At 26.7% G+C, this 72,089-nt stretch overlaps 2 protein-coding genes and 1 long non-coding RNA gene across 3 annotated transcripts; all 3 read right to left on the reverse strand.

The window, feature by feature from the left end:
* Positions 1 to 8,215: 8,215 nt before the first annotated feature.
* Positions 8,216 to 10,081, reverse strand: LOC136091420 (uncharacterized). Its single transcript, XR_010643980.1, has 3 exons — positions 9,948 to 10,081; positions 8,696 to 8,793; positions 8,216 to 8,594 (listed from the first exon to the last, which is right to left on the reverse strand). It is a non-coding gene; the product is annotated as an uncharacterized LOC136091420 (long non-coding RNA).
* Positions 10,082 to 13,506: 3,425 nt separating this feature from the next.
* LOC105846648 (uncharacterized) lies at positions 13,507 to 21,657 on the reverse strand. Its single transcript, XM_065818974.1, has 8 exons — positions 21,382 to 21,657; positions 18,755 to 18,862; positions 18,464 to 18,673; positions 17,885 to 18,019; positions 16,409 to 16,457; positions 15,466 to 15,530; positions 14,842 to 14,933; positions 13,507 to 13,729 (listed from the first exon to the last, which is right to left on the reverse strand). Exons 1-8 carry the CDS (start codon positions 21,475 to 21,477, stop codon positions 13,609 to 13,611), a joined length of 876 nt encoding a protein of 291 aa, XP_065675046.1. The 5' UTR covers positions 21,478 to 21,657; the 3' UTR covers positions 13,507 to 13,608.
* Positions 21,658 to 22,174: 517 nt separating this feature from the next.
* LOC100205425 (poly [ADP-ribose] polymerase 2) lies at positions 22,175 to 59,660 on the reverse strand. The gene is made up of 14 exons (XM_065818973.1): positions 59,498 to 59,660; positions 47,410 to 47,616; positions 47,189 to 47,329; positions 45,954 to 46,548; positions 45,740 to 45,842; positions 37,372 to 37,443; positions 36,791 to 36,875; positions 35,300 to 35,762; positions 31,049 to 31,148; positions 29,211 to 29,309; positions 29,003 to 29,127; positions 28,848 to 28,924; positions 26,682 to 26,707; positions 22,175 to 22,290 (listed from the first exon to the last, which is right to left on the reverse strand). The coding sequence occupies exons 1-14, from the start codon at positions 59,532 to 59,534 to the stop codon at positions 22,246 to 22,248; spliced, it is 2,175 nt and encodes a 724-aa protein (XP_065675045.1). The 5' UTR covers positions 59,535 to 59,660; the 3' UTR covers positions 22,175 to 22,245.
* Positions 59,661 to 72,089: the final 12,429 nt, after the last annotated feature.

Raw genomic sequence — 72,089 nt, forward strand, 5'->3', positions numbered from 1 at the left:
AATGGATGGAAAATAAACAAACTGGTATAGAGTGGTTGAAAGGTTTCATGAAACATCACCAAAAACTTTTGCTTAGAAATCCTGAAAAAACAAGTTTGTCTCGTTCAACAAGTTTCAATCAGCACGTTCGAAAGAGGATTCTGTTTTACTCTAAATGGATAATCATGAAAGCCATTGTACATTAGATGCCATAAATTATTGTTGTGAAAACAGAATGGTAGTTTTAACATTTCCTCCTCACTGCACTCATAGAATGCAACCTTTAAATTTCGCAGTTATTGGTCCTTTCAAGCAAGAATTGTTTATCTCTCAGAATGATTGGCTTGTATGCAATCCAGGAAAATCAATAACAATACATGATTTAGTTGGCATGGTGACACCAGCATATACTACAACATATATTGCCAGGAATATTGTTGCAGGTTTTTCCACATTTGGAATATATCCTTTTTCACGACTTGTTTTCTGCAATGACAACTTTCAAAGTGCTGAAGTAACTAACCGACCTCTGATAGAAACATTTAGTAGCTACCTTTGATAATTCATATTAAACTCATATTACATCTGAAGGCATAGTTATGCAAAAACAAGATTGTATGATTGATTATAAGGATGGTGAGCAAAAAATTGCAAGCAATGCCTTACAATCACAGCACACAATAACACCTGAATCAGTAAGACCATATCCAAAAGCTCTACCTCGTAAAAAAACTAATAAAGACAAATCTAAGATTCTTACTGACACCCCAGAAAGAAAAGAAATAAAAAAATCTTATCTTTTACGCAAGGCAAGACTTGAAACATTATTTGGAATTGAAAAATAAGAAACTTACAAAATTAGACCTTCAAAAACCAAGCTAAAACAAAAAATACTTTAATCTATGTTGAGTTATCTGAACTTTTAATTTTTATGATTTTTTACAGTTTTTTTTTGAAAGTTTAGATTTTGTTGCTTGTAAAGATTCTTTTAGAAATTATTTGAGGTTTATTATATATATATATTCTTTATTACATTTTAAGTGTTTTTTTAGTGTTCTATAATACAATGCCATACTAAACAATGCACTAGCACAAATATTTGCGTTTTTGAAGTGTAAGATTTTAATTAGATCAGTGGATGCTTTAATATTTTTACAAAACCCTATTCCGATTTCATATAAGGATGTCAAATATAATTTTCATAGGATATCATACAGTACTTTTTGACTATGGTAGAAGGTTTGGTATTCTTAAAAACGGTATATAGAGTTTAAAGTACAGTATGAACAAAAATGGACGAGTCTAAATGGTACATCAAAACAAACATGAATGCAGTTAAAATCTGAATAGTTTTCCAATCTGAGACAATGTACAATCAACACAATTTAATTCTTTTACTAGACGATATTTCGTCTTACTTTTTTTTCCCGTGAACCTTAGGAAGTCAGACGAGATAACTTTGGCTTATGCGCAAATGCATTTTATAACCTACGGCGGCGTTAATTTTTTTCCAAAATTCTCCCGATATTCAGTTCGCTTGTGTTTTCAAACTTACAGTCACGGTAAGTGGAAACCAAATAAAAATAACAGTAAAATTTTAATAGACAAATATCAAAAGTTTTTGCGAGTAGTTTCTATCGGTGCAGACATATTGCGCTAAACTTCAATTTTATTTATAAGAAAACAAAACGTATGTTTATGTACCTCATCCCCAGTGAAAAATAAAACCGCGTCCCACATGGGTTCCGCGTGGGTTCCGAGTCGGATTGATGGGATTTACGTGGGACGGATTTTTCCATGTGGTATCCGTATGAAAATTTGTCACCTTAAACCCATGTGGGATTACCCACATGGGTTACATGTGGGAACCATATGGTATTTGCACACATGGGAAATCCCACGTGGGTTTCCTGTGGGATTTGCATGGGAATTAATTTGAAAGCTGGAAACTAAAAAAACACTAAAAAATTTTTAAATCGACATTGCATTGCGTTACGTTTATATTGTGTGAAAATATTTTATATTAATATAAAGAATGGCAAGCAAGTATGTAAGTACCACGAATAATGTTTATCTTTCTTTATAGAAATAAGATTAAGATTTGTGCAAATAGACGTATTATTAGGATGATATAATAGTTATTTGAAAATAGATCTTGAGTAAATTATTTGCAAACAATTAGCTGATGCAAGTTGAAATGTTGTCAAAAACCAATCTTGCATGCATGGGACACTGCAGTGTCCCACAAAGAAATGCAGGTTTGAAAGTCAAAGAATTCCCAATTTTCTTTATTAAATAAAGAAAAAAATAGGATGGAGATGGGTTTCTGTAACTTTTTTTATGCTCCAAAACTTTTAACTTTAGATATAATAAGGTCCTTAAGACTTAAGGGACTTAAGTCTTAAGGACCTTATTATAACTGTATTGAGGAACAAAGACAGGATATTTACAGAAACTTTTCAATTTTTAATCTGGAGTACCACAGTGTTATTGAGAATAAAGCCTCTGGGTCCAGTTTTTAAAGTAATATGATCTAAAGAAATGTTTAAATAAAATATTATGCTTTAAAATGCATATAGTTATACATACAACTCCTGATAGTTAACTATATGTATAACTGGTTATACATATAATTTGTTATAAAAACTTATTTTTTAAAGTTATGCATGAACAAATTAGTACCAATTAATTCAAATTCAAGATTTAGTTAAAGTTCAAGTTGATGTTCTTATTTACTCATTTTTTTTGTTAATTTTATATTTATTTGTTCAAATTTATCAGTTATTACTATTTTTTACTACAGTAAGAATGTTTATCATTGTTGAACGTGATTTTATTAGTAAATTAATTTTATTTTCAACATATTTTGACAACACCCTTTATATTTTAAATGATGACAGCTTTACTTTTCTATTGATGCTAAATTTATTACGTTTCAATAACTCAGATTGAATCTTAACTGAGTTATTGTAAGCTTTGTAGGGGGTTGTTGTATATCAAATGGTGTTGTAAATAAAGTAAAAATTATATATATATATATATATATATATATATATATATATATATATATATATATATATATATATATATATATATATATATATTCTTACTGTCGTAAGAATTAGTACTAGTTAACAAATTTGAACAAATAAGTATAAAATAGTGAAAAAACAATGAACAAATAACTTGAACTTGAACTAAATCTTGAATTTAAATTAATTAGTACTAATTTGTTCAAGCATAACCTTAAAAAAGTTGTATGTATTATAAAGGAGTTATATGTATAACTGCATGCATTTTAAAGCATTTTATTTAATTTATTTATACTTTAGATCATATTACTTTGAATACTGGACCCAGAGACTTTATTCCCAATTACACTGTGGTACTCCAGATTAAAAATTGAAAAGTTTCTGTAAATATCCTGTTTTTGTTCCTCAATGTACTTCGTAAGTCCCTTAAGTTTTATGAACCTTATTACATATAAAGTTAAAAGTTTTGGAGCCTAAAAAAAGTTACAGAAACCTCCCTATCTCCCCCCTATTTTAATATTTTTTTTTAATAAAGAAAATTTGACTTTCAAACTAGCATTTCTTTGTGGGACACTGCAGTGTCCCATGCATGCATACTTGGTTTTTGACAACATTTAAACTTGCATCAGTCAATTATTTGCAGAAAATATACTCTAGAACTATATTCAAATATCATATGAACATGTTAGAGAATGTTCATATGATATTTGAACATCACAAATTTAATAATACTGTTGTGATATGTTATATAAATAATACCATAATAGATGATGATATGAAAATAAGATAGGATATGAAGGCAATGATCAAAGAATAAATTCACTTATAGAAATTTAGATGTTTGTTTATTAGTTTCAGAATATTATATTATGTGTGACTGCGGCCTTCTATAATAACAGGCCTTGACATCGCGCAAAAAAGTTGTTAAACTGAAGACCAATTCCAAATACTGTGTTTACATTTTCATCTTTTAACATTAGACGAAAGTTTCTGTTCGCGCTTTTTTAATAAATTTTTTAAATTTGATTGGTTTATAAATTAGATAGCGCAACTTCAAGACGATAACGTTGTAAGGTTCAAGGCGTTAACATTGTAAGGTAATAATATTGTCAAACTAACAATAAGTTTTTTTAATAATTAAAATGACTTAAAAATGCCTTTAAAATGCTGTGTATCTCTTTGCAAGTCGAACTATCTCAACTACAACAAAAATATCAATTTATACAACTACAATTACAATATCAATTACAACTACAACAAAAATATCAATACTCAACTACAACAAAAATATCAATTTATAAATTCCCGAAGAATCTAGAGGAGAGAAAAAGATGTAGTGAAGCTATCCCAAGAACTGGTTTTATTGTTACAGACTATACAGCAGTATGTCAACTGCATTGGCCAAATGAAGCACCTTTTGAAAGCAAATATGGGAAGCAACGACCTTTAAGCCCACCATCTGTTTTTAAAAATATTCTGCCTAGTTGTTTAGCCACACCAGCAAGTAAAGTTAGAAAAACTGTAACTTCAAGCGGTTTTCGAAGCATTTTACCAAATGAGTTAAATGATTTTCTAAAAGAGGATGAACTTATATTTGACGATATTCAGTCATTTTTAAGTGATCATAACGATTTTATTGTTTTCCAACTTAATAAAAAAAGTTTACACATACTATCAAAAATGTACAAACTTGGTGTTCCATTATTTATTTTAGTAATTTTCAATGATTATTAATTTGTAGCTAACCATAATGGCACAACTTAAAATATTTCATCTTTAGCTGTAAACAAATTAAAGTTAATAAAAACAAAATCAGCTTTATTTGAAGCAGTTAGATTTTTAAAAAATAAAAAAAGTTCGCTTCAGTCAAATATTCTATTCGAACACCTTAATGCTATGAGAAAAGTTAATGTTGATGAAGTTTTATATACTTCAGATATTGTATGTAGAGCATATGAGTATTTTGCTATGCGACGAAGTTTATATGATTGTTTGTGTATTGACTACAAGTTGCCAAGTATAAGGACTTTAACACAATTGACTTCAAAAATAAGCTCAATGGAGGACCTAAGTTTTATAAATAGTATTTTTATGAATTTAAATCCATTGAAAAGAACTTCCATACTACTAATTGATGAGGTCTATGTCAAAGCTTCATTACTTTACCAAAGAGGTGCTTTGTTTGGTCAAGCAGTAAACTACCCTGAAAAATTAGCTAAAACAATTTTATCATTTATGATTAAATGTCTTTTTGGAGGTCCAGAATTTATATGTAGAGCTCAACCTGTTGCAAATCTTTCCTCTGAATTTCAGTTTGCTCAATGTCAACAAATTGTTGATACGATAAATAATATTGAAAATAGTAACAATTACTGATGGTAACCGTGTAAATCAAAGATTTTTTGGAATGTTTAAAACAGTTGATAGTAAACCATGGTTAACAATATCAGGTATATATTTATTGTATGATTATGTGCATCTCTTAAAATCTATACGAAACAATTGGTTGACAAAAAAAGACTGGGGAACTTCAATTTTTGAACAATAAAGAACTGGCTTTGGCTAAGTGGAGTGATTTAGAAACTTTATATAAAACTGAGTGCAATAGTCTTTTTAAACTCTCTAAACTTACAGCTAAATCATTTATCCAAAACCAATAGAGAGACAATCTGTAAAGTTTTGTTTGTCTGTTTTATGCGAAGAAACAGTAGCTGCATTAAGAACGCATCCAGAGATTGAAAATAAAGCATTTGAAGGTACTGCTGTATTTATTGAAAAAATAATTTTTTTTAGAATTTTGTTAATGTCAAAGCACCTGGTGCTGGCATTCGGTTTAGAAATGAATTATGCGGAGAAATCCACTCAGTTGGTGATCAACAGTTACAACTGCTACGAGATATTGTCAAATTTTATGAAACCTACAGGTAAGCGTGTAAAACAGCTTACGCTAGATACTAGCAATGCTATAGCACATTCATGTTATGGCTTTATTGATCTCGTAGAAACTTTGTTGAGTAATGGAGCAAAGTATGCCTTATTAGGTTGGTTTTCAACAGATCCACTTGAAAAAGCTTTTTCTAAGCTTCGAGAGGGATCTGGAGGTACTTACTTTATAAACGCTAAATCTGTAATTGAAAAAATTAATATTCAACATACTAAATTGATATTACAACTTGACATTCCTGTTGATGGTATCGATGGTCATACCTGTGACATGTTTTAGAGATATTTCTACTGATGAAAAAGAACTTCTCGACAATATACATGATCTTGAAAGCTAAGTTAATAAATCTACATTAGTGGCTATAGTTTACATAGCTGGCTATGTGCAAAAAAGCGAAATAAAAATTTATGATGATTCTACCTATTATTATTATAAATATGGAAGTTATCTGTATAGCCTAAACAGAGGCGGACTTGAAATTCCTTCTGATACTCTTTTCTAATGGTCAATATTTTGCTTTTTTTTCTTCAAGGTGCTACTGACCCTTTATGCAGAACATTTTGTATTACTCAGTTTCAGTTCATTGCTGCTACATATAAATTTAAAATCACAAAAAAACAATGCAGAGTATATTCTAAAATTCTGCTAAAGAATTACTCACTAATTACCACTCCCAAAATACTAAAGCTATCATAATTTATGTGAAAATTGGTTTTGTAATTTATTATGCTATTTACTTATGTTTTTTATTTTCTCATTAGCCTATATGTCTCTCAATATGTTTGGATTTGTAAATGTTTACCCTGTTGAGATATATTGATAAAACTTTTTTTTTGCTTGAATCAACTTTTGTTGGTGTTTTTTGTTACCATTTTTAGCAAAAAAAATTAAAAATACAGTTATCTTTCTAATATATAGATATATACTTTGTTATGGTTTTGCTTGTTATTGATAATATTTAACATTACATAAATATTCTTAATGAAATTTAAAATACGAAAAACATGATTATCTTTTAACAATTTTTTGGTTTTCTTTTTATATTTCCGTCTTTACTAGAGATTATTATTAGAAAACATAGACTGCCATTACACCCTACCTAATATAAAAATATATCAATATACGTAAAAGTGAAAGCTTAATCGGCCTTCAGTTTTTACGGCATTTTGCGCGATGTCAAGGCCTGTTATTATAGAAGGCCGTGTGTGTGACGAAAAAGTAAAGATACTTTTGCATCCAGTGGCTATTGCACCCAACGTCTACATCATTGAAAAAGTAGGTTTTTACATTTTTGTTTAACTACTTATCCTAATTGATCACTTTTTTTCACGATTCTCCTCATTGGTTCAAGCTCATTACGCATAATATGTGTTCAATTACCCATAATACGTTAGTTATTGTAAGTAATAAATTAGAAAATAATTATTTGTGAAATATTGTAGTCATTAATGACTTCAACCTGGCTAATAATTAAAATTGCTCGACTAATAAGGTTCCTTATTAAAATTGCTCTCTTTCTTTTTCTCTCTCTCTCTCTCTCTCTATATATATATATATATATATATATATATATTTATATTTGTATATATATATTATTTTTTTTTAGAAAATGTTTGAAGAAAGTTAGAAGATACTAAAAACCTTGGTATTATGCAAGCCGAAGCGATTTAATTAATTCAATCGACAAAAAACGGCGTGTAAATCGCAAAAGAAAAAATAATGTTTTTAATATTCATTTTGGATGTATTGATTAATAGCATTTTTTTAAAAATAAATTCATTTTGCAACACGTTTTTTAATTTTATAAAATTTCGTCATAATAGTTCAAGGTAAATCCCACATAGGTTATAGGTGGAAAACATCACATGTAAAAGATCAAAAATGCTACACATTTTGAATACCAAATGGGATAAAGTAGCAAATACCAGATTAAGTTAGGCCTCTCTAAAAGCTTCGATGATTAATTTTAAATTACTATTTAAGTAATTTTTAAATTAAAAGAATTTTAAAGATTATCATAGAAGCATTCGGACTTTCATTTGTCTAGTATTGACTCCTTTTATACCATTTGGATTAAAATATGTGGCATTTAAGATCTATAACATGTAGTATTTTCCACCTATATCCCATGTAGGATTTACCACATAAAACCCATGTGGGATTTACCATATGAAACCCACATGGGACAAAATAATAATCCCCACATGGGTTACATGTGGAAAAAATCCACGCGTATCCCATGTGCGCTTTTTCACTGGGTCCTACCATTTTTTAAATTATATCTTGAGATTATACTCTCACATTGATAACATAATATCAAATTGATATTTGCAGAAAAATTATTACAAAAATTAAACACTCCAATTATAATTGTACTTCTGAATAAAAATTAATTATTAAAAAACTAAAAATCTATATGTAAAATAATTTTTTAAACCTAAAATTTTGTAAAACACCAGAATTACACAATCTCCAAAAATAATTTAAAGAAATTATGAAATATAAGTAATCTAACTAGTAAATAAAATAAAGGGAAAATTCTTCTTAGAAATGCTGCTATAAAAATTATTTTAAATTGGTTTGTAGTTGAAGATTTTTTTGATTTTGTTGCAGGAAAGTAAGTCGTCAAGTACCAATACCTAAAAAATAAAAATAAAAAGTCACTACTGTCCTATTAATTTATCATACATGTCCTATTTTTATTCAATTTGTAAATTCTATTTCATAAATCTACACTCACTGTAATTTGCATAGCTTGTTCAACAGCCTAGCTTTAGATATGTTGTGGATTAAATAACTAACTTTAACTTTATCTTAAACCAATAGAATAACTTAACCCTAAACCAATAGAATTACTATATACATCTAAACCTTAACTTATTAGAAAATAAATAAAAAGCATAACATTAAGAAAGGTGTTATCTTATTGATATTTTTATAATAGGTAATATTTATAAAAACTAATAGAAATAAAATGTTTTCATATTTTGAATATCTCATCTTTTTTATGAAGGTTATATGAAAATATCTTGAAATGATATAAGTAAAATCCAAGTCTAAAGAATATATATTAATTAATTTGAACAAATATAATTTCTGAAATCGAGATATAATCAAAATGCAAAAGAATTTTCAGAAATAAATTGAAACAAAACTTGTTGCTTATACATTCTTTTTGATGTTTGAAAGACCTCCAGCAATGTAAAGACTGGTACTACAGTGAATAAAAAGTATAAACAGCTACAAAAAGGTATTTTAGGAATTATAATTAGTATATTCAAACGACTATTTGAATACTTTGTATGTTATAGTAATCTGATACAAGGTATTAGATTATTAGAAACCTTAATGTTTGTGTTAAGGTTATCTAAGTAAAGCCATGATCCAAGCAGCAATGCGGAGTCCCAAACGGACTCTAGATTTGTATGTCACAAAAAGAATACTTCAAGTATAGCGAATTTTAAAACAGGTATCACAGATGTAATGACTTGTAAGGCTATTCAGTTTTATGAATAATAATAAAATGAATAATTTATTTTTATTAAAAAATTTGTTCTGGCAAACATCAAAAAGAATGTAAAAGCAACAAATTTTGTTTCAATTTATTTCTGAAAATCCTTTTGTATTTTGATTATATCTCGATTTCAGAAATTATATTTGTTCAAATTAATTAATATATATTTTTTAGACTTTTTTTATATCATTTCAAGATATTTTCATATAATCTTCATAAAAAAGATAAGATATTCAAAATATGAAAACATTTTATTTTTGAATATCTTATCTTCATAATTGTTTATATTAATTAAATAATTAATATAAACAATTATGAAGATCTAATAACAAAAAGATTAAAATTAGAACTTCTAACACTTTCAAACATGTTTTTTTTCTCTCACAAGGCCTGCTTACCGCAGCCAAATAAAATAAAAAGTAATATTTGGTGCGTTTAAATATCCTAATAACACAATGTAGAATAAACATAAACTTACTTCATAAAATGATCTGAATGCATTTTTCGGTTAAACACGGAAAACACTGATGTGCAGCCAGTCACATATTGCAAGTTAAGATATTTGTAAACATTTTTTCATACTGTTTTATATATATATATATATTTATACCTACTAATAAATATTATTTTTAGGAAATATATTTTAGCAACTATAAATTAAAAAAAATTTTTTTTAATGTCAAGCGACAAGTAAATAAAAAATTATATAACATTTTCATTTTAACATTCAAAATAAAGTCTTGAAAATTGTTTGTTTTTTAATCAAATAATAAAAAAATATTTTTTAAAAATGGTTGCCAGTTTTCTGAAAGTTAGTCAAAAAGTCACATAGAAACATCAGAGAAAAACTCATAGTTATCCTTTACTTCATTTATAAAAAAATTCTGCAAATGGTCCTTAGTGTGTTAGGTCCTTATTTAGTTAGAGATTTTAAAGTTAATTCATCATTTTAGGTTTTAAGACTTTTTGAAAATCAAAAATGTCAATTTTTACAAGAAAAAATAAGATATCTCAAGATATACTTATTAACTTTCAAAATCTCTAAATAAAAAGAAAGATATTAATGCAAGTATCAATTTCAAATGTAAAACTGTGTGTTTAGGTAACAGTGGTTTATCGCGCATCTTTTTGTAGACTTATTTATTATGATTAAAATAATACGAAGAATGTGTAAAAATAAATATATTTTTCCATGAACAAAAAATATAACTCCTATTTCAACATATTAACACATTAAAACATTCAACTTTTGACCAATTAAGCCATGATCCTTGGTTACTTAACTGCATACTTTAGTGCAGACTGAACCAAACGTAAAAATATTCCTGTCTACATGACATTTAGTTTTAATAGTCGCACGAACATTCCGGGCTGAAAGATTTTTGACCAAAAATGAACGCCGTGTATGTATTTTCTAGCGTTCAGCCCTCGGAATTAGGATCAAAATTCGGCAATGCCGACCCCAAAATGTTTGAGGTCGGCAAAAAAATGCCGACCTTGTTTCAATGTTTTATGGTAAGACCTTTGTATCAAATATTTTTTGCTAACCTGATGTCGACCTCTTAAAGATTGAGGTAGACAAATTAATGCCGACCTCATTTTTCCTAAATCCGAGGGTTGAGCCTTTAAAAAAAGATTTAAATTTATTTTAAATTAGGTTTTTACAATCAATAATAATAAAAAAAATCATGTTTTAGAGTAGGAAATAAATTTAAATTCTTTTATTCATACATTTTCATTTAACTTTTTACAAAAGCATCATGTGTTCACGCAATTATTTGAAATTAAATTGAAAGTCAAAAAACTATTTGACAATGAAATATTTTTGGCATACATGTGTAGAATGAAATGGTGAAATTGTGACAATTGAATAGCTAATGGTGTTTTGTAATATGAAAATAAAACACTACTTTTCTTTCTGCTTTTTAAAAATACATCACTTTCAATATTAACACTAAACAGCAAAACCATGCACGGAACCGAAATAAAGTAAAAAAAAAATACATCTTTATTAAAATGTGCAGTAATGAATAAATATTAACACTCGTTTAAAAAAAAGGTAACCTTTAGAATAAAAATCTATTATCAGTGGTTCTTCAAGTTCATTTTTCAGGTTTTCAGGTTTTTTTTAATATTCTAAACGAACAATGGAATTAATTTTATGACTCGAAACTAAATAGATTTTCATTTAACAAAGCGTCAATCTTTTAGTCAATTAACTGTCAAATGCTTCAACTTGTCTTTTTAGGTTGAAGATTGTCATGCAGTAACAACTCAGGCCTTACTGTTTCAAATTGTTATTAATTTTAGTAAATTCTTTTTGACATTCCTGACATGTAAGCTGATACAAATTTTCTAGTAGATAACATGTTCAAAAAACTTTACTATGTAAGGGATCTTCTATAAATTACATACACAGGTATGACCGGAAAGGGTTACCCAAAAATGCATAGATGCGTATAAGGAGGGGTGTACAGCGAGTACGTAAGTGGTTTGATTATCTCTATCTCTTCTAAAATTTGATTTTTTAATTATTTTTTTTTTAAAAAAAAACAGAATTTCAGGAGTTTAAAAAAGCAATAGTATGTTTAGTAGCATAGATTTCAATAAACTAAAAGTTTTTATGTTTTTAATGTTTGGAAAAACTTATGCATTAGGCATTAGGAAGGAGTTGAGTTTGTAATAAATAATGCGTATGTACGCAGAGGGAGAGAGAGAGGGGGGGGGGGTAAAGCTTTGAAAGCATAATACAGTTGCATACAAGGGGAGAGGTTGTCTTAAATCTGTCAAGGTTTAGTGTGTACTTACTTAAGTGGTTTTACTGTGTACGTACTTTATAAATACCTCCTTAGCGAGAGATGTCAAATGTGTAGAAAGCTACTCAAGTAGCTTATTATGTTTGTGATTGTTGTGTGAAAAAACAAACAACATTAAAATTAATAAAATATATACAAAATAACTTAATCATTTTTTACAATTTTAAACATTAGAACGGAAAAAATTAGTATATTATTTTAACCTTGTTGATAATATAAAATATATTGTCTTATAATATTATTATTTGGGTGTCAAAATTTAGTCAGAATTCTAAGACAATAGATTTTATAATATCAACAACGTTAAAATAATAGGGGAAAGCGCGCACCCTTGATCATAAAATCCAGGGCGCATTATGTTAATAACATTCTCCTAAATTAATGATAATTGTAAATCTCATATTGACAATAAAAAAAATATATATACTTTCTTCAAGTTTATTAAAACCATAAATAAAGAAAACTCTAAAATATTTTTATAATTTTGTCTTTCGTAAATTTTTGTTTAGTTTTTTTTCCCCTGGATTTTAGGATCAAGGGTGCATACTTTCCCCTATATTAATTTTTTCCGTTTGTTTAAAATTATAAAGAATGTCTAAGTTATAGTTAGTTACAGAAGACAACACATAAAAAAGTTATATAAAACATAAATTAAAGCAAAAATTGATATCTTACAAAAAATAACAACCCGAATTATTCCTAATGTAGATATATATTATATAATTATATAAAATGTAAAATATAATGCTCAACCTCTATATAGATTATATATTTAAAAAAACATAAATAGAATTAAAGTCTATTTGAGATAAAATCCATATTTTTACGAGTTGGGTATGAATTTTAAAAATCGAGTAAAACCCACAACACAGGGGTAAACAAAAAGTGTAGGTAAGTATTAAACTAAAAAGTATGAGCAAGAAATGTTTGGCTTTCAGACTTCAAAATTTATTGCTAATAACACAGGCTATTTTCATTATTTCTTATTTTAAATAAAGTCAAATAAATATTAAAAATTGCTATTTATTTTAATAACTAAAAACAAATGCTTTAAATAAACAATGGCTTACCTTTTCTGATTCTGTATATATATATATATATATATATATATATATATATATATATATATATATATATATATATATATTTTTTTTTTTTTTTTTTTTTTTTTTTTTCCACAAATATATATGAACATTTAAAATAAAAAAACACAAGAAAATCACGTTTAAATTGTTGATTCATGAATGTTAGACAGTAAATAAGTAAAAAATTTACATTTTTATATTTATATATGTACACAAATATGAATACAATTGCAAACTTCTATCTCCTTCGCACTTGATTATGCGATATATAGTAGTCTGTTCTTCCCTTCAAGATCATGGTTTCAAACTTTTCTTTTTCGTACTTATCATATAACATATTGCCTTCAGAATAATCATTGCTATAAAATTAACAAAATAATTATATATGACAATAATAAAAATATAGATAAATAAATATATTTATATTTAAACATAAATCGTAAATAAAAAAAAAAATTCATTAACCTTAATAGCAAAAACACAAGTTTTTGCAATTAAAATTAATATCCGACTGAGAGTCCAAAGAGTGTCCACTGGTGTTTTAAATATCTTTGAATAAAACTAAACAGTTAAGTATCTTTCAAATATGTTTGTTTTATTTTTTTAGACATTTGGAAAAGAAAAATAGCACAAATAAAATGAATGTTTTATGACAACTCTGATCAAGTCTGCATTTCTTGAATAAAATGTTTTATGACAACTCTGATCAAGTCTGCATTTCTTGAATAAGACAAAAAGATTTTGGAATTTAAAAATTTATTTGATTTTTATAAAATTTTAGGAAAATACATAAATATAAAGTGCCATCAGGGTAATCAAAAATATAATAACATAGATAAAAACAAAATGTAAAAATATAAAAAATATGATACAACAAACGGATTAAAAATGTGTAAACTTAAAAATTGAGAAAAACATCAGAAATGAGAAGGAAATTATTAAGAATTTATCAAAGCTTAAAAATTATTTAGGAATAAGGTTTAAAAGTATTTAAAAATCTGAAGACTTTTGACAAACATCAGATGGTAAATTATTAAATTTTATAAAAATAAAGAACTTAAAAAGTAAAATTATTAAATAGTCGATAAAATAGTTTATATTTAAAATGAAATATTTACAATTTATAACAATAGGTATAATGAAATTAGGAATTTTAAATCTTTTGTTAATCCTTGACTCAATAAGAAAAAAAAGCAATTGTTTTCCCTGACCACTATGAGAAATTCCCTGACATTCCCTAACCCAGTTGTAAAAGACATTTTTACCCCTGACTATATAAACCCTGATCATTGTGAATCTCAATGGATGATACTGCAAAAAATCTTTTTGCAACAAGAATCAACTTATATTGCCTAATGCTATAATTTAACATTATAAAGTTTTTTTTTGTACATGGTAAATATGATGATGATGAATTAAAAAAATTTTAAAATATTTTTAACATTATTAAAAAAAAAAAAGTTGAAAAAACCTGAGTTCATTGCAACACCAAAGTACAAATAAAAACAAAATAAATGTTGCAGGAATAAGCATTAACATGAATGCAATATACCAAATTGATACCTGAAAGTAAAAAAAAACATACAAAAACAGAAGGGCATTAGAAAAGCAATTATGAAACTTTAAATCTAAAAAATCGATACCTGAAAATGAATAACATTTAAGAAAAAAGTATTAAAAGAAAATTACATATAGAACTTTAAATTTATAAAAAAATTTATTAAAAAAATACAACTGTTAAATTGAACTGAAAAGTCTAAAAAGAAGCATAAAAAAGTCATAGAAAGATAGTAAGCATGCGCATATAATGTTTACAAGTTTAAACCCAACAATCTCTTAAAGAACACCTATAGCTCTGGTAAAACCTCACAAAAATTAAACAAAAATAAATTAGCTTTAATAAATCACTAACATAAAAAAAAAAAAAAAAAAAAAAGAAAAAAAAAAAAAAAAAAAGTAAAACATAACATACAAGCTAACTAGACAAACAGTAAAACATACAAGCAAACTAGAAAGTTCTAAAAAAAACAAAAAAAACAGTGATTCCAAGTTATAACAATTTACATGTTTTAATATTGCATGAAAATTAACATACATCTTCAAAATCAGCATAGAAGTTGTTGCAATTCAGTGGAGCACAAAGAGACTTTGTTAATGAATCTTAAATGAAAAATAAAAAGTAAAAAATTTGCAAAATTTTTTTCCCTTTGAATATAAATTTCACACAAAAATATCTATATATCATTGTATTATTTTAGAATAATATTGGGTAAACACTAACTGCCATTTTTTTGCCTTAGTACCATCAAAACAAAATGGCACAATGAATCTTTATAATGATCATAATAATTAAAATTTCTTATATAGCATATATGTAACCTTATCTAGTTGGGTTAAGAAAACAGAATCTTTTTCTTATATATTTATAAAAGAATTATTATTAGTTCATTTTAAAATAATTTTTTTATGAATCTTATGCCATTAAAAAATAAAGGTTAAAAAGTTTATAACCTTAAACCTTTAACCTTATATATTTATAAACCTTAGACATTATCTTCACAAAAAATTTGAAAAAGATTTTTTTTAAACCAATTTTCAGCAGGTTAAATTATGTTATAATGTTGAAAAAATTATCTAAATCTAATGCAACATTCATTAGATTTACAAATTGTACCACAAAGCTTAACTAACCTTGTGCAACCATTTTTAAAAGTTAATAAGTGTTATAAAAAACCTTTTTTTTTTGTTTTGCCAAAACATTTGTTTACTTTCATACTTTCTGCAGTTGTAAAAAAAAGTTTTAATTCATGCTCAAAACTTTTTAACTAATCATTGCTCAACATTATTTTAACAATTTTTATAGATTTTTTTAAAATTTTTTATTTCAATTTCTCTAATATTATATTTTTATAGAAATTGTTACAAAATATATTCCAGCTTGAGTCACTTTTTTTAAATTATTCTGTGCATATGTACATGTACATTATTTCATGTAAGTAACACCATATTTTCGTTCAAAAAAAAAAAAAAAAACTTACCATAAACATAATGCTGCATCTCTGTTGGAAGACATGTGTAAACTATTTTCTATATAAAAACTTATACTTATAAAAAAATAATTATTAACATGCTACTGTTATTTAATAAATTCATTAAAACTATTACAATTTATTTAAAACATATGAAGATATTTAAACATTTAAAAATATTACAAATATTAATTAATTATATGTGCGTGTGTGTATGCATATATATATATATATATATATATATATATATATATATATATATATATATATACACACACACACACACACACATATATAAATGCAGCATTAGAAGCACACTGATGACAGGTAGTTTTCGGGGCTTCATTACATACATAGAGCATCTCATATACCTATAATTCTATGTTTTTTTTCTTTATTTTCTGAAAAATTAAAGAGTACATTTTTAGAATAAGTGTGCAAAAAGTATATTAGGAAATTTGGTCCTTAGGTATGAATTGTTCTTGATGCAGCAGGCTATAAAATAGTCAATGTTGCAGTTTTTTATATCTAAATATTCCTACCCAAAACCTCAGTCAATCTATGTATCTAAGCCTCCACAGTTTCCTATCTCAGTATGATGTCATCAACTACATTTTATGCAAAGCTAATTTCGCAAAGATAATTTTATAGCCAAGACACACCCACACATACACACACATATATATATTAGGGTGTTCCTAAAAAACAACTATTTTTAAAAATGTCTGCTCCCACCCACTAAATGTGTTCTATATAATAAAATAATACTAGAATTAAAAAATATTCAAAAAAAAACAAAACATTTTAAGAATAGCTCAAGTCTCTTAAACATCATAAATTAGAATTTTTAATTAAAAAATTAAAATATGCTTTTTTACATGCATTTATGTTTCATATTTACATTTATACATATATATATATATATATATATATATATATATATATATATATATATATATATATATATATATATATATATATATATATATAAACAAATATATTTGTGGTAAAATATATTTGTTTATATATATAAACAAAAATATTTGTGGTAAAAAACGACTCTTAACTTTTCTTTGACATATAACATATATAAAAACAAATTAAGTACGGATTATGTCAATAAATAATTTATATATATATATATATATATATATATATATATATATTTATATATATATATATATATATATATATATATATATATATATATATATAAATTATATATTGACATAATCCGTACTTAATTTGTTAATATTCTGAAGGTTCATCAAGAAGTAGCTTCCTAATGTAGCTAAAGATGAAGAAACAGCTTGTCAAAACTGTTTTTAGTTAGATTTGTGTTTTTACTAATTTCTATTGGTCTGTTCTACTACATATATAAATATACATGACATTATATATAGACACTATATATATAAATATGCATGACATTACATATAGAGCTAATATTAATAAGAAATTTTATTATTATTTTAAATCCGCTACCTCACACTTTCGCTGCAGTTTGCGAACATCTTTTTTATTGCACAAATCAAAATCTAAAGGATTTACAGGATACATCTCATGAAGATCACAGCGAAAAATATCACAGTAGTCAGATAAGCAAACAAAATCTTTATTCTAGTTGAATAAAAATCAAACCTAACTAATTTTCATAAAAACTAAAAAACAAATAATATAAATATCAAATAAATATACAAAATGCTATTTAATATATAATATATAAATTAAAAAAAAAAATAAATAAACGTAGCAACAAATTGTATTTTTGTTATTATTTTACTAGACAACTTAAACTATAATTATGTAGTTAACATAAACAAATATTAAATAAAAACCAAACAAAAATTAAATAAAAACCAAATAAAAATATATAAAAATATAAAAAAAAAAATAAACTAAGTACAATAAAAATGCATAAAAAAAAAAAAAAATTATATAAAAAAAAAAAATCAATTTATTGGAGATATTTTAACTAAATAATTAATCAATAAAAATGACATAAAAAAAATTACATAGTTTTTAATGATTACTGGATAAAAGTCTATTTTAAAGTTTACTCACAAATACATACACATTTGCATGCTTCCTGTCCATATGTTTGTAAAAATAATTTTCATTTTCAAACAACTTTCCACAAAACTCACACTTTACATGTCCACCTGACAATTCAGTTTTACCCATTTCTACTCCACGATAAATATTACGTTCTTGCAAAAAAATGCATCGACGGGGTATTTTAAGTTGATATTTTTCGTAAATAGGATATAAAGTCTAAACATCAAGAATTAGTTGAGAGTTTTCTTTTAAAATTTGTGCAACTTTTACAAAGAAACAAAACAGGTTCAAACATACCTGCGATAAAATATTACTAACTAATGCTGATCTTTGAAGAGAACAATTTCGCTTGAAGTCAATTCTACTAGATTTATTCCACAGCATATTTCTCGGTGAAAAATTTCTCTTTAAAAAAATTAAGACTTTTTGAAAAAGATAAAATGAAAACTTAAAAATTTTAAATCAAAAGAATTTAATACCACCTTATTGCTAAATAAATAATTTTTTCAGATTATAAATTATAATAAAAATTTAATACAAAAATAGAAATTATAATAAAATGTAATAATAATAAAATGATATTAAAATGACAAAAATAACAAAATGCAATAAAATGTTAAAATAAAGTATACAAATTAAACATAAAATAAAAATAAATTAAAAATATAAGTAATAATATAATAAAAATAATAAAAACTAAAAATGATAAAAATAATAACTTTAAATTTTTAATAAAAGTAAACTATATTTAAAATAAAATATTAAATATTGTTACATTTTAATATTAATATAAATATTCATTAATAAAATTTATACTTTCTTTAACTTAGTGAATTTGGTTAAACCAATGAATATGGTAAAGTTTTTTTTGTTAGATTTGAACAGTATTTAACTGGTTTAAAAGCAAATACAGAAAATTCTATAAAATATCGGCCCTTTCTGTTTTTTGAATAAAATTATTCGGACTTAGGTAGTTTTCTGGATTTTACTGGAAAAAATACTATTAACTGTTTTTTTATGAAAACTGAATATTTTTCTTTAAAATATAGAAATAGAAACAAAAATGAAAAATGTGAAAAATCAGTTCAATAAGTTGAATGCTTCTTTATTTAAAAGCCTATTTCCATTTAGTATAAGAGTGACGCAGTTAGCCTTAAGTGAGGCAGATAGCCTTAAGCATATTTAGGTTAATTGAATTGTGTCCAAGTTAAAAGCAGGGTTTTGGAAAGCATTTGTATGTCCACCAAATTAAAAGCAAATAAAAATATTTAGTAAATATGTCACTTTTTAGATTTTTACACATCTTTATTTTGAGCTTTTAAAACATGATTTAACCTATTCTAAATGTTAAAAATTTTTAACTGTTGTTAAAATTTGTTAGACTTAAAATTATAACTTGTTTTTTTTAAAAAGTTCAACTGTTGTTAGACTTATAATTATAACTTTTTTTTTTTTTTAAATTTGAACTGTTGTTAGACTTTGAAGTTGAACTGTTGTTATTTTTTATTTTTACATCTGTCTTAGAAAAATATAAAATGATAAAATTTTTTATAATCTTAGGAAAATAAAAACTTGCAAATGTATAATGTGAGATCACTAGAAAGCAGTGAAGGAGTTCTAAAACTTAAAAAATGAGGATTGCCTCATAAATACAACCCAGCAATGCTCAGGTAGGAAATGTATAATTTATAAGTTTGAATATTTTACTGTAAAAGGCTATATCACTTGTTCTATAGAAAAAAGTCTTTATGATAAGTTGATTTTTTTAAAAATCAATTTATCATCTGCATAAGAATACCAATGCACTATAATCTCATAATTATTTTGGGCTAGCATAAATTTTAAAGTGATGATTTTAATTATAAACAGCTTTTGTAAATTTTTGAACAACATAAATTTGTTGAAATTTCTTTTTTCCATCAGTCCCCATAGTAAACAAAGTATTTGTTACTTAATTTGATATTGTCAAGAAGCAAATAGAGTTATGTAAAAAAAGTGGTAGCAACATTAAGTAGCAAACTAGCTGAAATACTATTAAATTTTTATGTGTTTTTTATAAAACATTTTTTTGTGTGAAGTTGTTGCATGCAAAGCACGATCAGATAGAGCCTAGTACTGGTAATCTGAAGGTGCAAGGTACAAATTATGTTGATGTACATTTTTTTATTTTTTTTATTTTCAATGCTTTTTCATTCAATTTTCTTTGAAAACCTTACCAAAGAACTTTTATGATTAAAAAATCTGATTGATAAATGAGTTTTGTATTCAGAATTCTCATTCCTGAAATAATTAACAAATATAAACACTCATTTGTTAAGTAATCAACAAGTACTGGCTAATATGACAAGAAAAAATCTCAATACAATTTTAATTTTGCCCAATGAAAGGACGAAAATTGTAGCAAAATAAAAAAAAAAAAAGAACTACAGAGTTGTTGAAAAAAGATGTAATGCTGTTGAACTTAAGGTTGAAAGACTGTATCTCTAATTTGGTTAATTATCTTTTCCCACTATTAACAGAAGAAAATATTTTATTTGAATGCAAAAATAAATATTGTACTTAGTTTTATAAGAATATTACATTCTGCAGCATACTTAGTTTTATAAGAATATTACATTCTGCAGCATCTCTTTTTGTTAAACTACTCATGTAGATTTTTAAAATCTATAGGAGTTTTTTAGAATATACTAAAAAACTCCTATAGATTTTAAAATCTATAGGAGTTTTTTAGTATATTCTAAAAAACTCCTATAGATTTTAGGACTCCAGAAGATTCTAAAAGACTCATGAAGATTCTAAAAGACTGGTGAAGATTCTAAAAAAAAGAAGCTTTTATAAATAACATATAAAATATATATAAAATAATATATAAAATTAGTAATAATAAAATTAATAATAAAAAATTAAATATTAAAAAACCGTACCCTTTTTGCACTTGTTCTCTTTGCGCTTGCTTGAAGTACTAATAGAGAAACCACAATGGAATATGACATCCATCTTATGAACCATCTTATGAACATTTCATTATTAGATCACAGATGTGGAAACACCAAATATTAAATCACAAATATGAAAACACCAGATAAAAAGATCACAGATATGATTACACCAGTTAAAAGATCACAAATTTGCAACAACTAAGGTATTAGATCACAGATATGGAACCTTTATAACTATTTGTTGTATCACATTTTTTACTTCTAATGAAAAAATGATGTTAATTTTTTTACAGTACAAAAAAATCCTCTAAAAAAATATAAAAGTACATTTCTAAAACACAAGTAATAAAAAGATTAATTTAAACTCTTATATATTTTGTATAACACTATACAAGAAGTGAAAAAGTAATGAAACTAAATACAAAAAAAAAATTTTTTAAATTTTTATTATTATATATTTTCTTTTATCATTATGAAAGGTTTTTATTATATTTATTTTAACTACTAAAAAACACTAATCAATAAATCATTTAATATATAAGAACTATAATCTCTCATAAAATAAAGTTCACACAACAGGTTGCACTATTGAAAAGAGTGAACATTAGCTGAGCAAGCTCTCACTTTTAATGAAATATTAAAAATAATAATTAAAAAAATTAAAAGCAAAAGTATTCAAGAGAAATTTAGATTATTTAAACAATGAACAGCAATTAAGTTGAATGAACAAACCAATTTGACTGATCATCATTAGGGTTGATAAATCAAATAAATAAAATTTTTGAAATACTTTTATGTATTGTTTCTTTTTTTATTGCAGTTTCATTTTGTTCTTCTTTTAACATAGTTTTAATCAAATATGAACTTTAGTTGAACCAAATACCGTGATTTTATCTAAAACATTATAAACCAAACAAACAAATATTAATATAAACATAAGCAAAAAACAAACATTTGAATTATAACTTTAAAAAAAAAAACTTGAAGCAAATTTAGGATATGCTGCTATTTTTACAATATAAAATTATTTTAGTTGTCTTTTTTCTTTTTTAATTCAATTTCTCTCCCAAAGGGTTCAGAGCTTGTCACTACATTGGAAGAGAATCATTTTTTTTTTAATTATAATTATTTTCTAATTGCAACTCAATTTTAAACTCTGAAACTTGTTAAATAAGGTTTTAACAAAGAGAGGTTTAAGGCGGATTAGAACTATCTGATTGTTAACCAAATTCTCCACAACTAATATACTACCGAATCAATTTAATGCCAACCATATAAACTAAAACCAACAAAATGAAAAAAGTCTGAATATTCTTAAAATTTTGTGTTTAGGCTTGTTAAAGTAAAATATCAATATCTTTATATATATAAATTATATATCTATTACTTTTCCTCACTTTTAGCTAAGTAAAAAAGTAGAGTGAAGAAATCCATATTTACTAAAATTTAAAAATATTAAAAAAAAAATCTTAGGTACTGTTTTAGTTGTTTAGCCTTTTCAATGTATTAATCAAATGTTTATTAACAATGAGTTTTAAGCTTTAAAAAGAATTGTTTCATAAAAAATAGAATGCAATTATTATTTTTAACATAGTAATAGTATTTTTAAAATGGTAAATAGTATTTGTGACATATTAATAGTATTTTTAACATATTAATAGCATTTTTAACATATTAATAGTATTTTTAACACAATAATAGTATTTTTAACATACTAATAGTATTTTTAACATATTAATAGTATCTTTAACATAGTAATAGTATTTTTAACGTGGTAAATAGTATTTTTAACATATTAATAGTATTTTTGACATATTAATAGTATTTTTAACATATTAATAGTATCTTTAACATAGTAATAGTATTTTTAACGTGGTAAATAGTATTTTTAACATATTAATAGTATTTTTGACATATTAATAGTATTTTCGACATATTAATAGTATTTTTAACATAGTAAATAGTATTTTTAACATAGTATTTCTATTTTAGCATATTTTTACTTTCACGTGTCTGCTTTGTTTACGTAAATATATATGTTTAATTCTTTAATTCATTTGTTAAATTCTTATAATTATTGTAAAAAAGCACACCAAACCTATCTTTATTTACTAAAAAAAGAAAACAGAATAGCGCAATCTATAAAGCTAAATTGATTGATTTTTATTTTTGATGTAGAAGGCAAACTTGTTTTTAACAAATTATATTTAAAAATTTAAAAAGTAGTTTATTATACAAAATTAGGAATTGCATTAGGATCCAATTTTAAATTATAAACAAACAAATCATTACACACAAGGAATATTTATTAACTTTTCCATTAAGCATGTCTATTTATGTAAATTTTTAGTTTCCTTTTCCTCTACCGTTACATGCAAAATATTACCTTAGCTCTTTTTAAATGCTTTTGTAATAATTCATCATTTTTAAAAGGTGATTTTTTAAAAAATATTTTTTGTTTTAAAAAAAATCACTTTTGAATGAACTTTTTTTTAAATTGAAAAATAATTGCTTACAATAACAGACTTTTCTGAACTATTTTTAAAATTCAATGTAGCCTAGCCTTTCATCTTGAATAGACCCTTCACTGTCATCCTCACTACCATTATTATTATCAAAATTATTTAGTCTAAGTTCAGTTGGTTTTACAAAAAGTACATTGCATACTGCTAAATAAACTGCAAAGGTAGATTGGGTTAGTTAAACAATCAAACTTAACTGTAATGGTTGCTATGGTTATCTATAATTGTATAAAAATATCAAATATATCAAAATATTAAATTTCAGTTCATTCTCACTCAACCTTTTAATTACTAAACTTTTTGAAATGGCTTACTTTTAAAGACATATACAAGCCTAAAACTGTGAAGAAAAGATGTGTCCATTTGTGTGCACATAAATGTTCATGTAATAATGCATTCTAATTGAAGTGTATTGATCAACAGTGAAGCTAACAAAACGAAATAAAAAAATATGAAACAACTTTCATGTTTTTTTATTTTGTTGTTAGTTGAGCCTTAATGTCTTTGACATGAGCCAGTAAAAAATTTTAATAGAAATGAACTGAAAGATACTTTTATGTCTAGTATAAGTAACGATATATTATGATATAAGTTATAATATATTATACTTTTATGCCAAATTCTTGTAACCTATTACTTTCAGCAACAGCATTATTGAAAATCCATCTTTTTCACATTTTTTAAGGACGAACTTTGAACTTTAAAAATGAAATGATGACATTTTTGTATTATGCTTTAATATTTACCTTTAATATTTTATATACTTTTTATACCTTTTTTATATTACCTATTTTATATACCTATTTTAATACTTTTGCTTTAGACTTGTGCAAAATGCTTCGATTATTTCAATGTCATTGTAATGATCAAGTCTAATTGTAAACTGCTAAATGTAAATCCTGTATGTCATTAAATGACATACAGGATTTACATTTAGCAATTTGATTTAATCTGCTAAATTTAAATTTAAGAAACTCTCGCAAGCTCATGCTAAAATAAGTACTGGTTTAACTCTTGAAAATTTATGCTATAATTCAGGCTTTTAAAATTGCGTTCAAGTTATAAAATGCTGCAAAGCATAATGGTTAAACAAACTATGTTACGCTGATTCATCAACATAAAAAACAGGAAAATGCATAACCAAACAAAAAAGATCTGGATAAGAATCCTAAAACAAAAGTATGGGTACCGTCGCTTATTAAAGCATGGACAAAGCAGCGTCAAATGATAAAGCTTGCAAAAAATTATGACAAAAGTTGGCAGAAACTTAAAAAATAGAAGCCCAACATTGTTGAGCTTTTTTAAATTCTGCTAGTTTTTTATTTAACACTGTTTGCGCATGCAAAAACTTTTCTGGTTTATTTTTATGAAAAAAACTGAATGAAGAATCAGCTTAAGACAAAAAAATAGTACAATTACAAGTTTTCCCAGGAGATCAGTGCGGTTTATATTTTGTTTGTCCACGAAAAAGTTTTTTATTTAGACAACTTCTTCATGGCCGTTTGCGAGTTTTATATATTAGGCATTTCAATACTATGCGGCATAAAATATATAAATAAATAAAAAGCAAAAATAAAAATTACTTTTAAAATATATTTGTATAATTTTAATGTAACAAGTATATATTGTCCCTCTATAAATATGCCTATGTAATGCATGCATACATGTTAACATGCATATATATATATATATATATATATATATATATATATATATATATATATATATATATATATATATATATATATATATATGTATATATATATATATATATATATATATATATGCATGTTAACATGTATGCATGCATTACATAGGCATATTTATATATATATATATATATATATATATATATATATATATATATATATATATATATATATCATATATATATATATACCTCATATATATATATATATATATATATATATATACCTCAAAGGCTTTAATTTCTAGATCACATTTTTAATTATGTAACTAAATTTAATTTTTCATTAGTATATGCGCGTTTAGCTTACTTGGATAAAGCGTTTACTTCATACACGGAATGGCCATGGTTTGAATCCCAAAACAATCAATTTTTTTTTCTGTTAAATCCAGCTGCTCATAAATTTGCATTGTAACCATTACATTTTTTTTTTGTAGATAAAAAAATCTTTCTGTTGTATGTTTTTAAATGATACACATCTCTTCACATCTATTTCTTATACCAATTCAGCCAACCCGCCCCCACTTTTTTAGTCAACTATGTTATTGGTAAAATATAGGTAAACAATTATTCATAATAAATCTATGCTTGAATTTTGTGCTTTTATACAAGACATTTTTATACTCTTATATAATCTTTTCTCCTTCTTCCCTGATGCTCTTAAGGCTGTATGTTTTTTAGTAAAGTAACTGGTTAAACAGTCCAGGTGCAAATGATAAATATTAATGTAACAAGTATTGTTACAAACTAGTGTTATATTTTTATGAACAAATGGGACGGAAAACCGCATGTGTCTCCTGGGAAGACTTGAATTATGCAACAAATTTATAAAAAATGCTTCTGTGCTCCGAAACACGTGTTACTTTTAGAATATCACATGTGATTCAGTTTGCACACATATACACTTGCTTATCGTATCATAATTGCAATATACAGCACATGAACCATTTTCCTCTAGAGAAAGCTTGTATAAAATGCATATATAACAGACATTTATAACAAAAAAATGAGAACAATAAAAATGTAAACTAAAAAGCATTAAAATTAACTTTTACCTGCCGTGTGTCATAAACAACGTATTCTAAATAAAAAAAATTAACATAATATAATATAAATAAAGAAATAAATTATAATTCATTTTCATTTTTTTTTTTTAAATTCTTTATCTCTTGATGATCTTGAAATGAAACACAAAATGAGCATTAAATGAAACACATGTGCATGGAATGAGCGCATATGGATTGAATGAAACACAACGTGTACATTGAATAAAACAAATGTGCATGAATAAAACACAACATGTGCATTCAACGAAACACAACATGTGCATTGAACAAAACAAAACATGTGCATTGAATGAAACACAACATGTGCATGGAACAAAACACAACATTTGCACGGAATAAAAAATTTTCCGATATTTTTTCAAAATTAAATAAAGATATCTAGTAACAAGCCTCTTTATGATATTTCAACTTTCATATATGATATTAAAGGTTGGGTTAAATAAAACTGACACTTTTTATATCTTGAATTAAAAAACATTGGAATGAGCTACAAAGTTGATTTTTTTATTTATTAAATGCTTATTAAGTCAAGAATAAAGATAAACAAAGAAAAAAAAAATTTCTTCAGTATGATGAAATTTTCTAATTTTTCTCTTGATGGGAGTCATAAGATTTTGCACTAGGTGAGATCCATACTCTATGGTGGTTTTACTGCCACTTTTCTACTTCACTTCTTCTTAAAGTCAGTACTTGATTTTGCTTGCATTAAACATCTTATGTAATTTGGCCTTAATAATCGCCCAATATCGCTTAATCCGACTAAGTTCAGGACAATTTGCAGGATTGTGTGTTCTAGGTATGAAATTGATACTATTGGCATTGTAGAAGTTAAATGTAGATTTGGAATAATGACAAAACGCTAGGTCTAGCTGAAAAAATGCATTAACATCTAGGGTGTTCCACAGTAGCATAAAGAGCTTTTTAAGGCACTCTTTTTAATAAATTTCACTATTTATTGTGGAATTAGTGACAAAACTTTGTGTTTTCAATCCATATTGACATATGGCTCGCCAAACTATAACTTTTTGGGGGAATTTTTTAGTTTTATTATTTTAAATTTAGCCTTTACCTTTTTCCTGGAGACTCCCATATGAAAATGATGTCCTGGAATCATTTTGAAATTTAGTTTCACATAAGTTTCATCTCCATAATTATACTTTTTCTTCTACAAAATAATTTGTATGTTCTTGCACAACTTCTTGCCATTTTCTTCAGCATTGCTATCTGGGGCTTTATACATCTTAAAGAACTTGATTTTATGCGACAAATGATCAAGACTTGATAGTCCATTTGTCTGCTAGTTTAGCATTTTAGTTTCAAATCTTGTTTAGAAATGTTAGGATTTGCCTGTATTTTTGCCAAATCATTTGTCTTTAGTTTATTGTTAGTTTTCAAGTTGTCGTCACTTCCAGGCTTTCTATTTATTGAATTAAGTGTCAAATACTTATTTAAAGTTCTATTCACAGTGTTTTTAGAACATCCAACAGCTTTTACAATCGATTTGAGAGGCAAATTAGGATTTTCCACTCGAGCGCAAGTATTGGTACATCTTATGTGTTGCTCATTTGTTGCCATTTCGAATAATAATAAACTTTTTCTGAAATAAATTTTTTTTAACTGAAATACATAAATAATTGTTTTTCTGTATGATTTTTTAGCACTCTAATCATAAGAAATAAAAAGTGTCAATTTTCCTTAAGCTAAGCTTTACTAATAACCAACTAATAATTTTACAATAGTAAACTTCTTTTTCTATTTTTCAAGATTATCTCAGTTATTTCAGAAAAAAAATAGTGGAGACATTTTCTATATTGATATTATGATTCCAGCATTTACTTTAACTGATTGACAACATTATTGATAAAAAAAAAACAATTGCAATTATCAATAATACAACTAAACTAAAATGTAAACTCCCTGAAGTATTAGTTATTTTCCTGAAATTGAAATAATGCTTTATTGGTGATTTCAAAAATGTTAATGAGATCTTTATAAATATATAATAATATATATTACGTTATAAAAGCTTTTATAAAGTAGGATCAGCATAATAACTTTGTTATTGATAAGAGAAGAATGTATTATCCCACAGAAATTATTTGTCAAAAGTAATATTTTGATAATTTCTTTTTTGAAATTAAAAAAACAAAATACCATTGTAATTAAGAGTCGAATTTTTCATGTTCTTGACTTCAGAGAGCACACCAACAGGTACAATCAAACCATCAGGTCTAGTGTTAATAAATAATAAGTTATATATACTCATAACTCGCATGTTGAAAAACAAATTTTTTAATTCTAAAACTTACAATGTGATATGGTCTTTTTCAGAACATGCAACTTTTCCAAGACCTTTGGTGCTATGGTAACCATCAGGAAGTTTATCTGCATTATAGTCAGCATCCAGTAATTCTCTTGTCTTTCCCAAAGATACCTATAAAAATATATATAACAAAAAATATAACATTTATTTAACAGCACCAAAGAAGCTAAAAACATATAAGAATGATTACAAACTTCACATAGAAGAACAAATCCAACATTTTTGGTGCGCGTAGGATAGCAGTAGTTAGCACTCTTAGATGATACATCAGCAAAATAGACACCTTTTCCAAACTAAAAGTTATTTTATTGTTCAATTACAGTAATTATGCTATAGAAGTATATTTATGTTATAAAGACTATTTCAAAAATAGAAACTAAAATGTTTAAAAAATTTTATTTTATTAAACATTTTTACAAAATTATAAACACCATATATACAAATTTTAAATTTCTTTTGTTTATTTAAATCTAAAAAATTAAATTTTTAATTTTGTAAAGATTCATTACCCATGTAATGAATCTTTACAAAATTAAAAATTTAATACCCAATGCTATTTTGGGTACAAAATAGCATTGGGTATTAAAACACCTATTTTGGGTATTAAATAAAAATTTAATACCCAAAATAGGTGTTTTACTTATTGATGCTGTACCCAACATCAATAAGCAAAACACCTATTTTGGGCTAAAAAAACAGTTTGTAGATTTAAGTTGCTGATTATTAAGACTTGTAAAACTCGGTTGTTTTAGGAGAATGCTACAGATAGGCTGTTACTTAGATATGTTTATTATATTTGTTTACTGTGAAGTGCACAATGAGACAATTTAAAAATTCTGTTATTCTGTAAAATTATGTTGTTTTAAAAGGAGATTGCTACTTATTTATGTTTAATATATTAGTTAATTGTGTTTATTGCGATTATTGTTATTGAAGTGAACAATGAGAGAGTTTAACACTTTTGTACATGTATTGGGAAGATAATTTGATTTTTGCAAAACTTAAAACAAAAAAATAAAAATATGTTTATTATTGTTTATTAATATGTTTATTATTGTTTATTGAAGTGAACAATGAGAGAGTTTAACACTTTTGTACATGTATTGGGAAGATAATTTGATTTTTGCAAAACTTAAAACAAAAAAATAAAAATATGTTCATAAAATAAAAATATGTACAGTAGTAAATATTTTTGATAAATAAAATTCATAAAAACTATAAATATATAAGCAACTATGAACAAACTATGAACTATATAAGCAATAGTAAATAAAGCCATTGCTTTGATCCTGCAAATCTTAAAGTGTTTGATTTCAAGTATAATATAACAATATATAATGATAAATGCGAAATAAATGATAAATAATGGTTTGAAAAAAAGTTAGACAGCAAGCATAACTTAAAATCAGTAAAGAATACAGGATTTAAATGTAATTGCAGGATCATGTTAAATTTAATCCTGCCTTTGTGCATATGACTCAACAAAATAACAAAGTCATCACACACACAGAACATTCCATTCTATGAAATCTAAGATTGCCTATTACAATAATAATAAAATTTAGTTACAAGTTGTATAGTTAGGAGTGAGGAAAGATACAAAACATGTCGTTTGATGTAAATAAGTCATTACCCAATTAAATGTTTTTAAGTCCAAAGAAGATAAAACAGTTATGTGTGATCATATTTTTTTGTTTAATAATAATATTTCAATGAACCAATATATGCGCATTGATAAAAAAGGAAAAAAAAAATAATGTGATGCTTCAACATGTTTGTATATTTAAAAAAAAATGTGCCAAAAATAAAAACTTTTTAAATATTTTACATTTTTTAATAGGCAGTTAAATTTTTAAAAAAAGAAAAATATTATTCGTAAAAATATTACTATTTAAATATGTAAAAAATGTGTAAAAAAGGTGTTAATATTTTATATTTAGATTCATTTTATTTCAAAAAACAAACTGTATTAATAGCAATTTGAAATTAAACTGACTAACCAACAAAAATTAGAAACTATTATATTTTTTACCATATATCCGGTTACTGGAGCTTCAGGTGGTGCGATCCTCAGACCTTGACTTAGTATACCAACCCAATTTGTTAGGCGAGAACCGTGCCAAAGTAGCATGCTATAATAATACCCACAAAATTGTTTTTGTAGAAAAAAAGCTTAATATAAAAAGTGAAAATACAGAAAAAAATTTACTATATTATGGTCTACTAAATTTTAAATATAGTATTAAAATATATATATATATATATATACATATATTATATAACAGACACAGCTTCAAAGCATCAAGCTTCATTAAAAGCATGTACACTAGGCAGGTCCATTTTAAGGGGTCGGAAAAACTACAACTTTATTTTTACTTTCTATGTTGTTGTACAAGACAATTCCAAAAAAAATTTTGAAAAAATTTCAATTTACTTGACCTCCCTGAGGGTTTGAATATTTTTAAAAAAGCTATTTTTGATCAATTGTTCATTAAACTGCTAACTTAATTAGAGCAAGGATCATCAGAACTAAAAAATTTGTTTTGAGGTAGCTGACTCTGCTATAAGAGGTTGGTATAAAATTTCAGCTCAAAGTATTGAAAATTTTTTAAGATAACACATTTTGAAATATGACCTGGTTTCTTTTAAAAACTTAATTTTTACTGTTTTTAATTTTTAATTTTCATTTATTTCTACAGGCTTAAACTTTTTAAGTTTAAAGATTTCAAGTAAACATGTTTTTAACAATTGCTGAGCAACTTTTTTTTTAACTTTATTAAATGTCAAACTTTTATGAAATAAACGAAAAATAACAGTTTCTTCAGAAGGATAATAACTGTGTCTAAGATAGCTTAAAATAAAAGCTTGATGAAAATCAACATTAAAATCTTTCATCTTTATCATCTGTTTAATCATACACTAATCATTATGAGCAGCAGAAACTTGAAGAATGATTTTTTGATTTAAAGAAGAATTTTTTGATTGAAGAATTTTTTGATTTGGATTTATTTATTTACTTTTTTGATGTGATTGAAAAATTTTTTTTGCGTGAACTGAAGCTTTATATATTACATAAAACTTTATGATTGGTTGAGTAAGCTTCATTGCCAAAATGTATAAAACATCTGCCATGAATCTAGCTTTATGTTTAGCAGCTGCTTTGTGAATAATAAATCCAGGAACTGCCTCCCTTCTTTCCAGAAAAACAATGACATATTGACACAGATGTTTATAATCATATTTAAGGAAAGTATGAAGTTCTGAAGTTTTTTTGCAAAAAGATAAACCTTTTTTACCCATATCTTCCAATTGAGTTCCATTAACTTTGCACCACAGAATTTTTGAAAAAAGATCAATATGTTTATTAACATTTTTATAATGTATTGACCAAGCAGCTTTAAATCTAGTATAAATAGATTTTAGACAATATCCACTGTTACTGTCACTTTATTACACTTTTATGTTAGTTGATTGTTTTTCATTGTCTTTATAGTTATAAAATTGAAATTTTTTATTATCAAAAGTTTCTAATAAAAAGAACTCTTTCATTAATACAATTGCTATTTGATGAAAATTGTTTTCAATTTTTTTTTGTAGCAGATTCCTCCATTTGCTACCTTGGCTCTTCTTTTGCAAAACTCTGTTGGAATAAACTTTTTGGTATTTTTTGTCTATTTTATCAATTATCATTGTTCTTGTAGCTATTTTGTCTTTATAAAACTAAATATCACATTCCTTTGCATCTTTTATTTGAATTCAAATCTTTTTCAATTATTTCAGAAAGTTTTGGCTGAGATATGTCAAACAGTTCAGGGAATTAAAAATTTTTTATAAATTTTTTATAGAAAAGTCATGTATAAGAACATAGAATGGGAAAATAAGGTGGCAAAGTTATTGTTTTTCTGACCCCTAAAAATGAACCTGCCTAATGTACATCTTAAATAAGCTAGCCTATATAAAATATTTATTTCTAACATTTAACTGTGTAATGCCTAAGCATTATACTAAACCGAAATTTAACCTGATTAAATTTTAGCGTAACCATTATTATCTATCGATAGAACTATCTATTACTTAAAACTATAAAGCTTTTATTACACCTTTTTTTTATTTTACTTAAATTGAAATTAAAAAAATGTATAAAACATTAAAAGTTATTTTAATATCACATTTTAATAACACGTTTATAAAAATATACATACATACATACATACATACATACATATATGCATACATAGTGTTGGTCAGGAAGGCATGCTCGAAACTCAAATTTATTTAAGCATTGAGCCACGAACAAAGTATTATTTACATGGTCATATAAAGATGTGCAATTGCACGCCTTCCTGACCAAGACTATGTATGTATGTATGTATGTATGTATGTATGTATGTATGTATGTATGTATGTATGTATGTATATATATATATATATATATATATATATATATATATATATATATATATGTATATATATATATATGTATATATATGTATATATATATATATATATATATATATTTATACTTATATTTATATATATAAATATATGCATATTATATATAATATATATATAAAATATATATATATATATATATATATATATATATATATATATATATATATATATATATATATATATATATATATATATATACATATACATACACATATACATATACATTTAAACAACTTTAAAATATATTCTACAAAATAGAGTGCTCAATATTCTTAAAAGAACAGAGCATCTATAAATTAGTAGAAAAACACTTAACAAAAAGAAAAATTTTTGTTAAGTGATTTTCTACTAATTTACTAACACACAAACACACACAGACACACACAGACACACACACATACAGTTATGGCCATTGAAATCTGACCACTGCTGAACATAAAGAAAAACAGTCTATGCATGCGAATAATCAATTTATTTTCTTCCCTGACATCAATGATTAGTTAATTAGCTTTTAGCCAATCACATTAGCGTTTATTTTATAACACTGTAAAATTTATTAAGCTATATATCTCATTGTAGGGTATGGATTATCATTGTCACAATTTAATTATGACTACGAAGGAAGGTCTTTGTGCTAATATTAAACTTTTATGGGAGGATGGTGCAAGTGAGCGTCAGATATCAGCAAAATTGCGAATGCCAAAATCTACTTTTCGTGATATTATACAACTAATCAAAGACACAGGATCCAATGCGCCCAGAAAACGTTTTGGTAAAGCTAGAATTACTAGCAAACAAACAGACAATATGATACGCAGGGCTGCTGTGAGAGATCCAACAATATCCAGCACACAAATCAGGGCAGATCTACCTAATGACGTTACAGTCAGCACTCGAACAATTAGAAGACGTTTATTGAAAGATGCAGGTCTACGTTCTCGTCGTCCAGCCCTCAAACCGCGACTGTCTTTAAAGAACATCCGTGATAGGATCGCATTTTGTAGAGCTCACAGACACTGGTCAATAACCAAATGGCGCCAGGTAATGTTTAGCGACGAGACACAAATAAAGCAATTTGCTCCGCATAAGTCATTAGTTCGTCGCCCACCTAATCAGCGTTTTAATGCAAGGTATACCGTACCAGCTGTCAAGCAATGTCCTTTAATTATGGTGTGGGGCGCAATAGCTTCATCTGGTCGATGTGGTATTTATTTAATGCAGAAGGGACAGACTGTTAACTCCCAACAATATCTAAAAATCCTTCAAGAAAAGGTTCCAATTTTGATGGAAATTCGTCGTTGCAAAATATTCCAGCATGATGGTGCACCGTGTCACCAATCTCGTCTTGTAAAATCTTGGTTAGAGGATCACAACGTTCAGGTTCTGGGTCCTTGGCCGGGATCATCCCCAGACTTGAACTCAATCGAAAATTGCTGGGTCAAGTTAAAGTCAGCAGTATCCAGAACTAATCCTACATCACTGGGCGATCTAGCGCACAAAATTCGTCAAGCTTGGATTACTGAAATAACGCCAGAATATTGTAAGGCTCTCGTGGATTCAATGCCAGATCGCATTAATGCAGTCTTAAAAGCACATGGTGGTGCCACTAAATATTAAAAACATTGAATATGTACGATATGTTACATTATAATCATTAATTGTTACTGTTATTCTTTTATTGCTATAATACAATTGTTTATTACTACATTAAACTAGTTTTAAGTAAAATGATACTGGTGGTCGGATTTTAATGGCCATAACTGTATATATATATTTGATATATATACATAAAAATAAAAAATTATACATAAAATTTACAAAAAATTACCGGTTTCCAATATCTATAAAGTTAGTGTTTTGTTTTTCATCATTACAAACAAACACATCAGTCACTTCCATCTTATATTGATTATGTGTTTTCGCATGTGTATTTTGTGTATATTTTGTGATCATTTGAAACTCATTTGAGGAATGACATAAAGGCTCAAGTTTACATTGTAGAGCATTATAGTGTTGATCTATAGGATTTAATAAGCAATTAGGTTTCTCATTTATTACTTTAAGTGCTATTTCAATATCACCTAAAGCCTCAAGCAATTGGATTTTCAGTTTAAGTTCTAACTTTGTTTTAATGACTGGAGGACGCTGCATTCCAAAACTATGAGGTATTCGAGTATAAAAAGCATCACACGCTAATATAAGTCTGTCATCTGTAATTTTATTAGTGATGCAATGATCTATTTTTTGAAGTGCTTTATATCCTGCTTTAATCTGTTCCTTTGTAAGTTTGCCTAATAATAACACAGGAATATACATACATATATACATACATACATATATTTATAATAATACTGATTAACCTACAAAAATATAAAATCTGGGTAAACAAGTTTAAAAAGATAAAATACTTTCTCTATGAGCTTAAGTATATGTATCAGCCTTTTAAAGTGGTTTAAAATTACATAATCAATGTTTTAACCAAACTTATTTTTCTTTTAAAGCAATCATTTTTATTCATGATGATAGTTTAAAAATTCCTGATCTAACATCAGAATTCTTCACCAATTTTTTATGCTAGACCAGAAATTGATGAAGATTAAAAATAAGAACGGTGACAGTATGTTGGGTAATTTTTATGTCAAATTATATATATAATGTAAAAAAATCGTAAAATTTTCATTTTTTTAGTATAACTATACACATGGTCAAGAAAGCTGAAAAACAGCTTCAATAAATAGACTTGACAAATGCAGAAAAGTTTTTCCCTGTATTTATTAAGTGTCTTGTTGCAACCATTTTTTAACCAGAAAACCCACTAATGATGTTACACTAAAAGCTTTCAGTAAATATATATTGACTAAAAGTTATGGTTTGAGTAGGGATTCAAGAGAAAGTGGTTAAAGTTAGAAATATAAACAACACATAATTTTTGTTGTTAGTATTATGTAATATAATACTAACAACATAAAATATATGTTAATTAGGGCCCTGCGAATCACTATTTTTAGTTTCGAATCGAATCACGATTCGAAGCAAGTCTTGATTCGCAAATTGAATTAAATCACGAGTCCAATAAGCGTTTTGAAGAAATCTAAGTTTAACTAAAACATAGTTATCCTCAAAATGCTAATTTGATTCGAGATTCAACTCGGTTTGCGAACCAACGCCTGATTCGATTTGGATTCGATTCGATACCAAAAAAGGTGATTCGCAGGGCCCTAATATTAATATAATATATAATAATAAAATACTAACAACAACAACAACAAAAAACTATAAAATTATTTATGAACTTTCTTAACAGAAATCTTATTAATACCTAAAGGTGCTTTTTTTGTGTCATACTTCATTTCAATCATTGCATCCTCCATTGTTTTAACATCGCATATTAATTCTATCAATGACTTAAAACAATAAGAAATTTTAAAATTTAAAATCAAACATCAGGAAAAGTAAAAAGTGAAAAGAAACTGATATAATACTGATATTTATACCATATTAGTTAACGTAACATCGATATCAATGCCATATCAATTAATGCAACATCGATATCAATACCATATCAATTGTTGTAACATCGATATCAATACCGCATCAATTAATGTAACATCCATATCAATAGATATATCATTTTACTTTCAATTGAAAAAAATATATATATAAAATACATATATTAACTAAAAATTATTTAACTATTATTTAACAAAAATATATTTAAATATATACTTTAACATATATACAAAAAAAAAAGTTTTACAAAAAAAAAATTAAAAAAAAGTTTTAACAAAAATATGCTTTGTAAATAAATAAAAAAGTTCAATTTTCATTGAGATAAATAAAATAACTTATTCAATACTTTTTCTAAAAAATTGTATAAAATTAAAATTAAGCAAATTATACCTGCAATTTTTTGTGAAGTGTGGATTCAGGTATAGACTTTTTGATATCTGTTTGAGGAGCGTCCAATTGGTCCTTTGAAAATTTAAAACTTTTTTGATTATTTAAAATCTCCAAAAACTTACAAATAATTTTCTTTAAAACTTTTATTATCTTGTCACCATACACTAAAATTTTTTGCCACACAAAAGTCCATATTACAGTGGGTTCAAACAGTTTATATACCTCTTCAGATACCACAAGACATGTGTCTTCAGATACCACATGCCATGTGTTTTTTTAGATATTACATGGCATTTGTCTTTAGATTAGTGATTTCGCCGGTTAACCGTTTCAAAAACCGGATAACAGTTCCCATCATTTTGCGGTTGACTGACTATTCGGTTACAGGTTTTAATAAAAAGGAGGGGGGGGGGGGAGTAATAAAAGAGGGGGGGAAATTTTATAAAAAATTTTAATTTATAAATTCAAATTAAAAAGTTTTTTATAAAACACGAATAAAACTTTTTAATTCTAGCGCGGCTTGCTGTCAAATGCACATTTTCTATCAGCCGTTTTATCATAATTTCAATATAATTTAATTTGCTTTTACTTTGGTGAGAAATAAACTAAGTTCGACGATTTTTAAAGCTTGTTTTCACTGAACTTTTTGTTTTTATTTGTGACTGATATAATTATTTTTTAATTTTTAGGCCGATTTTCATAGAGTTTTTTTTTTTAAATCTAAGATATAAATTTAACTTTGATAACAAGTAAAAATTAATAAACGGGGGAGGGGGGGGTCTTAATAAGCTTGGGGTGGGTGGGAAAAATAATCAAAAATTAATAAATGGGGGGGGGGGGACGTTTATTATGAACTCGAGACTAAAAACATGGAAAAAGATATAAAAGACATATATTTTTTTTATATTATAATATAATATACCATTTTTAATTATATGGTCCGGAAAGATTATTTAAAGACATTTGATAACACTAAAATAAGGCCAAATCTACAAATAAACGAATTCTATTGGTTTAAAACACACGCTGAGTAAGCAAAAAAAGTTCCAGAATATTCCGAAAAACTTTCTTTAAAATGTATTGTTTAAGTTGCATAAGTAATAAGTAATACTTTGAGATCTATTGTAAATTGTTATAAGAATATATTATCAAACAAAACTGATTAAATTAATAAAAGAAATTTATTATAATCTTTTATCAATTAAGATTTGTCAAACAATAAGCGTCATAAGTAAGTTGTTACTTTCTATAAAAATTTAAAGTCGGTTTTTATTATTCGAAAATAGATATTAGATATTCGAAGAAAATCCGGTTAACCGAAAAACCGGATAACCGGCGAAAACACTACTTTAGATGCCACGTAACATGAAACTTTTTCAACAGTATATGAAACAATGACTTCATGGATCAATAATGAATCAAAAATACAAAGATATAGATACAAAAAATTCAATATAAAAAGTAGACAAAGATATAAAAAGCACTAAAATTTTCATAGTTCAATCATAGTCATAAGAAATAGATAGTCTGGTCACTCGGGCCATATTACTACCATGATTGACAACGAATGCTATATGCTGATTTGTATAAAAATGTGTTAAGAATTAATCATGCAATGCTATTAGAAAACTCCCAACAAACTCTATCTCTATTAGAGACAACAATAGCTAGTTTTAAAGATAATGGCGATGCATAAGGTTTTAATCAATTCTACAATTGATTAAAACTTTTCTGCATCGCCATTATCTTTAAAACTATTCTCAATTTTACAAAGACATTAATGGTGATTTTTCATTAACAGTCTGACTAAAAAAACAACTAGACTTCTTGGCTATGAACTATGCAATCATGTTTTAGCATTTCATACAAACTCATTTTACAATAATTCTTTTGTAAATTTAAATGATTTATCGTCAGTTGAACTTGCAGATAAAGAAAAAGAAATTATTTTGTATCTAGTAGTTATGTATTCAGTACATTTTATTGCAGAGTTCGCAGTTCGCGGGTATGGCAGCAAAAGTTAAGCACAGACTGCTATTCACTTCTAAATGCTGGTAAAATAGAACATTTTTTTAAGAATCCTGAAACATCCACTAAGTCTTACCAAAAATTTGTAAATGCTAAAAATTGAGCTGGTTTGTGGAAAGCGTCTCCTCCAGTTTTAGAAATATTTACAAAAGTTGAGCGTCTCTTTCGCCGACAAAGTAATGGCTTTGCAAAAAAAATTGATTCAGAACTTCGTAGTCTTTGCACAAAGCAAGTATTCAAAGAACTGTCTTTAAACTTATTTTATCATCTGGTTACACTTTATGTTAGAGTGAGATATTTTTCATATGCAAAAGAAAAACTAGGTATCCACAAACTTAAAGAGAATCAAACAAAGTCAAAATCACTCCATTCAAAAATGAAAACAACATCAATTGGATTCAAATAAATAGTTTAATTTAATATCACATTCAAAAACGGCTATTTTCATAGCCACAAATTTCACAAAAACATACTTGGCATAGTAACTCTGTTACCTATTTGTTTATAAAAATATTAATTTGAAAAAATGTTTTGATTTGTTTGTGTCAACAAGTCATAGGTAAGGCTCTTAAGACTTTAACTCCAAAGGACCCTTATCAAAATGTAGTACAAAATTCAAATATACACACAATAGTTTATAATTTATAATAAACAAACATTTTCAGGTTAACTTTTGGCTCTGACTGAGAGAGAGAGTATTGTTTTATTAAGATCAGAACTGGGTATTTTTATTGTGATACTACCACTTGGAAGATTGCCATCCAAGGTTAAGGAGCTCCTATCTCAGTCAGTATATATATATATATATATATATATATATATATATATATATATATATATATATATATATATATATATATATATATATATATATACATATATATATATACACACACACAGATATATATATATATATATATATATTCAAATTTTAGAGGTCCCTAAACCAAATTTGAGGAACTAATAATCTAATACATTAGGCACATTAGGTAATCAATTTTTTTTTTAATTATGGGTTCCTAATGACAGTTTTTGGGAAAAATACACTTTTTATATATCCAGTGGTATCTATGAAAAATAGATGAGCTTTAAGAAAGTCACCCAGTATCACCCCTGATTATTAGAGAGTCTATATACTCAGAGAGTGGACATACAGAAAACGGCGGCCATGTTTTTGCCAAACTAGCGTAAGACACATGAATTCAAGTAAAATCAATTGAAACTTAAAAACATAATAAAAAACAATTAAACCCATAATTTTATTTTAAACAAAAACAAAAGATTTTAAAAAATAAAACTTTTTATGTTTTTTTTTTAAACAATTTTTTTGGTAAATTACTTAAAAAAAACAGCAAAAAAATAGTTGTAATCTACAAAATAACTTGACAAAGGTTTTACAATTTTTTTTTATAAATTAGTTCTTAAGTTGAACTTAAACTTTTAGTGCCAATGCATGCATTGCCATACTCTTGCTGCCAAATTCACAAGAACTTTTTTTATTTCTTTTTACATAATAAACGCTTTTTTTTAAGGCTAAATATTTTAAGTCTAAATGTTATAAACCTGTTTTGTAGCTTCAATTTAATTTGATGACAATTAGGATACAAAGTTAAACTTTTAATTTGTTCATCAGAATTAACTTTCTCTTTAAGCATAGTATTACAATTCTTTTGGGAAACAAGGTATGACTCAAATGATCTGAATATTAACTCCATTTGTAAAAAAAATGCAAAAGTTGTTTCAATTGCAAAAAATAAATTTCCCACTTTGTGCTCTTTGTCTATAACAAACTTTGCATAATCAGAATTTACTCTATTTTTAGAACCTAGAGATTCAAAACAAATTGTGCAAATTTTTTCAACTTTTTTAACTCTAGAAATTATGTCCCCTGCAATATTAAACAAACAATTTTTCTCAGCATCACTTAGGATTAAGCTGGAGGTTTTATACCAATCTTTGGGTAACACAATGCACTCTCTCTGCTGTGGCTTAAGCACCTTACTATTGACTATATCAAGAAAACCTGATAAGAATTGACGGTCATCTATATCATAACTGCCCTTTGATGATTTTTTTAAAAATTGGGCAACGCAAATAAGTTTCAAGTTATTTTTGAATTGAAGAGCAGTAGGAACTACTTGTTTTGCACGTACCAGTGAAAAAAGATTTTCTAAGCAGTCCTGGGTAAATCGTGATGTCATTAGAAAATCAAACTTTTTTTCTAGAAGAAACTTATTTTGCAAGTTAATAACTGATGTTGTTGATAATATAACACCAAATTGAATAGATTTCCACATTATTTTTCCACTTTGGCTTAATACTTCTGAACCACGAAATATCTCTATGACCTCATTTAAAAACGTTATTGTTTCATTGTAAACTTTGTTATTTTTCATACTAAGAGCCATGCCAGGGTTTCGGGAAGTCATTAATGTAAACCATTTATCAATAATTCCTACAAACCAAGCAGTTGTGAGCATAGAATCGTCTTTAATTTCATTTGCAATAAATTTTAATCCGCAACTTACATCATGATTTATAACAGATGTCGCTCTTGATACTTTCATTTTGTTGAAATGTTTCTCATCAAGATGATCTGATGTAAGTTTATAAGCAAACTTCAAATCCATTCCTTCTTGATAGTCTACAAGCTTGTTAAGGTGTTTTGAATCTATAATTGGTGATTGAAGTTTATACTTTTCTTGAATCTTAGCTGATGTTCTTATATTCTTTAATAAATGTGGCACATCTGCTAAAAAATCAATAGTACGAGTTGGATCACATGGGTGTTTAATTGAACTAGAAATAATGCCACTTTTAGTACAGCTAATATTAAAAGATTTCCACATTGCCTGGTTGATGGCACCCATATCAGAAGTAACACTATTAATTTTTAATCCTATTTCTTCAGTGCAATTTATTATAGATAGGACAATGTTTTTTAAAACACCTCCATTAACAGAACTTCCAGTATAATAATATGCAACAGTTAGTTTCCACCTTGTAGATATTCCTCCAAGCATAAAAACTAACGCATGGTTAGCTTGGCCATAATGTTCAGGTTATGTAACAAATCCATAATAAGAGCTTGTAGATGTGTCATAGTCAACACTTTCAGTTAGAGACATTTCATCTAAAATTAAAATACATTCTTTTTCGTGAATATTCATAACATTAACTTTAGTTTTCATAAAGTCAAAGACTTCTGTCAAAATGCCACTTTGGAATTTTAGACTTTCTAATCTTCGTTGTAGGGTACGTAATGATGGATATGGTAAATTTAAACCAAGTAAGTTTTCATAACCACTTTGACCACATGTAAATTTGAGTTCTAATGCTTCATTTATAGTATCATTTGACCATTTAATGAATTTCATTTTTTTCTACTAAGGGATAAAATTTGATCTTCTTTAAATATTGTTTTGAGAACACTAAATTTATCTCTCTTTTTAAAATTATGCTTTTAGATAGCATTTATTCTTGCTTTAGATTTTAAAATGTTTATCTTTTTTGTTTGAATAATGACTTTTTTTTCTAATTTCTCCAATTTTGCATTTAAATCTTGTATAAGTATAGTTTTTTTGGCAAAAACATGGCGTCTAAAATTAAAAAAATTGAACAACCAATCAAAAATAATCACACGTATGTCCGCTCTCTGAGTATATAGGCTCTCTACTGATTATGCGCTAGGCCCTAAATACAATTTCATTGTTATCAGAGGTTCTATAAAAATCCTAAAATTTAAATAATATCCTTAGAGGTTCTATAAAAAACATTATAGATGCTTGTTTACATTGTAACAAAAGTAAAACAAACAAAAAAACAAGTCTGCAAAATAAACTTTTCTATTTATTACTTTAACATAATTTCTCAATTAACTGATCAATATTTTATGCCATTTAATGTTTTTAAAAAGATTTGTGGCTATGAAAATAGTTTTTATGCAAATTCATTTATTTGTTTTCAGCAGTACAAGGAGACATAAGAGAGTTTTTTTTTATTAAATCACTTGAAAAGTCTTTTTTTTATCAACAGATTTTTCAGAGTAAGTCCATTTTTTGAATGGTATACGTGTCATACTCTCCTCCATTGAGAATTTGTTTGATTCATTAAGATTCAGACAGTTACCTGCGATTGGGTGAAAAATATGTTGATTTTGAATAGTATTATCATTGAATCCAAAATCAAACAAGGAAGAATTATCTTTTCTTCTACCAATTGGTGATACTGACTGATGTAATATTTATAGTGGGCAAAGTTTGCAAAACTGTATTTGAAAAGATTTACAATATTTCTTATTAAGAAAACAAATACATGAGAAGCAAGTTTGTCTGCCTGTTGTAATGTTGCAAAGTTAACATTAGGATTACCCAAATCAGCATAACCAATTAATTCTCCATAATGTTTGTCCCAAACAAGATTTTCTTGAATTTTTATTTCATCAAGAACTAGGACAATAAACTTTTCTTGAGCTGAAAAATGTTTCTTTAATTCTTTGATTATATTTTTATTAAATCATAACTTTGGCTTCACATAATTTTTATAGTCAATATTCGCCTACAACTTGGTAAAACTAAGAAAGCAGAATTATTTTTCTTACTTAATCTGACTGCTTCATAAGCAGCTGGTGATTTTGCAGCTAATCCCAAACAGTAACGTATTATTGCTGGATGATAGCGAATCCCTTGCTTTTGCTTTTTAAATACTTTTGCTGCTCTTCACAAAACAGGCTCATAAATGGAGAAATCTTGCTTTTATCAGCTCCTGCCATTATTTGATTTAAATCACTTTCAATACTTTTACTTATAGCTAGTGATGAATTTTCAATCTCCTGCTTCATCAAAGCTAATTCCTTTTTTAATTCTTTATTTCCAGACGAACACAATTTAATTGGTGCATTTAACTTAGCAGGGATACAAGCATTGGCAACATTTTTTTTCAAACTTATGATTTCTTTTTTTTCTAATGCTTTTTTATTGAGAACAATATAACACTAAATCAATCAGCATAAATACATGACTGAGATCGAAAATACTCTGTCTGATTTAAGGGAAACTCATTCCTAGATGAAAATAAATCAAACTTTTTTGAAATATAATGTTTAATATACAGGTTTGACTTTAATGTGAATATATCAGTTATTACAGAACGCAGGCTAAATGAAGTAACAACAGAAATAAGATTTGAATGTGAAATATGTCGCATTGACCTTTTATATTAGAATATACACAAATATCTATATATTAAATGATCATCTGGAATGAGCTAAGAATATACACGAATGGTAAAAGCAAGACTATTATCAACATATATTTCATATCGAGGACATAAGTGGATTGTGTCATAAAGTTTAAATTCTGCCACAACAGGACTCACACTCACTGTCCAGTCACAAATCTTAAACTTACTAATACAATTTAGTGACTTTCTGTTATCGTTATGAAGTAAGATAATGGAAGATAATGCTTTTCACAAATAAACAGACTCATACATTCTATTTGAGCCTTCAAATTTATATTTTGAATACTATCTTTTAGGATAATGGCTATTAGATTTTTCCTCCAAGAAGTATTAAAACTATTGTTAGATGCAGGAATTTTAAGTATTGAAACTCCCTTATGCCTCCTAGAAGTACTGCATCCATAAATAGAACAATTAGTACCAGACATTTAAAGAATTGCAATTTAATAAATTTTGTGCACTCTGTGGCGGACTGGACACTAAAAAATTGCTAACAAAGAGGTGATCAAAGGAATACTGCAAATGGCCAGACTAATTATTTCTTATGACTATGGTTCAATGCATACCATAAGCTCTGATAGTTGTTATTAAAATGTCAAACCAGGTATTATCAACTTAAGCTATAGTACAGGCTATAGCATATATATATACATATACATATACAACTTAAGCTATAGTACAGGCTATAGCAATATATATACATATACATATATTGCATTATTTGCATGATTATCAAAGTTATTATTATTAAGAACACTTGCATTTTTTTCACAATTTTGTTCTCTGTACCATGTTTATTTTTCAAGCTAATTAAAACTGATTTTTTAATACACTTTTCAGTTATTTTCACACCACTGAAAAGAACTATGATAAAAAATTTTACTTTAACTAGTACATCAAGACACTATGATATGACACTATGACAAGGTTTTATAATGTTATCCAGACACTAACTACAAATGATACACTAACTAACCATAACAAAACTATATTGGAGTACATTCAATCGTGTGTGGTCAAATTATGACCTCATAAAATTTTCATTAACAATATGATAAAAAAATCATATTTTAAAACATCAAAAAATTAAAAAACATACTTTAACATTAGCAGTGTAATCCATTTTCAGAAGATCATACTTTCCAGGTACTTTAACAAAAGTCTCCCGATCCGCAAATTCATTTTTAGTTTTATCCAAGAATCTGATTGAAAAAAAAATGTAAGTAGAACAAAGAAAATGGAAAAAATCAAAATATACAAAAATCACTTTAGTAAATTTGGTAAAAAACACTTCTAAAACAAATAAAACTAACTTTTTACAAAACAACTGTTTTGCCTCCTCTAAATCAGTTCCACACTTAATTAAATTTTTTTGTCCTGACAGTCCAACACGACCCCAACGAAACCATACAGCAAACGAATTTCCTGTGTTAGATTTAAGTATCTGGAGCAAAAAGAATTTATTGTTGTTATTTTTAAGATTGGTCTGGTTAAGCATTGCATCGTATATGTTTTCCCCTTCAAAATATACATGATAAGTTTCCACGAGAGGACACACACTATCAACAGGACATTTTCCTTTAAATGATACAGATTTCAATTCATTTGAAATAGCTTGAGATTTTTTCACTTTTGACTGTGATTTATCTTCAGATAAGTTTTCTTTAATGTCAGATTTTTTACAAACATCTGACAAAGGAACACTTTGTTGGTTAACAAATATTTTTAAAAATTCTTTTGTTTTGTTGTTAACTTGTTCCATCTTTTTTAAATTTATTGTAAACTTTTGATTTTTATAAACAAAAATAACTTGCTCCATATTGTAACATTGGGCAGCAAATATTAACCTTTGGATACAATCATTGTATAGTGTACATTCTCCACTGGCATTAACATAACAGTATTTACCTGCAAAAAGATATATATATATATATATATATATATATACATATATATATATATATATATATATATATATATATATATAATATATATATATATATATATATATATATATATATATATATATATATATATATATATATATATATATATATATATATATATATATAATATATATATATATATATATATATATATATATATATATATATATATATATATATATATATATATATATATATATATATATATATTAGTAAAAATATACACTACTAAATTTTTCATTCTTTATCTATATTAACTATGCATATCTTACATATATTATTTACTTAGTTTATTTTATATCCATTATCCTAATATACCTAATATATTGACTACCTAATCTACATATAATTTATATATATATTATCACCTTATTTATCATATCTATTATCTACCTAATCTACCTATATCTAACATTATGAATCACATTTTTTCAGTTTTATAAAAAATAGAAAAACTTTGAAAATTGGTTTTCTGTTTTTAGACTTTTTTTACTAATATTTTTTATAATAACAATAATAATTTATTAATGATATTTTCATAATTATTATTTATATGGAATTATTTAATAACACTTTTTACTCATTCTTTTTTAATAGTATACCTGATAATCCTCCATCTTCTCCATCTTTATTAGCACGTATTCTTCTCTCCCAGCATGTTGTTAAATTTCTTTGCACCATACGATCAAATATTATTTCAAATTTCTTGTCAGTAATTAACAACTTTGTTTTTTGAACGCCATCTTCAAATAAAATAATTAAACTTGTAGAAAAAATCAAAACAAATTTTTTCAGCTTCATAAAGATTAAAGTTTTTTATTACTTTTAAATGCATCTGCTATATCATTATTTAAAGAATCATCAAACTTTGTCCACTTATGTCCATCATCCTCCCATTCCCAATAACTATCTTTATTGTCATCTTCTTTTTTAATTTGTTTTAAAAGTTTAGTATCAAGTTCTTGTTTGATGTCTTTTGAAAGTGTAGTAATCTCTTCTTCCTTGATACGCTTTGAATTTGTTGAAGCATCTATAATATTTTATTTAAAAAATTATAAAACATCTAGAATATTTATATGCAATGTTAAATTATTACTGATGACATTATACTAAAATAACCAAACAGGGGCATGCATTGACTGGAAATTTTTGTTTGGTTATTTAGGTATCTACATATGAAAGATATCAACAGTACAAACAAATATTAGTCATGCCAACCTTATTGTGCAGTAGTACATTTAGATAATAAGGTTAAAATTTTTATAGTAGTTTGACTGACCTTCTACATATATCATTTAAAACAAACGGTTTTTGAAAAAAAAAATATTTTAATTTTATTAAAAATAAACCACCAAGAGTGGTGGTGAGGGTGTTGGTCAAATATTAGTCTTAATTCCTTTATTAACTTCTAGACATACACTTTTAATGAACACATCTTCGTTCATTACTTTGTACAAAAATATGTAAAAAAATAATGTAAACAATTTGCATTAACATTTTTAAATATGGGCTCACTAGAGCCGACTTTTTATCTGATAAAAAATTAGTTAAAAAATGCTAAAAAAAATTTTAATTTTTTCATTCTCTAGCAGGTTATTTTTATCTGTTATTTACATTGTCCTGGTTACATTATCGTGCTGTTTTATAATATTTTTTTAACAGTTTAGAGAGTGAAATGATTTTTAAAAGTTTAAAGAGTATTGAAGAGAGATCTGGAAAAAGATCAAGGTGTCAAAAAATTTAAAAAGAGAAATAACTGTAGCAAATAAACTGGAGTGATATGGATGATTTGGAACAAACAATGGCTTGCAATCATAAAAAGATATTATTAATTTAGAAAGTTGTTTTAGTGGAAAAGATGAACCAAATGATGAGAAAAACAGCTACATTAGCTTAACTAGAATCGTTATATTTTTAAATTAGCAACACCGTCAGGGTTGTTAATTTAAAAATATAACATTGGGTCAGTTAAATAATTAGTTAAATGTTCAGTGAATTTTTTTTAAAGATTAAGGTAATTTTTGTATGCAGGTGGTTAATATAACAATATTTCAATAAAATTTATAAAAATTTAAAAAAATTTTTCATAAGAATTTATTTAAATAATTACACATCATCACTCAATTTTTTATTTGTGATCGATACTTTGTTATTTGTTTATACTAATCAGTGTTATATTAAAGTTTTGAATAACCTTAGTACAATATCCTATTGCTTTTACAGAATAATGAAAAAGAGTCACCACCCAAGTGTTTGTTCAAAGTCTTGATTTGTTATGGTGTCCATTAGATTTCCTTGATTCAATTTTTTATTAAAAACCTGTTTAGTATCTTAATCGCTATTTTGTTAATGACATTTTTTTCCATATAAAAAAGAGATTTCTCTTAAGTAATTTTTTTTCCATATCAAACAGAGATTGCTCTTAAGTATGGTTTGTTTTTTCTATATTAAACAGAGATTGCTCTTAAGTATGGTTTCTTTTTCTCATATCAAACAGAGATTGCTCATAAGTATGATTTTTTTTCCATATCAAACAGAGATTGCTTTTAAACAATCAATCTAAAAAAAAGTAAAAATTTTTCTTAAAATGTTTAAACTTGAATGAGGAGTAGAAACCAACAGAGCCAAAGGAAATAAATTTTAATATGAAAAATTATATTTCATAATATAAATATAACTAATAATATAAGGGGATTTCCATTTCTGAGCGTGATTTTTTATTTTTATTTGTTTTAGCAATTAAAAGCTGGGACTTAAAGCAATATGCATACTATTATGATTTTCTTTAAAAACATATATAACAAAAATATTTTTATCATATTTTAGGCTACCTGAATAAATTAAATATATATATTTTGATCATTTTATTTTTTTTGCGTAATAATATCGCTACAGTTTGAAAATAAACAACAATTTTCAAAATGCTATACTTTAGCTAGAAATAATTGATAAATGCCATTTCTCATTGAAAATATATTAAATATGAGTCGTAGAAGTATAATATTTCACTTAAAATACTCACAAGCAATTTTTTTTTATAAAATATCTACACTTCAGGCCAAAAGTTTCCAGACACTTGGATTTTGTTTAATTTTTTATTTAAAACTCCCATAATTATTTCAAAAAAATTCAAATAACATATTTATTTTATAAAAGATACATATAGTTACTAATTAAGAAAAAATGAAATAAAAAAAATACTAACAACACTATTATTATTAAACTGTCTTTTCGTCAAAAAATAACCCATGAGTTTTTATCACTTTTTTTGCAATCCGTGGCATCCTATTTATTAATTTATTTATTATTTTGAGTGTGATTGATAACCAGGATTCTTCTAATATCTGCCACAGGTGCTCTTTGGATGTTGGGCATTTTATGTCTGACCTTTCTATCCAATTCTTCCCACAGTAACTCTATTGGGTTCAAATCTGGTAATTGGGCCGACCAGGTCATGTTTTTGAGAACACCATTATCCTCTTGTTCCTTTATATAGTTCTTACATAATTTTGAGGTGTGTTTAGGGTCATTGTCCTGGATAAAAACAAAACTACGACCAAGAGTTCGTAAGGCAGAAGGTTTAGCATTGTTTTCTAGAATTGTTTTATATTATTCTTTTTTCATAATACCCTCAATTTTAATTAAGTCACCTACACCAACTGACCCACCACCATGCTTGATTGTTGGCACTAAACACTCTGGGATCATTTTTTTCTTTTGTTGTTCTTCTGATGTATATTCTACGTCTTTGCCCTAACAGTTCAAATTTGGACTTGTCGGTCCATAGTACTTTTACCCGGTCTTTTTCTGTCCAATTTTGGTGGTCTATATATATATAAAAATCGGTCGCCTAATATAGTACCAGGATGAGCTGGGTAGTTATCTATGATTAGTGCAACTTTTCTACCCTCAGCATTAAACTTTGCGTCAAGTCTCCTTACATATCGGTAAAGATTTTAGAGTCCATCCAGGAATTATTTTGGGACTTGTACTGACAAGGTAGGCTTTTGACACCTTTGAAACATCGTGGTTTTTCTGCTTTTCCGATTATAAACATAGGCAGCTTTTCACCAACCCTATTTCCTGCTGCTAAGCCTGTTAAACTAACTTTGCTTAATTTTCTTCCTGCACATAGTTCAACTTTTAGATGAACTATGTGCAGGAAGAAAGTTTTAGTTTTTGTCGGTGACTGTTGATATAATAAACCAAACTGGTCAGCGTTGTAAATATCTCTCAATTTATACCTTGAGAGGATAGTGGGAAAATGGGTTTGCTCCCAACTTGAAGTCTTTTCCGCTGTACATGACCTTTCCTTGCCAGAAATAGTTCGAAAAACAACATTATGTCTATTTTTCCACCGATCAAGTCACCCTTCTGAAGCCTTAAAATCCGCAATGTTGAGCTCTTTTGCAAAACCTAAACCTTTTTCTCTAATGATGTGTCCACCAATCGGTACATTTCGTTTACGTGCGCTCATAAAACATTTATATGCAGCTTTATCAACGGAATCACGTTTTCCCAAACTTAACGTTTGTTTCTTTGCTCCAAATTAACCTGACTCATACTTGCTAATTATGTTTTTTTATGCGTAATCCAGTAAGTGTTTTGAGGAACACTGAACTTTTTTGCAACATTTTTTTTAGTTAGTCCTTTTTCTAAATCTTTAAAAGCAAGATATTTTTCTTTGATTGTCAGAACTGTTTTCTTTTGTTTAGATCCCATGTTGAAACTTCTACCGCACTACTTTACAATGTCTTCAATTTTTTAATTATATTTTAATAACATTATTTAGTTTATAATATTTTGATAATGTTTAGTAACGTTACGTTTTGAAATGCAATGGAATGGTATCTTCAAACAAAGAAAAACTTTGAATAACTGACAGGGTTTTTGCCGAGAGGAGTAAAAAATTGTTTCGAAAAACCGAAATTTAGAATGACTGCGTGTTCGAATAACTGATGGGTATTTGCATGGGTTTGTTAAGGAAAATTTGTGGGGAATTAAAATTTCTTTGAATAAGCGAGAAATTCGAATAAGTGCCAGTTCCAATAACCGAGAGTTTACTATATATATATATATATATATATATATATATATATATATATATATATATATATATATATATATACATATGTATATATATATATATATATATATATATATATATATATATATATATATATATATATATATATATATATATATATACAACTCTCGGAATTAGGAAAGTTGAGGTTGGCAATAATTTGCCGACCTCAATCTTTTAGAGGTCGGCATTAGGTCGGCAAAAATTATTTGATACAAAGGTCTTACCATAACACACAGAAACGAGTTCGGCAATTTTTTGCCGACCTCAAACACGTTCAGGTCGGCAGTTAGGTCGCCATTGCTGAATGCCGACCCCAATTCCGAGGGTTGTATATAAATGTGTGTATATATATATATATATATATATATATATATATATATATATATATATATATATATATATATATATATAAATATATACATATATATATATATACATATATATATATATATATATATATATACATATATATATATATATATATATATATATATATATATATATATATATATATATATATATATATATATATATATATATATATATATTAGTGGTGTACCAATAGCACTTTTCTTGCAGATGCTGATACCATTGCCAATGGATGGAAAAAGGCCGATACCGATGAATTAGCTTATTATTAAAATTTTGAAAATATAAAACCATACAACTTTAAATCATGTAATCTTTTTCATGGAATATACATACACACACATATATATATATATATATATATATATATATACATTATATATATATATATACATTATATATATATATATATATATACATTTTATATATATATATATATATATATATATATATATACATTATATATATATATATATATATATATATATATATATATATATATATATATATATATATATATATATACATTATATATATATATATATATATATATATATATATATATATATATATATATATATATATATATATATATATATATATATATATATATATATATACATTATATATATATACACATTATATATATATATATATATATATAGAACACTTAGATGTTGTCCGAAAGATTTTTCCATATTTTGTTGAAAAAAAGTAAAAATTAAAATGCAAGACCGGAATTTTTTTTTTTTTAATGATAGACTGCCTGCCCCAACCAAACCCTCAGTCGATGTAGCAGCACTCCCATGCGAGTCAGGCTATTTGTCAGTCGATGTAGCAGCACTCCCTTGCGAGTCAGGCTATAAGATAGTCGATGTAGCAACACTCCGCGCATGATTTACAGTACAAAAAATAAAAATAAAAACATTTTATTAAAAAAAATAAAAATAAAAACATTGTTTATATTGTTAAAAACATTCAGTTTTTTTTAAAAATATTCTGGTCAATTAAGTTTGCGTTTTTGTGGTTTTTTTATGTAACAATTAATTTGTAATTAAGTTAATGGTTTTGACTTTCGTCCAACACGAAATTGTTGGACGAAAGTCAAAAGTAATTAAAAGTGACGTATGTGTTAGCGTAAGAATCACTTTTTTCCTTCCGCTCTTCCCAAAGACAACAAACTATAGATCTATATATACACATTATATATATATATATATATATATATATATATATATATATATATATATATATATATTTATATATATATATATATATATATATATATATATATTTATATATATATATATATATATATATATATATATATATATATATATATATATATATATATATATATTTATATATATATATTTAAAGTTTCTCTACAGCATAAAATAAGTATATATTCTAATAAATGAGATAAATTTTTTTAATTTTTGTTAAAATCATTTATTTCATAAATGCATGTTTGGACTATATCATAGCCATCATCAGTTAAAATATATAGTCAAAGTTGTTTTATAAAAAAATCAAATTAAAAAACAAATGATAAGTAACAAAACATAAATGTAAAAAAAATAAAAAAGCAGACAACATATGTGTTGTAAACCATAATAAAATAGTAAAACCATAATAATAGTATTGTTGTAAACCATAATTAAAAAGTCTTTCATGTATATTTTGGCTTTTATCAAATATAAGAAAAAGTCAATAGATATTTTTGGGAATACGTCGTTAGGTTGTAGCTACTGGTTTTATTTTGTTAATATCGATTCCAGGAATTAAGGCGTATGTTGAACATTTCATACTTTTTGTTGCTAAACAGAATTTTAGAGGCTCTTTGTTTCCTTTAAAATTAATGGTAATTGAGGAATGACATGTTAACACGTCCATTCCTATAATTACTGGTGCTACCAAGTCGTCCACAACAAGAAATTGTACTTTTAGTTTTTCTCTAGCCAATAATAATGAAACATGGAAGATACCTTTAACTTTTAATGTTGAGTTGTCTGCCAGTGATACCTTTGAGGTAGATTGAGTATCGTATGAAAATTTCCATTGTCGAAGAAGTTTTGATATAATAAAAGTTTTGTCGGACCCAGTATCTAACAGTGCATATGTTAGATTTTCGTTTATGGTGACGTTAATTAGTCTATCAGGTGAGTCAATTGCTGCTATGACCGTAGATATTATTGTGTTATCATCCTTTTCGTTATATTCTTTAACAACTGCTGCTTTGGTATAAGTTTTGTTTTCTTTCTTAGAAAGACAGACAGTTGCCCAGTGGCCCTTTCTATAACAATGTGTACATGTAGAGTTTCGTGCAGGGCATTTGATTTTTGAGTGTGGATCATTACCGCACCAAAAACAGGGAGATTTGGTAAGATTATGACTTGCTGCAAAAGTTGGTAGCGTGGTAGTAGCTATTATGGTTGTTGTCAAAATAAGGGCATCTTTGGTGGCCAATTCCATCGTAAGAGCTGTGTTATAAAGTGACTCTAGATTGTCATCCGTAGCTTCAAGCAGTCGTTGATGAATAGAAGATGAGCGGATACCAGCTATAAAAGCATCACATATTAGTAGGTTACTATGTTGATCTGCTGTTAGAGGTTCTGTTGGACATTTTCTGGAAAATTGTTTTAAGTTACTCATAAAGCTTTCAATCGATTCCCCTTCCTTTTGTTTAAAAGAGCGAAGTTTATGGCGCATCATGATCGCTGTCGATCGTTTTTGATACTTGTTATCAAGAATTTTGATTGCATCGTCGTATGATGTAACATCCTGAATTATCGTAAAATCTCGATGTATTATCTCAACGACTACCTTCTTTCCTAGTATAATATCAGAGGTTAATTCTATACTCTTTGCCCTAAAACTTTCCTAATGTGAAGAAGACTGTTATAATTTAAGTAATAATGCAATATAATATTAATGACGTCACTTCCTGTCTTCTGAATATTACAGTTATTAGTAACGCTATTTATATATAATCTATTATACATACGGTTATTAGTTACGCTATTTATATACGATAGATGTTTGTAGTTCTTGTATAGCCTTTTTCTTATATTTGATAAAATTGTTGTAAACCATAATAAAATAGTAAAACCATAATAATAGTATTGTTGTAAACCATAATTAAAAAGTCTTTCATGTATATTTTGGCTTTTATCAAATATAAGAAAAAGGCTATACAAGAACTACAAACATCTATCGTATATAAATAGCGTAACTAATAACCGTATGTATAATAGATTATATATAAATAGCGTTACTAATAACTGTAATATTCAGAAGACGGGAAGTGATGTCATTAATATTATATTGCATTATTACTTAAATTATAACAATATGTTAAATTCAAATACCAGACAAATCAAAAGGGAAAGAAAAATGTTAACATATAATGTTAGAGTTTTAAAAAAAAACCTAACATTATGTCTTATAGTTTATATTGCTAATACTTAAGTTTACAAAACTAACTAAGTTAATTTCATTATAAACATTATTCTAATAATTTTTTTTTTTTTTTTTTTTTTTTTTAAACATCTGCGCTTCCAACAAGGCTGCAAGCAGCCACTAATTAAAGTTGGAAGTTACTGTAAGAGAAAAGATGAAGATTGTAGAGCAAGATAACAATTGACGGACGATTTAAAAGATTGCAAATTATATGAATCAGGAAAGCAAGATGAAGGAAGCGAATTCCAAAGAGCTGATGTTCGAGGAAAAAAACTAGACGAATAAGCGTTTTTGGAGCACTTAGGAACAGTCACAGAAAAAGGATGACACTTAATTGAATGACGAGTAACACGAGAATGAATTTTAGTAGATGGCACAAGAGACGTTAGCTCTTTCGAGCAGTGCCCATTATAGTATTTGTAGAAAAGAGAAAGAGAAGCAACATTACGACGATGTGATAATGGTTGAAGGTTGGCTGCAAGAGCAGGTCCAACTATGTTTACAATGCGTTTTTCCACCTTGTCTAAAAGAGAAAGGGCATCATTAGAAGATTCGCCCCAGATATGGCAACAGTATTCCATACAAGGCCGGATTTGAGATTTATAGAGGTAGAGAATAGAATCCAGAGTAAGAAAGTGGCGAGCTCGATAAAGAGATGCAACCTTAGCAGATGCTAATTTTGCAACCGATTTGATATATGGTTTCCAAGAAAGATTGGAAGTAAGAGTTAATCCTAGAAGATGAAGAGTAGGTGACTCATCGAGTACATCACCGTTCATAAATATAGGAAGATCTAAATTATTGCGATAACGATTGGCTGAAAAAAATTGAGTTTTATCTGAATTAAAGTTCACCAGCCACTGTGAGCCCCATGCTGTAGCAGAAGTGAGATCCTTTTCAAGCTCAAATGCCCCCTCCAGGCAATCAGAGGGTGTTGGTTTCTTATCACGACAAGAATAAATGGTAGTATCATCAGCAAACAATGCCACCTTAGATGTGAGAATATCTGGAAGATCGTTAATGTAAATTAAAAAGAGTATAGGGCCAAGGATAGAACCTTGAGGAACCCCTGAAGTTACAGAATAAGAAGAAGAGTGTTGTCCATCGAGGACAACTTTTATGCTACGATTGGAAAGGAAAGATTCAATAATCTTAAAGATGTTGCCGGATACACCATAAGAAGAAAGCTTATGGAGAAGACCAGCATGCCAAACTTTATCAAACGCTTTTGAAATGTCAAGAGCGATGGCCTTAACCTCTCCACCTTCATCTAATGCACGATAAAACCTGTCAGTTATTACTGTTAGCAAATCAGCTGTAGAACGAGAAGATCGAAATCCATATTGATGGTCAGAAAGTAAGTTATTAGATTCAAGATGAGAAATTAAGTGTTTGTTAATTAAAGATTCAAAAACCTTGCTTATGATAGGAAGAAGACTTATGGGACGGTAGTTAGACGAATCAGATCGCTCCCCAGAATTTTTGAAGATAGGGATAACAGATGCGGCTTTCCAGCAGGCTGGAAAACAAGACTCTGATAAGCACTTGTTGAATAGTTTTGAGAGTATAGACGACAGCTCTGGAGAACACTTCTGCAAGACAATAACAGGTATGTTGTCTGGGCCACAAGCTGTAGAAGAGTCTAGACAGGAAATCACTTTAGATACAGATGCTGAAGTGATATGAATGTCAAGCAATGAATCAACCTGTTTGTTGGCAATATCAGGTAGAACGCAATTAGTGGAATCAAGAGATGATATTGATGAAAAGTTTTTAGCAAACAGTTCGGCTTTGTCTTTAGGTGAGGTGACAAAGTCTGAACCATACAAGAGAGGTGGAATTATAGATTTGCCCTTATTATTGATATTATTAAAGATTCTCCAGAAGTCACGAGAGCCTAAATTTTGAGATGAGATACGAGATTTCATGACCTGAGAATAGCGGGTTTTGGCGTTAGACAAAACCTTTTTACAGTTGTTTCTAGCAGTAATAAACAGACGTCTGTTTTCTGGAGAATTGTTTTGCTGATAAATATGGAAGTAACGGTTTCGATTGGCAATCGCAGCAGCACAGTGTGAGGAAAACCATGGAGGAGAGTGAGGCTTGACCTGGAATCGTCGAGAGGGAATAAAAGATTAGAAACATAAAAAGCAAAATTAGAAACATAAAAAGCAAAAAAGAAAGGTAAATGAATAAGCCAGTGCTAAGCAAAAGCCCTAGAGGATTCAAGTTTAATGCCATACTTAAATTCAAATTTTTTGAACTAAAGCAAATTGGTCAATTTTGGAGTGGCAAGAATACAAATTATAATATTTGTTAAAAAAAACATTTTTCACATTTAATACTTTTTTTTTATTATAGTCATCATTTTATTATAGTACTATGGTATTATAGTCATCATTTAAATTATTATAATCAAAAAGTAAAAACTATAACATAACTTGAAAACTTAACTCTATCAAAACTTTGACTACATATATAGTACTCGGCACCAATAAGCTATGCAGATCCCACATTTCTGCTTATTAAACTCAAGTGATAACAAAAGACTTTTTATGTGGCCTTAACAATGCAGACCAAAAGCACTTAACATAAATTCACTATCTATGAAAAACATAGCACTGTTAGCACTATGATTATCTTATAAATTGAATCAACCTCTAGAAAAGTTACCACAGAGTTCAGAAAACCTTACTATTACCCATCAAAAAAACGTTGAGGTTTTTTAATACTTATTAGGAAACATCTTATGGAGAAAAATAGATTTAAGCAAATATCATAAAGTTGATTAAATAAAAAATTTAAATACCAACAATAGATCTAGTATTTACTGTTGTTTATTTGTTTATTAAATATCTTCATGATACTTAATATTTTTTTTTTTTTTTTTGCAAGATGAAAATACATAACTTAATAACTTTGATAACCAGATCATACTGTTAGATTATGCTCTTTTTTCAACTAACTCACACCCAGTTCATAATATTGATGTGCAAGAAAGGAACTAGATGTATAAAAATTATTAAAGCATAAAAGGACAGATATAGTAAAAGAATGCCACTTTGTTGAATGAGAAGTCAAACAAAAACGTTTTTTTATGTTAACAAAAGATGATGGCTCATTTAAGCAACAACCTTGTTAGTTTTTGTAGAAAAAAGAAAGAGATGCAACATTGCAATAATGGTATAGTGGCTCAAGCTTGACAAAAAGAGCAAATCTACAACTTCATTTAAAACCACAATATATATTCAATAGTACTCCATATAAAAGTGAATAATTTTTTTAGGGTAGAAAGTTAAATCAAGAGTAAAGCGAACTTGACAAAGAAAAGATCAACCCCAGAAACTACTGAAAATGAAGGAGTGCTGGCCTCGAGCCGACTTTAAAACTGCAGTTAGCATGATCTTATAATCTCAAAAACTTACCTAGATACATTAGATAAAGCAATAATTACTTGCTTTAATACAATAAAGATAATACCAAAACGATTAGATAAGAAAAACTTACCATTTTTAATATTTTGCCAAAATATACTTTCAAAAATTGTCTGATTTATTTTTATAAGATCATAAAAAAAGAGCATTATATAAAATCTTTTATATTGTTTTACACAATGTTTTGAGTACCATTACATAGATCAAAAGTACACTGCTGCTGACATCAGTGATATTTAGATTTTTATTCTAAGGTTTTTTGTTTTATGTCAAAAACCATTGTATGTCTTTAGACTTATACAATGGTTAAACTTTAGACTTGCCTTTTATTAATAACTTTCCATACTAATAAAATGTGTTTAAATCAAATAATTTAAATGAAAACATTTAAAAAAATAATAAATTATTTTAGTTAATTAGATTAAGAACACTTTATTTTATTTTCCAGGTTTCTCTTAACATCAGATAAAGATATTTATCATCAGATAAGAAAAAGTTTCGGTTATATACATACCTAGTTGTCATTAAAAAGAATTTTAAAAAACCTTTTTTTTTACCTTCTTCTTTAGCTCTTTTTCTTGTTCTGCCAGACATCTTTACAAATTTCAGACTAATTTATTATTAAGGAATAAATAACTACACAGATAAGTGACTTATAAAATATAAAACGGCGAAGCGTCAAAACTGTGCCAAAAGGCTACCTTACGAAACCCCTTTTTTAGTAAAAATTTAAGCATCATACAATATGCATTAGTAATATACAATAATAATTTAATATAATATAATACAATAGATTAGTAATAAAAATTGTTAAACATCACTGTTTTTCATAAAGTACACTTTTCATGCTTGCATTTTTGATTTGATTCAATCAGAGTTTAGCAGGGCCGTCCCGAGGGGGGTGTCTAGCCCCCAACGAATTGTATTAGTCGGGAAATTGTACACTGGAGTCGGCAAAATTGGATCTAGTTCGTCAGGTTAGAATTATTTTGTTCTAACTCTGCATTTGTTTAAACTGAGATAAATCCAGTTGAAGTTTTAAACTGTAATGCAGTAGAATTGGCAATATATTTTTCATTAATGAAAACTTTTTTTAATACTTGGCTATATACTAAAAATAATTATTTGTTTTGAAAAAAAAAGTAAGTAGCTCACACTGCTATTATGGCCCGACCCTGTTTGGAGATAAATTCGATAGATACATTTTGCGTTAATATTATTTTGTGCTATCTCCATATTTTAGTAAAAACAATTTAAACGTTTTGCAAAAAGCAAATGAATTACAACAAATTACTTTTAACTTAGGGATTTAAACGCAAATATAGAAACCTAATGCACTTCGTTGGAAAACTTAAATGGATGGGATGATATAATTAGCTTTCTTATTGCTACTTAGACAGAATTCAACTGATATTGCTTCTGGAAGGATGGGCAGCTTTTAATAAGAGCTATATTATTTAAAGAAAATCATTTCTATATAAAAAGATTTATTGAAAATAAACAAACAAAATTTTTAATACAAATAACATGTTAATAACAGTTTGAATGAACCTTATACAACTTATACATCTTATAAAACTGAATGTTGCATAACATAACTAAAGTATATAAATAAAACAATTAAAATAAAATTTGTTTCCGGATTGAAGAGTTGAAAAAAAACTACTGAAATAAGGTTTTATAGAAACAAACATCTACAGCTGGCATGTATGGGTACATAGAAACAATGTCTTTTACTTTCTCACTAGAAATTTCAATATTATGTGGAAAACAAGATGCCAATGGAATTGATGATTCTTCAAGATTACTTCCTGATCCTCTAGTGTTTTTGGCTTAGACAGCCGTGCCTCTTTTAAATATCTGTAAAACGATTCTTGAAATACACATGACCAGGAGTATTAGACCTATATACAAGTGTTTTGACATTAAAGTATGGAACCTTTTTGTAGTTCATAAGACAAGCAATTTTTGAGAAATTTTTGGTTCTTTTTTTGCATTTGGTATACAAAAAATGGTTTACGTTGGTTAACATTTAACATTGTTTTTACCAACTCGGGAGGGCTGAATATTTCTGCTAAATGTAATGATTTCTCAATCTGACTATGTATATTATCACATTCCTGAATGGAGCTATGCCCTGGCTCACAATACTTTTGTTCAATGATTTCAATATTTGGATGATCAAACAGAAACTCACGCAATGCAGCTGACATGTTTCTATTTTGTGAAACACAAGAATCAAATAAAAGTAAAAACTTGTCAATATTAGGAAGATCCTTGTAAATTTGATTTAGCATACATATCACAGCACTAGCAATATCGCTACCAGAACGACCAGACATACCTTCATGCCATAATACACAACATGCTTTTTTGTTTAGCGAAGAGTAACCTGTTAAATTATAACAACTGAGCTTTCTTTATAAAAGAAGTTTCCCACGTTACTTTTTGGCAAGCTCAAGACATTTTGTAGACCAATACAAACTATGGTTGTGGTAGGGGAGTTCAACTTTCGATCCTTATCTCTCTCGATCTTTGTTTTATTTTTTGATGCAATATGCTTGTTATACTTTTTTTTTTTGCTCTTCATTTGTATTTTCAAGAATGCAAAATTGGTAGCATGTATCACACAGATCTTTTTTTGGCTTTTGAAATTCAATATTAAATTTGGTGTTAAAAGTATTGCGGTACATATATTCCTTTGCTGGTAAAATTTTATATTGAGTGCAATATTTTAAATATAAATCATAAAGTTTCTTCAAATTTAATGAACCATCAAAGTATTGTTTGCAGGAAATGCTTCGACAATAATGTGACTCAACTCGTGGAAACAAGTTAATATGGTTTTCTATACTCTGTTTAGTCATTTCAAGAACTTTTTTTTACAATGTTTCCCCCATTTTTTAGGGGCAGGAATACCAGTTTCAAGCTTATTTTCATGATAGTATGATATTTTCCTGCTGCTGATGTAGACAAATAAAACACTTTACATACACAATGTTTAACATTATCAACAAAGAAATTGTAAAAATAAGTATATTTTCTCCTTGATTTGCTTACTTTATTGATCTGAGTTGTTTTTTTATCTAATCTTTCAGTAGTTTTACTAAAAAAGTGTTGCTTTTCAATCTGAGACATTCCCCACAGTCCATCAAATAATATTTTTCTCTCGTCTTCTGAAATTTTCACAGAACACTTAAACTTGCAACAATTTCCACAATCTTTTTTATTTTTAATACTTTTTGGTTGAATAACCTTGCCTTATATATTCTTTTCCTGATTGCCTAAGTCGCTTTCTTTTTGACTGTTTCCAGTTATAACAGTTTGCCTTACGTTTTCCCACCGTGCGGAGGTAATCGCAGTTGACCAGCAATTGAAGGATGTGTTGGAACATAGGGAGTAACCATGATATTAGCTTGTTGTGGGTAAACTAAAAATAAAAATTAAACATAAAAAGGTTATGCAATGCAAATAGGTGAAAATAAGATAATTTTTTCCACATATGAAGCAATTCATTTAAATTTGAATCTTTATTTATTTAATATACAACAAATAGAGTGCTCAATATATATATATATATATATATATATATATATATATATATATATATATATATATATATATATATATATATATTCTTAAAAAACAGAGCAATAATAAATTAGTAAAAACACTTATCTAATATTCTTCAACACTGTGTTTCACCATCAGTAGGTTCATCAAGAAGAATCTTCCTGATTCTTCTTGATGAACCTATTGATGATTGATCCTGATTCTTCCTGATGAACCTCCTGATGATTAATTCTGATAAAGGTTCATCAGGAAGAAACTTCCTGATTCTTTCTGATGAACCTACTGATGGTGAAACACAGTTGAAGAATATTAGATAAGTGTTTTTACTAATTTATTATTGCTCTGTTCTTTAAAAACGTTAAGTACTCTGTTTGTAGAATACACTAACATAATTTTTATATATATATATATATATATATATATATATATATATATATATATATATATATATATATATATATATATATATATTATATATATATATATTATTAGAACCTCACGGATTCTATTATATATGTGACTACACATTTCCTACTAAAATAATTTGCTGAATTTTTATTAATAAATAAAAAAAGCCGATTAGCACTAGAATATATAAGATAATACCTGTATTTTGGTTTATTACTCCAAGACATACATTTATATTTTCCGCGATTTATAAACAATTTTATTGGTATAATAAAATTGTTTATAAATCGATATAGTTGGCAATTGATATAGTTGGCAGTCGGCAAATGTCGGGCAACTTTGGACCTTTGTTTTTTAGATAAGTTAGTCGGCAAATAATTTTTTTTTGGCTTTAGTCGGCATAAAAACAGATACGTCACATCCCCCCTCCTATTATAATTCTTTTGGGACGGCCCTGGAGTTTAGTTATTTATCACAGGTTTTACAACTATTTAAATAATACATGACACTTTTTTAAACTTTTTTAGAGACCATCCCCTCAATGAAATTTTGTAGCATTTAAAAGAAATCCATCCCCCACTCTCAACCCTGTGTGACGTGACAGAGACCAAATTTTTTATTTTCATTAGTGTTTATTTAATTGTAAAACTAAAAAAATAAAAGTAAAAGATTAATAAACAAGGCAAAAATAAAAATAAATTTCTCAAAAAAAGTTTATCATTTAAAATAATAAAATATAAGTACATGTGTTGATTAAGAAGCTATATTAGAAGAAATTTAATTCATTTTCATTTAACGAAAGTAATTGCTCAAGTTTTGTTTTAAACTGGTTTAGAGAATAATTAGTATTCAGTTCATTATTTAATATTATGTTTCACATTTTTAGTTTTCGGCTTACAACAGAGAATTCAGTCGCTGATTAAAAGTTGTATTTTGAAAATCTTGAAGGGTATATGTGATTTATTTTTTTCAAAAAATTGAATTAAATAAGATTATATATATATAATATATATTATCTTATTTAAGTCATACAAACTTGATAAAAATATATAATATAGTTATATATTTTTATCAAGTTTGTGCGACCGTGGTGCAGTGGTTAAAGCGCTTGCTTTATAAGCAGGAGATCTAGGTTCGAGCTTTGGACATATTTTCGCCTCTCGGAAAGGAAGGAAGCGTGAACTTCCTGGTTAAATGCACTTCCGCGGTGCTCTGTGACAAGGCCGTAAAAAAGAACATGATAGAGGTTTAGTTTATATAAATTTAGGATATTGAGTTCATTAAATAGTGTTTGTGTGTGAGAGAAACTATCCTTATCGCCTGTTTTTGTTTGCTAAGCAATTTTTTTATTTCGTTGCGTTAGTGCTGCAACAAGCAATGTTCGCATAACTTAAGTAGAAATGAATAAAAGAAAAGTAAATGTTTTTTAAACAAGATTGATTAAATAACTGCTTAGCTTTGTACATTACACCTAAGTTTTTCGATATTTTATCTTCAACTACACCTATATGTTTCCTCCTGGTTACATTTTCGTTTAGAATCATCCCTAAAAAATTTTTTGATTGTTCTCAATAAAAAGGTCCGGAAGTTCTAAGGGAATATCTGATTTTTTAAGTTGACGATGGAAGTGTATTTTGTTTTAGTAATACTCAAGTTTTTTTGATTTAAATTATTGGGTTAGTTTGTTTAGTTCTTTGTTTACTGTTTGAAATATTATAAATATTAAATAATTGATATCTTTATTGGAAAAAAAATGCTGCTATTGCAAACAAAATTGTATTTAAAATGTAAAATAGAAAATTTTAAATACAATTTTGTTGGTGGTGGTCCTATAATCGATCCTTGAGGAACACCACATTTAATTGTCTCATAATTAGTTCTATTATCATACGCTAGATACTGCTTCCTATTCCTAGTCAAATAACTCTCGAACCAGGACAAGTTAGTATATTTTATACCAAAACTTTTGAGTTACAAGGATTGGATGATTGGCTGTATAAGCTTTACTTAAATCAATAAAAAGACCAAGGTTATACTTGCCTTCATCAAACGATTTAAACATGCCCTGAACAAGGTGAATGATTGCATGATCGGTGAAATGTACAAAGTCTCAGTTCTTTTCCTATTATCAGAAGCAGCCCTTTCATGGCAACACCTACAATTGTTTTAATTAAACTGTCCTGATCACTAGGTAGCGGTCAATTTTTTCATACTGTATTTTTAATTCCACACAATGTTTTTTAAATATCTAAAGTTTCTATTGCATTTTTTGTTGCTGCTTGACGTTCAGTAGCTTTTTGACGAAGTACAAAGTCTCTGGTTTTTTTTATCAAAAGTTTCTGGTTTCGCCCTAATATATGGTAATCCTTTTGTGACAACAAGTTGCAATTTCTTCAGTAAAACTACTCAAGCGCTGAGATGGCGGTAACAGGATTTGAACTCGTATCGTACAACAGCCCAAGTTTTAACTTTTCGTTTGACGCTCTAACCAACTGAGCTATCCAGATAGAGTTGCATTAATCATGTCATTAAAAGTGATTTTAGATTCAACCACAAGCTTTTATGGTGTATTGTTTGGTAACTTTATCCTCTTTTAGCTCTTTGTAGAAATTTATTTTCCTTACAACCATTAACCATTAAAAACAAGCGTCAAGTAAAAATAATGTTGTTAATAGCATTATTAATACTAATATTCATTAACATCCTAACTATCTTAACGAATTATAAAAATATAAATATAAAACAATAACGTAAATAAAGTAATTAGACCAATTTTTTGCAATAGAGCGACACAAAATAGTAAATTTATGTTTACAACGATATTATTTTCAATGTTATTATTATTAGTAATAATAATAATAACATTGAAAATAATATCGTTGTTAAATTAATTAACAGATCGCAGAGGCGATTTTAAGGGTATGTGTGGAGTGTTACCTCCTCCCTCCCCCTGAAGTAGGTGGTTTTCAAGTTATAGTTGGTTTTTTCACAAATTTAAAAGGCTAGTTGGGTATTTGACACAATTCAGGCGGTTAAATTTTCGTACTTTTTGAGGATTCACCCTCCCCTTATTTTATTCGTAGAATCGCCTGGTTGTACGTATTAACTTCTACTAACAAATAAATTTTTTTATCCCCTTGTAGTTTAAGAAAACACAAAACTTTATTAAGAACTTTTGGATTAAAACTAATATTTAAAGATCATGTGAATAACTCTACTTGTTTTTATATAACCTTACAACCTACATACTTATATAATCTTATAAACATATCAACAGTTAAATTTAAAGTTATTACAGAGTTACTTGTTGTCAAGAAACTCATTTTATTAAGCACTTGATAAATATTTCCTATTTTTTCACCTACATATCAATATAACACGAAGTTAGAACTATTATATACAATGAATGAGAACAGTTTTTAATGCCCGCAATCGAATGGTATTCGATTCGGTTTCTTTTTTCTTTCTTTTGATAATTTGAACTTTAAGAAGAAACTCTTGAGAAACTTTTAGTAACTTTAAAATTTTAGAAAAATTTAGAAACTTTTTAGTATTAGCCCATTTGTTTGGTTTCTTATTTAAAAAAAACATGTAAACACATTTTTAATAATTATGAAGAACTACTCACAAACCATTTAACGTCACGCATAAATGCAAATGTAGCAATTTTCATAATAGAACGATATTTTTTTACTATAATTATTCTTGAATTATTTATTCATAGTAAAATTTATATGTTTTGTTGCATATCCACATAATATTAAAATTCAAACATTATTATCATTTATCATATGAAGATTGTTGCAGTCATTAACTGCAGTCAATATTCTTTTGGTCAACGTGGTAGTCTATTATAAAATGCAACCAACGTGACGTCACTTTTATCTCAACTCACCCTTCCACCCACATCACGTTTTTTCAATAAATCCGCTCTCAGGAAACCCACTTTTGAGCATGACGTAACTATGCAATTGCCCCAAATAAATCTCTTCCGATCATTTAACAAAAACAAAAAGTTTTTTAAGTGACATATAAACCAGAAACGCGCGCTATTTGTGAAACCATTTTTCGTGAAATCAGTGATATATATAAATACCTCCGAGTTTGCTATTTAAACTAATTTAATTACGCAATAATAAAACTTTTTATATAAAATGTTTTTTTTTCTTGTCACACTCTGGCAAACCACCCTTTTTGATTCATCCTTTTTCATTTTTCATTCTTTTTCAAACCATAAAAGTACTCAATTTTGTTTTCGCTGTCGATCGTTTTCAAATCTAAATTCAAGAACACAATTAAATGAGCAAGTCAAGAACACAATACAAATCGGAAAAACATGCCTAGTGTTCTAGTTGATTATAAAGCATATTCAGGCTGTCGGTACTTGGTTTGAGCTAGAAGGAACGTAAGACAATTGACAAGTAAACAAAAAAACTAGTCCAAAAAGAGACTCAGCACCGGAACAATGTTTTAAAGAGAATCATTTCAATCATGCGATTTCTTGCACCACAGAATTTCGTGGCATTATGAACTATTTTTTTTTTTTTAAATAATACAAATTTTGCACTGTGGATTACTTGTTTCAACCAAATAATCCAAATTTTTTGGTCAAATTGCAATAAAAGTACGATTCATTTCTAGAAAATCATTTAGGGCGTGTAAAACAAGGGAAACTCATGACCATTACTTGTGCAAAACAGTTCAAAATGAAATAGTTAATCTAATTTGTAATACAGTCTAAAAAAAGGTTGTAAATTATGTTCAAAATTTGAAATATTATTCTATCATTTTAGACTGCACCTGATGCTGGTCACCAAAAGCAAATGACTATGATTTGGCTAATATGCGACATTGAGTGTAGACCAGTTGAAACCAATGAACACTTTGTAGGATTCCTACCTGTCAATGACAGCACAAGTTCAGATTTTGCTGAAGCATGCTTACAAAAGCTTGAAGATCTAAATTTTAATTTGCAGAGCTGCATAGGCCAAGGGTATGATAACTGAACAAATATGACAGGCAGGAGTCTTGGTCACAAATGCGTATATTTGAACTAAACTCAAAATCAATTTATGCGTCATAATGATGTCACAGCTTTAATCTAATTTTTGAAAACAAAAGAAACGTATATTTTGAAGACAAAATTTTGGTTACCTAGAATCAGCTTTGCGTTATATAGGCTAAATGCATGACTACTTTTAGTGACTATAGGCTTGCTGCATAAATGCTACAGCAATTTAAATTTTTGACCCGCCATCATATCCACAATTTTACTTTGCATCATTTTTTTTGTAGCATTAATCCATAAATATCAGAAACTTTTAACACTATTTGTACATTTGCCTTTTCTTTCAATATTCTCTTCACAATTGCTAAGTAAGTTTCAATAACTTGCTGCTTAGTACAGTTTGGTGGAGCATACATTGGAACAAAATTGACTATCTATTTTTCTTAAACCACTACATTACTTTTTAGAATAGTGGATGGATGCCAAATCTAGCCATTATTAGATTGGTTGTTTGAGCTTTTTAATTAGAGGAAGATGTCATTTTTTCAAGAATTCAGTCACATGTAGTTCTGATGCCAAAGATTTATTTGTTATGAAATAGAGCTTTTAAAACCACAATTGCTAATAGCCTGCCAAACAAGGAAATTAGAAGTAGATTTTTCAACTCAAATGTACTTAAATTTTTCAGAAGCTTTATAAAGTTTCAACTGATAATAGTATTGATTACCTGCAAGTATCGAGTGATCTTTTTTACAGTATTTCATCATCTTCTGAAATGCATACAAAAAAATTTTGTAGTTAATTTAAGCAAATTTTTAGTTCGTTCGTAGTGCATTGATTTCTTCATTAAGCAACCTTTTCGGTATTCTTTTCTTGTAATATGTTTTCAATATTAAATATACAATAATATAAAATTTACAATTCTAAACTCTAAATTATACAAAATATAATTTAGATTTTTTTTTAAATTAAATAGTATATTATATATAAATATGCCACAAAGTTGACATACCTTAATACTTTATTATTTCATCAGAGATTTGAGTCTATACCTAACGGAAACAAGGCTACTTATTTAACGACAAATTTAACTAACTTTTACGCCATATCTGCGCATGCGTGACGCCTGCACAGAACTGATTGCCTACTTATTTAACGATCTAGAGTAATTCGGGGCAGTATGCCACAACGGGGATGAAACAAATTTCTTTAATTCTTTCTAAAGATAGTAATCATTATAGTCATCATTAATATAAAGCTATTAGTTTGTGGTTTTACTTGCTAAGCTTAAATGATTTTGAAATGTTTAATTTGTTTGATGACAAAATAACTAGTATTTTTGTGACTTAGTGAAGAATTTTTTTCAACTTGTTTTTAAGTAAAGACATGATTCATGCAAATTATATTCTTAATAAATATTTAAAAGTACCAGTGTCGTGCTGATTATTATTCATTCCCTAAAAGAAAAGAAAACTTAATTTGTAAGGTAAGAATTTTATGTTTTAAACACATGGTTTTTGCGGGAAAGATTCATTATTTAGTTGTTTTAATTTTTAGATGCTCTGATAAATACTTTAATATAAACTTAATAATATATATAAACATTTTGTTAATATTTTATGATTTTTATGATGGTTAGAAATTTTGTTGTGACCAAAACTAAAAATCGTATTTAACAAAGCTAAAAAAAACCGTAACTAAAATTAGTCGACTAACTTTTTAGTTAACGAAAATTAGTCGACTAACCTTTTAGTTTAACTAAAAATAGTCGACTATCTTTTTAGTTAATTCAAATTAGTCGACTAAATTTTTAGTCTAAATAATAATAGTATGTAGTCGATAGCCTTTACACCGCCTGGGACAAAAAACCATGTCGGCGCCCCTATTTCTCAAAATTTCCATGTATTTCCAGTAAAGGACCATTTTATTTTTCATTTTTAGATACCTTCTTTTTCTTTGGCCAAACTTGTCTCTTTAATAATTTATTTTATATATTAATAAAATATAAAATATATTAATAATATATTAATAAATATATAATATAGTTATTAATAACTATATTATATAAATTAATTATATTATATATAATATAATTTATATTATAGTTATTAATAACTGTATTATATAAATTAATTATATTATATATACAATTAATATATTAATAATATACATGTTTGTTAATACATACACGTTTGTTAATACATGATCATTGTACCGCAAAATACCGCAAAAATAAAAAAATATCTAAATACTTTTTTTTCAGTTCCAGAAATTTAACGTGAAGAAGTGAGGTGGTTGGTTGTGAAGGTATGTGACACCCCATCAATTAACTTTTAGTTCATTTAGTTGGAAAATTTGACTTTTTTTAGATAAGTAAGTCAGGAAATGTAGACCTTTCAGACAAGCCGGTCAGCAAATTTTAAAAAACGAGGACTTTCATTTTCTTTTCCAGTCAGCAACAATTTTAATGGCGCTCTTGACATGATACCAACTTGCGCCGGCCGTGTAAGCTACAAAGGTGGTTACAACAATTTTAACAATGGAATATCTTAAAAAACGCAATTTATTAAAAAATAAATTATTTAAGTTGGCTTTAAAATTATATAAACTCCCTAATTATGACTATTACTCAAAAATAATTCTTATAAGTCTTGTTATGAGTTAGTTGTGAAGAGGTTAAATCTCCAAGTATTTATTCATTTGTCTTTACGAACTGCTGTAAGTTACAAATAACGTACTTAGTTTACTAAAGCGCACGAGTTTATGTTTGTTTTTCAGAGTTTTTCAAGAGAAATAGTTTTCAATTTATAAACAAACTATATGTAATAATAAAAACATATATATTTACTTTTATTTTAAAAATTGTAAAAAATAAATTAACTAATTATGTATTCGGTATAGTGGCGGATTACTTGTTAGGTAAATTAAGCAGTTGACTAAGGCCTGCTTAAAAAAGAGGCTCGTAATTTTAATCTGAGACAAATATATAAAATATAGAAATATATGCTGTATTAAATTAAAAAGAAAAAAATTAAATAATATATATTAGTTAAATATTTTTGTTACTAATATTGTTTAATATAAATAATTTTATGATTTAATTTAAACAGAAAAATTGATTTATCAATCTAAAACTTACAAAAAAAATTTGGTGGTGATATGCCTAAATTTATGGGCCATAACATGATTTTCGTGGAGAAGGGTGCAAAATAAGGGTGTTGTGATTAATCATTTTGAGAAATTTTTAACGATTGTTTTAAAAAAAAACGATTAATCGATTATTAATCGATTAATTTATGAAAAATAAAATATAAATTAATTTTGTTATAAAACAAAGTAATAAAACATTCCACTGTAATAAGAATGATTATAATATTATAATGGTTAAAAAAGGCAAAGAATTTTAATTTATATAGTTATTGAAAACATAATAAGTTTTATAACTAATTCGTAATAGATTAGTGAAAAACGTTTCAGAAATTCAAATATAAGTTTTATAAGAAATTTTTAGTATAAGTAAATTTAAATAACGTTTATTTCATGTCCATTTTGTTTCTGTAAAAATATGAGCAAAGAAAGCATAACGAATCAATAGTTTCATCGATTAAGGATGTTCTAAATTTAGTTACAAAAAGCCATGCCGCACTAAAACATCTTTCAGCTTCGAGAAAATGTACAAAACATTGTACATTTGTTCAAATAAATAACTTCCACTTCTTTTGTTAATTTTTTAAAAAATGCTCATTTTTTTTTTAATAGATAAAACATTATTTTGAAAATTTACTACAGTTGAAACATTGGTGTTTTTCTTTGACAAAATGCGATTCAATTCTTCTTTTTTGTTATATTTTCAGTACATTTATGTGTAGCCTCATCTTCTCAATTTAAACTATTTTCATTAACATTCTGATCAACGAGAAATAAATGATGAACAATATCTTTAATTATTAGAGCAATTTCGTTTCTTGTTGGTCGTTTTAGTATTGCATTTTTTTGTGTAAGTGCTTTTAGGTAAGTGTTGGGATCATCTAAATATTCTTACAAGCCTTCTACATTAATAATTCTTTGTTCAAATATTCTTTTATTTACTGCTTCATAGGATTTCATACCAGTTTCACTTGATTGAGTTTTCAATTTAAAAAGTAAAAATTCAAATATTT

This window comes from Hydra vulgaris, chromosome 15 (genome assembly GCF_038396675.1).
Source record: "Hydra vulgaris chromosome 15, alternate assembly HydraT2T_AEP".
NCBI classification, from domain to species: Eukaryota; Metazoa; Cnidaria; class Hydrozoa; order Anthoathecata; family Hydridae; genus Hydra; species Hydra vulgaris.

What these genes read in the sequence shown, in the direction of transcription:
- LOC100205425 (XM_065818973.1), bottom strand. Translation starts at nt 59,534, where the DNA reads ATGTCTGGCAGAACAAGAAAAAGAGCTAAAGAAGAAG. An exon ending in CACTTCACAAAAAATTGCAG is followed by an intron (nt 36,876 to 37,371) that starts GTATAATTTGCT and finishes TATTGTTTTAAG; the next exon opens with TCATTGATAGAATTAATATG. An exon ending in CACAAAAAAAGCACCTTTAG is followed by an intron (nt 35,763 to 36,790) that starts GTATTAATAAGA and finishes TGTTATTATTAG; the next exon opens with GCAAACTTACAAAGGAACAG.
- LOC105846648 (XM_065818974.1), bottom strand. Translation starts at nt 21,477, where the DNA reads ATGTTCATAAGATGGTTCATAAGATGGATGTCATATTCCATTGTGGTT. An exon ending in TTAGTAATATTTTATCGCAG is followed by an intron (nt 18,674 to 18,754) that starts GTATGTTTGAAC and finishes CTTGATGTTTAG; the next exon opens with ACTTTATATCCTATTTACGA. An exon ending in ATGCAAATGTGTATGTATTT is followed by an intron (nt 18,020 to 18,463) that starts GTGAGTAAACTT and finishes TTATTCAACTAG; the next exon opens with AATAAAGATTTTGTTTGCTT.